This window comes from Diabrotica virgifera, chromosome 9 (genome assembly GCF_917563875.1).
Source record: "Diabrotica virgifera virgifera chromosome 9, PGI_DIABVI_V3a".
NCBI classification, from domain to species: domain Eukaryota; kingdom Metazoa; phylum Arthropoda; class Insecta; order Coleoptera; family Chrysomelidae; genus Diabrotica; species Diabrotica virgifera.
The window spans coordinates 45,337,417-45,409,505 of NC_065451.1; the positions used below are offsets into that span (position 1 = coordinate 45,337,417).

General features: G+C 32.5%; 1 protein-coding gene across 1 annotated transcript; it reads right to left on the reverse strand.

Moving 5' to 3' along the window:
• Nucleotides 1-4,384: 4,384 nt before the first annotated feature.
• On the reverse strand, nt 4,385-25,725 carry LOC114327819 (sperm mitochondrial-associated cysteine-rich protein-like). Its single transcript, XM_028276527.2, has 2 exons — nt 25,458-25,725; nt 4,385-4,724 (listed from the first exon to the last, which is right to left on the reverse strand). Exons 1-2 carry the CDS (start codon nt 25,519-25,521, stop codon nt 4,498-4,500), a joined length of 291 nt encoding a protein of 96 aa, XP_028132328.1. The 5' UTR covers nt 25,522-25,725; the 3' UTR covers nt 4,385-4,497.
• Between the last annotated feature and the right edge of the window lie 46,364 nt (nt 25,726-72,089).

Below are 72,089 nucleotides of genomic sequence, written 5' to 3' on the forward strand. Positions count from 1 at the left end.
TATTATAAAAAGGCTTTCTTCTTTTCTTCACATTTTATATTCACTTCCTCTCTAAACAATGGGGTTTTCTTTTTTGATATGTTAGTATTCGTTACTTTCCTCTCTCCAAGTGATTCTGTTGCAGGGTTGGTTATGTTATCTTGGAGTTGTTCCAGCTTTCCTCGATGTTATCGTTTTCTTATCTTTCATGCTCAGCAATCTTCTCTGATATTCTTTTTCTGTATATAGACCAGGGCGCATCTGTAAAAATATTGGTATATTTGGATATTGAGAGGTGACTCAAATTTTTTTGCAGAAATTGCTTGAAAATAACTCAAATAATAATATTCGAGTTATCCTCCCTCTCAAAAAGGTCCGGAACATTGTTTAAATAATCAAAATATCAAAAAATTAAGGAAAAATTCGATTTCTTTCTTCGTTTTTTGATTATAACTTTAAAAGTGTTCATTTCCTAGAAAAGTTGTACTTAAATAAAAGTTGCGTAATTAAATTTCCTACAATCTAGAATTAGTTAATATTTTAAAAAATAGTCACCCTTGTTGCAAAATAATTGCCAAAAAACCATACAAAAACAAGTATTTGCATTTTACGTTTTTCAACCATTTATGCTACACTTAGGACCTTCATATTTCACCCAGAAAAACTTTATGGCACAGTAAAACAACACTGTAAATTTCATTAGAATCGGTTTAATAGATTTTGTCAAATAAATTTTGCAATCCAGCTTTCGCAAAAAAAAATTCATTTTTTCAAAATGTTACAGGATTGAAAATAAAGCAGATAGCAAGTTGAATTTGGCATACAGAAGTTTACTGTACCTTTCATTTGCAATTTGCAAAACTAAAATCGATTAACTATTACGGCGTCAGGAATTTTTTTTAAATAAACACTACATTGGTGCTACGCACAAGACAGCGGATAGTTTGCCCTGATTGGGCATTCCAATGACCTTTGATAATGATTGATACATTTTAATTTTTATTACATTTTGATATAAATAAATAAATTTGTTTATTGCAAAATAAAAACACATACTCTATGCTTTGAAATAACACTTTTTTTAGCAAAAGATTTATTTTTTTATATATTTTGACTTAGAGAATAAAAGTTTATTATTTTTAAACATATGCAATTGTTTAAACAATATTTCACAAACAATAATAAAATTAGTTTGATTTTTGTGGAATTAAAATATTAAAATACAACAAAATATAGAATAAGAAAATATTATATTAGATAAAGATTGGAAGAAATTTTGGTTGAAATCAACTTGTGTGAATCGAACACCGCTGTCCTGCGCGTAGCACCAAAAATTAATGTTTACAGTGAAACCTCGATAACTCGGATTAATCGGGACCGCGGCCGATCCGGGTTATTGAAAATCCGGGTTAGCTGGAGAATATGGTAAAAATTACTAAAATACGGTATACTTCCAGATAAACTCTGTTATAATTGAAATAATATGAATATATAAATATGCACAGTACCTACACATCTAAATTACTAAAAACACGCAAACACAAACGTAGATAAGCAAACGGAAGCGAAGAATATACAAGACTGTACTACACACAATAGTCACAATAGATTTTATGTTATTTAAGAATAGTGAAAACTAAAGACCATTGTTTGAAAAAGAATTTTTTTGAAATAGAAAGACAGGAACAAGGTGGCTAGCAGGTTTATTTAATAGAATTATGGAAGTTGGACAAATGCTAGGCGAATGGAGAAGCAGTATACTAGTACCTGTCTACAAAAACAAGGGAGATATACAGCAGTGTACAAACTACAGGGCTATAAAACTGCTTAGCCACACCATGAAAATATAAGAGAGAGTAATTGATAGACGGATACGTGAAGAGACCGACATATCCGAGAATCAATTTGGCTTTATACAGGGCAGATCAACAACATACACAATTTTCTTTATAAGGCAGTTGATGGAAAAATACAGGAGTAAAGAAACAAACGCTCATATGGTATTCATTGATCTTGAGAAAGCATATGATAGAGTTCCTCGAGAGATTCTGTGGTGGACACTCAATAAGAAAGGAGTCCCTGGTGCATATGTAAAGATTGTGAGGGATATGTATGAGGGAGTAACGACTAGTGTTAGGACAGGTGTGGGAGAGACCGATAAATTTCATGTGAAAGTAGGATTGCACCAAGGCTCGGTGCTTGGTCCGTATTTATTCTCATTAGTTTTGGACCAGATAACATCGAAAATACAGGGTAACATTCCATGGTTCTTAATGTATGATGATGATGTCGTGTTAGTAGGAAATAGTGAAAGAGACTTGGAACAAAAACTGGAACAGTGGACACGAGCTCTGGAGGAAAAAGGTTTAAAACTTAGTAGAACAAAGACAAAGTGTTTGGAATGTTCATTTAAATATGAAGTTACTACAAAGAAAATGGTATCTTTGGATGGTGAAGTGATTGTAAAAACAATAGTTTTAAGTACCTGGGATCGGTATTACAGAGTAATGGAGAAATAGATGGAGATGCATGCAGTAGAATTAGGGCTGGATTGATGAAGTGGAAGGAAGCGAGTGGTGTGTTGTGTGACAGAAAAGTTCCAATGAAGCTGAAAGGAAAATTCTATAAAACAGCCATAAGACCGGCTATGATGTACGGAACTGAATGTTAGGCAGTGAAAAATAAAGAGGAACAACGAATGCATGTGGCGGAGATGAGAATGATTAGATGGATGAGTGGGGTAACAAGAAAGGATAAAATTAAAAATGAGTATATAAGGGGAAGTCTAGGTGTGTGGCACCAATTGATGCCAAAATGGGAGAGCATAGGTTGAGATGGTTTGGTCATGTTCAACGTCGAGACGTTAGTCATCCAATACGAAGAGTAGCTGAAGTGCAGATTCCTGGAAGGAGTAGGAGAGGAAGACCAAAGAATACGTGGGGGGAGACGATTAGGCAGGATATGTTGGTAAAGGGGGTAAACATTGATATGACCCAAGATAGAATTGTGTGGAGAAATGCAATTAGGGAAGCCGACCCCGCATAGGGATAAGGCAAAGAGAATGGTGATGAGTCTTTTAGTGTTTTTAAACAATGCTGTTTGAAATATATAAAGGAATACTACAGACATTTTTCTGTTATTTTTGCCGGCGCGGCGTGCGGCGTGTGCCATGAGTCATTTTTACTATCGTATTATTCAAATTACACAAATACACATGATCTCTCAAATATTATATTACATACATTTTTTTATTGTTGAAATGTTTATCTGATAATTAACTATGTATTTTGATGGGAAATAAGACACAATTAAATTGAAAAATAATTTTATTAACATTTCGACGCCCAAATCGGGTGTCGTTGTCAAAATACAAAATGTGTACTGAAAATCAAAATGTTTATCTGATGAAAATCGGTCCGGGTTAGCCGGACTTCCGGGTTATCGGGGGCCGACTTATCGGAGTTCCACTGTATTTAAAAAATTCTTGACGCCGTGGTAATTAATCGATTTTAATTTTGCAAATTGCAAATGAAAAGTACAGTACACTTCTATAAGCAAAAAAAATTCAACTTGCTATCTGCTTTATTTTCAGTCCTGCAACATTTTAAAAAATAAATTTTTTTTGCGAAAGCGGGATTGCAAAATTTATTTTGCAAAATCTATTAAACCGATCTTAACAAAATTTACAGTGTTGTTTGCTATATCATAAAGTTTTTCTTGGTAAAATATGAAGGTCCTAAGTTTAGCATAAATAGTTGAAAAACGGAACATGCGAATACTTGTTTTTGTATGGTTTTTTCGCAATAATTGCTACTTTGCAACAATGGTGACTATTTTTTAAATTTTTAACCATTTCTGTATTGTAGGAAATTTAATTACACAACTTTTCAGTCAGTAAAACTTTTCTCAGAAATGAATAGTTTTAAGGTTGTAATCAAAAAACCAATAAAAAAATCGAATTTTTCCTTCATATTTTGACATTTGATTATTTAAACAATGTTCCGGACCATTTTGAGTGGGAGGATAACTTAAATATTATTATTTGAGTTATTTTCAAGCAATTTCCGCAAAAAAAATTGAGTCACCTCTCAACTTCCATCTCAAAACAGATGCGCCCTGGACTAATAAGGATTCCGTGGATTCCGTATTTAGTCATTCGACTCTGATTTTTGATCTTGTATATCTCTGTTAGTTACAACATAATCTATCATAGATCTTTTTCAACGGGTGCTATTGAATGTATAGGAATTTTGTGTTGGTCTTTGTGGTCAAAAAAGGTTTATCTGAAGTTTGTTATTCGTGCAGAAGTTTATCATCAGTTCTCCATTTTCTTTTTTGACATTCTCATTATGTTTTTGTTTAACTGCTGGTATTACTAGGTTAAACACGGTTGAAGAAAAGCAAGTTTAATGATAAATATAACAATAACTATTTATTTTTATAAAACTGAACTAATTGTTTCTACCTTTATACATTTATTTTCCAACTGGTTTTTGGGGCCCTATTGGTATTATATTTTTAATTACCAACTGGAGGTCGAGGGCACTGCATGGGCATAACGCACACTCCAGTGCTCTTATTCATTATATGACTTGGATTACATCTACATTGAAGTTGACACTTAGGTGGACTTAACTCTTTACAGGGCTTTTTTGGCGGACATGTTGGTGTCCTGTCGGTGCAAGTTGGATCTGGACAACAAGGTTTGCATCCTGAATGGGAGTTGGGAGGACACTCACGAATCGCTGAAACAGAAAATATGAATTAAAATAAAAATCAAAAGGGCCTATTTTCCATATAGTCTCTTCTCCTATCGGAGGTTGGCTATCATCACAGTTATCCGTACCTTATTGGTGGCGGCTCTGAAAAGATGTAATGAGCTGAAACTATACCGCTCTCTCAGGAAATCCTCAAAAGTTTCTCAGCCAGGAAATTCTTCTTCTACCTATGGATCTTTTCCCCTTAATTTTGCCCTTCATTATGAGCCTTAATATCTCATATTTCTCAACCCTAGTAATGTGGCTCAAATTTTGTAGCTTTCTTGTTTTGATATTCTTTATCACCTTTACAATCTCTGGACTAGATGAAACTCATTGGTGAGGAGAGGGCCACTTCAGAATACATAATGGCAATTATATTTACTTCTCTGGCGCTGAGACCCAGAACTACACAAGTGTTGCCATTCTGGTCTCACCAAGATTACAAAAGTCTGTGGTCGAATTTAAAGCTGTGAGCGATAGGATAGTTCTCCTTAAACTGGAAGGCAAACCACATAAACCTAATATCATACAAGTTTATGCGCCAACCAGCACATCAGATGACATAAAGATCGAGGAGTTCTACGAAAAACTGGAAACGAAAATCGCCAACATACCAATTAAAGAGCTTACTTTAATATGTGGCGACTTAAATGCAAAAGTTGGCAACACTACACAGAATGACAACATAAAGAATGTAGTGGGGAAGTTCGGTATAGGGCAGAGAAACGAAAGAGGTAACGGCCTAATTGATTTGGCTATCACAAACAATTATTCTATCATGAATACTCGATTTAAACACCACGTACGTCGACTTTATACTTGAAAAAGTCTTGGAGATAGGTCTAGAAATCAAATAGATTACATCCTTACCAATATTCGCTGGAGATCGTCAATTCAAACAGTTAGATCATATCCAGGGGCGTTATGCAGATCCGATCATACTCTACTCGTAGCTAAAGTAAAGCTTTAACTTAAAGCCCCCAACAAACGAAATGAGACAAATAGGATAGAACTAAGAAATAAGGACGACCTGCTCCAGGAAGTACATAAAATATTGCACTCTATTCGTAACGGAACATCACAAGAAATATGGGAGAATTTTAAACATTGTGTAACAACACCAACTGATCATCCAAATATAAATAATCCTGTGAAACCGAAACACTGGATAACAGATGAAGCCATCCGGATCATTGAGAATAGAAGAAATCTTTGTCAAAGGTGGCGTGTATAGTGAAAGGGAAAAAGCTAGTTTAAGAAACCTCAATAGAGAAATAAAACAAAGATGCGTGGCAGACAAAAAACAGTACCATCAAAGTATATGCAAAGAAATTGAAAGACATGATCAGAATAATCAGCCGAGAGATCTATTTAGAAAAATACGCTACTTAACAAGAGACTTTGAAGCCAGAACTTGGGCCATTGAAGACAACACTGGAACTCTGAGAACAAACAGAGAAGGTATAGCAGAGACATGGAAATCGTATTGCAGGGACCTATATAAAAATGATCAACGCCAAAAACCTGTTAAGCAAATCTCTGACGAGGTGGAAGAAGAACCTGATATACTTGAAAATAAAGTAAGACTCGCGATCAGTAAGCTCAAATATAATAAAACACCAGGTCTAGATACGATAACAGCCGAAATTCTCAAAGCCACAGAAAAGACTGGCGTAAAATTACTTCATCTACTTTGTAACCAAATATGTCATTCTAAACAATGGCCTGGAGACTGGACAAAATCTACAATAACGACAATTCATAAAAAGGGCAGCTTCCATAAATGCGACAATTATAGAACTATTTCTCTTGTATCACATGTCAGTAAAATATTGCTACATATATAATCAATGAGAGACTAAAAACATTCCTTCAAAGAGAAATTCTACAAGACCAAACTGGATTTACCAAAGGTAGAGGTACTCGAGAACATCTGTTGAATATAAGACAGAAATTCGAAAAATCTAAGGAATTCAATATTCCACTGTACATTTGCTTTATAGATTATCGTAAGGCGTTCGACAGGGTCAAGTGGAGACCCTTATGGCGAATACTAAAAGAAGTAGGCGTACCCCAACACATTATTACGCTTATAACTTAACTATACGAACACACTACTGGATCAGTTAAAGTGCTTGACACACTTTCAAACGAATTTCATCCAGAAAGGGGTGTCAGACAGGGATGTATATTATCTCCACAATTATTAAATATATATGGAGAGCATATTATGAGAAGAGCACTTGAAGAATGGGAAAAAGGATCTCAATAAATGGTCATAAAATAAACAACCTACGTTTGGCAGATGACATAGCCCTTCTTGCAAATAGTCAAGATGAGCTGATTGATCTTATACGACTGGTTGAAAACGAAAGTCAAATATTTGGTCTACAATTAAACATATCAAAGACAAAGATCATGATATTGGATAGACTACATCATAACAATCATCCACACATAACCACAATTAATCGGTTTGAGGTTGTGAGCTCATACTTACATCTGGAATCATTAATCACAAACACAGAGTCACTACAAGGAGAACTAAAACGTAGATGTGATCTAGCAAAAGTCGCCACAGTAAAAATGACCACAATATGGAAGGACTGTCAAATTTCAAGAGCGTTAAAGGTGAGGTTGATCTGCTTAAAACTGCTTAATATTCCCAATACTGACCTATGGATGTGAATCTTGGACCCTGAGAAATTCGGAAACAAGAAAGATAGACACCACTGAAATGTTCTGTTGGAGACGGATGCTACGAATTTCTTAGACCGACCATAGAACAAATAATTCAATTTTAAGAGAGCTAAAAGTTAGCCAACAACTCTCCAGTAAAGTCCATCTCCAACAATGAAAATACTTTGGATATGTTATGAGAGCAAACACAGAAAACGTGGAAAGGCTCATTATACAAGGAAAGGTGGAAGGCCGAAGATCACGAGGAAGATCCTTAACAAGATGGATCGATCAAATTACAGGAATATGCAAAAGACCAATGCATGAGTTAAAAGAAATGACCAGAGACAGAGATCTTTGGAAACGGAGAATACACGACATCACGTCGACCACTACACTCCCTCCGGGATGTCAGGATTGAAGAGAGAGATCATCTCGCAATCCTTTTGTAGGCTTCTTAACACTTCTGCTTTCGTAATTCGTTGGATCCATGGTATTTTGAAAATCCTTCTATAGCACCACATCTCAAATGCTTTCAACTTCTTAATTTTGTCTGCTTTCAGTGTCCAGCTTTCCATTCTATACAACTAAGTCGAGATTAGGTAGCATCTTAAGCATCTTATTCTCAGCTCCAGAGGAAGGTCTCGATTAACAAACATTTTTTTCATGTTTATAAATACTGTTCTTGCAATTCCGATGCGTGTGCTGATTTCTCTACCTTGGTCGTTGTTTTCACCAAAAGGCCACAGTATGTGAAACCTTTGAACTCGGGCAGAATGGGTCTTATAGGCGTTGGAATATACAGGGTGTTTAATAATTGTAAATTTTTTAACTGGGTTTTCTTGAGCTTAAAATATTAAGATTTAACCCAAATGAATTACCTCAAATGTGGCTCCTTTCTGAGTTACTAATGATTTAAAGGTATTTGTATAGAGTAGTTTAAAACCATTTGGCATATCCTTGTTATACTTGACAGCAAGGTTAGGTGGTCTACACCATACTAAATTATTCTAAACAAATGTTTTTGACTACCATCAGAGGCGTTCGACACGGGATAATGAAAGTTTATCCTTCCCAAATTCTACGCTTCTGACGGAACTGCAATTTTAGCATAATTTTTGGATTCTCCAATACTTTCTCCGTAAATAATTTACTGTTCATTCGTAACGATAAAATCAATATTTTTCTACGGCCGTGCTAAAAGAGCAACTTTCACACACGCATTTCGTTTCCGAAAGTTGCACTTTCCCGCACGGCGTGCGTGAAAGTAGATTTTCCCGCACAGCGTGCGGGAAAGTAAAATACCTTGTATTATGGCATGATAATATATTACAATATACGCAATAAACTAATATTTAGATAGTATTAACTAATTTATTTCAAATTTATCTTATTGTGTTTACGTTTTAATGAAATTAGCGCGATTATTTCATTCATATGAGATTCTGACCAATAGAAAGCTACAGAAATTTAAATTTAAAGTGATAATTTTTGATAATTTCTCGTCGTCAAGTATATTACGTCAGATGCCCTTCGTTGCTAAGAAAAAATACATTCAGTGACATTAATGACAATTCATGTTTTAAAAATTATAAAAGTGATGACTTCAACCGTCAATATTTATAACAACTGTATGTTTAATTGTACTAATTTGTACTTACATAAATAAATTACAGTAAAATTTTGGTTTGAACAGTTTTATTCATGAAATAATCGCAACAAATTGCACTCGATCTCTAAAATTAATATAGAATTTTAGAGCTCTTGTGCAATTACTACTGATTATTTCATTCATAGGAGATTCTGGCCAATAGAAAGCTACAGAAATCTGAATTAATTCGATAGTTTTTGAGAATTGCCCGTCGTTAAGTATATTACGTCAAATGCCCTTCGTTGCTACGAAAAAATACATTTAGTGACATTAATGACAATTAATGTTTCTTCTTCTTCTTCTTTTTTGTTTTTGGTTTCGCTGCAAGGCGATTACCAGCACGATTTATAAGCGATCTTGACGTAGTCTGGTTCTAAGCCATACCAAAATCGCTGACTATGTTCTTGTAAGGAAGCTTTTGATGAGGTGTGATGATTATAATTAAATGAGATTAATTGGGTCAGGTTAAGTATGATTAAAAATTAAAACATAAATTAAATGACAAATAGCAACATAATATAACACGGATACATATAAACAGTTGAGCCTTGCAATTTGTAAGCTTATTTTGTTAATTGCTAGAAAACGCATTGCAGTTTATAAGCTTATTTGGTTAATTGCAAGAAAACGCATAATTACATTGACTGATTCTTCCGTTAAGGAACTTAGAATATTGTATATAGAGAGCGGTGTTTTGAAGTTCATGGAAATAAATTTTGTGTATATATCAAAATTAGGAATCACATTAATCGGGCATTCAAAAAAGATGTGGTTTAGATCCTCGAGACGACCACATTCACAAAAAGGATTATCTTTTATATTCATTATATTCATTAATTTTATATCAATTAATGTTTTAAAAATTATAAAAGTGATGACTTTCAATCGTCAAATATTTATAAACACTTTGTGTTTTTAATTTTACTAATTTGTACTTACATAAATAAATTACAATAAAATTTTGGTTTTGAAAAGTTTTATTCATGAAATAATCGCAACAAATTGCACTCGATCTCTGAAAATAATATAGAATTTTTGCTCTCGTGACACTTTGACATAATTTCACTCGCCTTCGGCTCGTGAAATTAAAACTGTCAAAATGTCACTCGGGAAAAATTCAATAATTTCAGAGCTCTTGTGCAATTACTACTGATTATTTCATTCATAGGAGATTGTGACCAATAGAAAGCTACAGAAATCTGAATTAAATCGATAATTTTTTATAATCTCCCGTCGTTAAATATATTACGTCACATGCACTTCGTTGCTACGAAAAAATACATTCAGTGACATTAATGACAATTAATGTTTTAAAAATTATAAAAGTGATGACTTTCAATCGTTAAATATTTATAAAAACTGTGTGTTTAATGGTACTTACATAAATATATTACAATAAAATTTTGGTTTTGAACAGTTTTATTCATGAAATAATCGCAACAAATTGCAATCGACCTCTGAAATTAATATAGAATTTTTGCTCTCGTGACACTTTGAAATAATTTCACTCGCCTTCGGCTCGTGAAATTAAAACTGTCAAAGTGTCACTCGGAAAAAATTCAATAATTTCAGAGCTCTTGTGCAATTACTACTGATTATTTCATTCATAGAAGATTCTGACCAATAGAAAGCTACAGAAATCTGAATTAAATCGATAATTTTTGATAATCTCCCGTCTTAAATATATTACGTCAGATTCCCTTCGTTGCTACGAAAAAATACATTCAGTGACATTAATGACAATTAATATTTTAAAAATTATAAAAGTGATGACTTTCAATCGTTAAATATTTATAAAAACTGTGTGTTCAATGGTACTTAAATAAATTACAATAAAATTTTGGTTTTGAACAGTTTTATTCATGAAATAATGGCAACAAATTGCACTCGACCTCTGAAATTAATATAGAATTTTTGCTCTCGTGACACTTTGACATAATTTCACTCGCATTCGGCTCGTGAAATTAAAACTGTCAAAGTGTCACTCGGGAAAAATTCAATAATTTCAGAGCTCTTGTGCAATTACTACTAATAATTCGATGAAATAAAATGCTTTTGACATATTATTTAGAAATCAGATCAGTGGACAATTACAATGGTTTTGAATCGTCGTCATGGAAACCAATATCGTCGTCGTGGTAACCCATTATATTGAAAGTTTGGTTTTGACAACCTTGTCAAAGAATTAATTTGTGTATTTTCACTTCTAAATAAAAATTTATATAACACTAGTTTTTGTGGCTTTTTTCCAAACGTACGGCCCTAGAAAAAATATTGTTAATAACTCATGCGGAAGGAATCTTCCCCGCACTCGACTGTTTGCCCGAAGTCCGCTATCGCGTCGTTCGGGTCAACGGCAGTCTCGTACGTGAAAGTATCACTTTCCACACTAGTTAGGAAAATAACTATTTAGAGATGTGTATTTGAAGTGAAAACAAATTGCATAGTCAAAATAACGCTGCCGTTTCATTTTTAACTTCAGATATTTCGAAAACTAATGACGTTCTTGTTACGAATTAAGAGTATATTATTTACATACAAATGATCGGAAAATCTAAATATTGCAATAAAATAGCAATTCCTTCAATAGGGGTCAACCAATGAATTTTCTCCGTCGCCGTATGCCTGTGGTAGTAGTTAGAAACATTTATTAAACAAAATTTAGTAGGGTGTATAGCATCTTCACTTGCTACGAAATATGACAAGGATATGTCAAACGGTTTTAAAGTACTGGGTACAATAGTTATTTCCCTAACTAGTGCGGAAAGTGATACTTTCACGCACGAGACTGCCGTTGAAACGAACGACGCGATAGCGGAGTTGGGGCAAGCAGTCGGGTGCCGGGAAGACATTTTGGCCTAGGCCAAACTAGTTTATCCTGATATAATATAGACTCACACTTCAGGATAAACTAGTACGGCCTAGTCTTAACCAATTTAGCCGAGTCGAAAGTAATTTAGAGAAAATGTAATAGGTCTGGATCCCACGTATGAAAAAAAAGTTGATTAATAGCAAGCTGGAAATTTGTTAATAGCTTAAGGCTGACTAGTCGGATAAACTTTGATATATGGGAACACTGGAACAGGAGCAGTTTTAATTGTGGAACAGGTTAAAAATTTGGAACGGTCAGACCACGAAAACGGCACATTTATTTTGTCCGACAGATCAGACTTAAACTCTCCGAAACAGAGATTAAACTCTCATGCAAAAATCAGACTGCTATTTATCACCTGTCATAATTCCTGTCATTTGACATATTCTACATGTTCCACTCATTAAAACGCCCATTTGGTGATAAATAGCAGTCTGATTTTTGCATGAGAGTTTAATCTCTGTTCGGAGAGTTTAATTCTGTTCTGTCGGACAAAATACATGTGCCGTTTTCGTGGTCTGACCGTTCCAAATTTTTAGCCTGTTCCACATTTAAAACTTCCCCTGTTCCAGTGTTCCCATATATCAAAGTTTGTCCGACTAGACACCCTTAAGCTATTAACAAATTTTCAGCTTGCTATTAATCAACTTTTTTTTTTTCATACGCGGGATCCAGACCTATAAGGACTTTTACATGCGGGGAATTCCCAAATCACGTCCCAACCAGGATGGCAAAAAAAATTATACATCGATATATTATTGTATCATATGATACATATAACGAAGATATTGATACATGCTCTAAATCAATATGTTCTTGGATAATTAAATAATATAAAAAATAATAAATAAAAGGTTGAGGTTTTCTCCAAAAATTTAAAGAAATATCTTCTTCTTTATGTGCCGTCTTCTACCGAAGGTTGGCGACCATCAAACGATAGGTTTCTCTGTTTTGTGCCGCATGTATTATGTTCGCAGCTTCTGGTATTTGAAACCATTCTCTCAAGTTTCTCAGCCAGGATTTCTTCTTCCTGCCCAAACCTCTTCTACCTTCAATCTTGCCTTCGACGATAAGCTGTAGCAGACTGTACTTATCATTACGGAACTCATGGCCCAGGTATGACGCTTTCCTCCTTTTAACAGTTGTTAACAATTCCAACTCTTTACCCATGTTTTGGCTTTTAGGAAAACCAAATGGAAAATATTTAATAATACTAACTTACCGAGATTTTCTTCGTGTTGTTAAATGTTGAAGCACTATTTTCGGTGGCATTAAGGAAAATGAAGGATGGGATAAAAGAAGGGAACTTACCGAAAATATGCTGTCTGGTATCGTCAATTTGTCTCACGGAAAACACACACAAAATCAAATTAAAATTGTCAAGGTGTACTATACGTTCCGACCGTATGTATGTTAACGACTGACTGATTTAACATAAAGGACAGAAGATTATGCTTACTTAGAACTGTGTTGCCAAGACGTTCCCGAATTAAAATAAATGAAATATATATTCATATTGGCGCAAACATAGCCCCCGCCCTGAAAAACCCATTTTTCAGCCAAATCTGTATGCAATTTGTGCCGAAAACACAATAAAAAAAACTAGTTCCAAATAAATACTCAAAGGACCAGGCATAAATTAATATACCAAAATTTTCAGAGTTAATTACCGTAACTCAAAAAAAATAATCGAAAAAAAAATAAATAAATTCTAATGAAAAATACCTATAACTATATACAAAAGATATTACTGTAAATTTATTGATTCGGAAGAGGGCATAACTTCAAAACTGGTCGTGTAAATGTCCCTTTCGAAGTTTTCACAGTAACATTTCTAACAACTCCGTCTTTACCCGGATGAACCTCAGTAACAATGGCCAACGGCCAACAAAGTGTAGGTACATTGTCTACCTTTAAAATAACAACCGTTCCGATTTTAACATTAGGCAAATCTATATTCCATTTTTCTCTAGTTTGTAAGGTAGTCAAATATTCCAAACGCCACCTTTTCCAGAAATCTTGCACCATTCGATCGATTAACTGGAACCTATCTAACCGGTTTATATTTAAATCTGTTAAATCGTCGGCCGGCAAACTTCCTAACGGTGTTAAATTTAAAAAATGTGATGGAGTTAATACCGATATTTGAGATGAATCAGTTGGTCGACGACAAAGAGGTCTCGAATTTAAGATTGCCTCTATTTGAATTAATAGAGTATTTAACTCTTCATATGTTAACAACTGATCCCCTATGACCTTATAGAGATGCGACTTAGCGCTCTTTACATTACTTTCCCAAAGACCCCCGTGACTCGGACTTTGTGGACTTATAAATTTCCATTCCACACCGTTCAAATTTAATTCACATAACAGTGCATTTTGATATTCTTCCGAACTAGCAAACCGATTAATTTCACTTAAAACCGTTTTCGCACAAACAAAAGATGATCCCTGATCAGAATACAAAACCTTGCATGGGCCCCTTCTTGCTAAAAGTCTTTTAAATGCTTGCATAAAATGTGGTGTGCTTAAAGAACTCACCAATTCTAAATGAACCGCTTTTGTGCTTAAACAAACCGCTAATAAACAATACGATTTATGAACCGCCGCATTACGTTTTTTACCTAATGTAATATTTATTGGCCCAAAATAGTCAACCCCTACGTGTAAAAAGGGTTTAGTAGCAGTAACCCTCGATACCGGTAAATCTGCCATGAGCGGTGTCAAAATTTTCGGTTTATTTCTAAAACAACGATTGCATTTAAAAACCCGATTTCTTATAAGATTTCTTGCCCCAAGAATCCAATACTTTTGACGCAATAAAGCTTCAAGCAAATATGCCCCCGTATGCATATAAATTATATGATAAAAATCAACAATCCGTTCAACTAACGTTTCTTTTCCCGGTAAAATTAGTGGATGTTTTCCCGAAAAACTAAGGGATGAATTATTAAGTCGTCCCCCCACCATAAGTAAACCGTCTTGTAAAAATGGCCGTAATTTCTTAAGCTGTGTTTTACATTGTTTGTTTTCTTTTATCATTTTTATTTCAGTTTCAAAATGTTTTAACTGAATTAACTGAATTAAATAACATTCTGCTGTTCTTAGCGCAGTAGCCGTAATTAATTTTTGCACAGGAATTAATTTTAACAACATTAAAACCCGAACCGTAATCCGTAAAATTTTATGCCAGCTAGAATGACGTTCAACCAATTCAAGTAAGGGATGAATTTTTTCACCCTGCTTCTCCTCCTCAATAACCAAAACCTTAACCTCCGAAATATCCGATTCTAATATTGAAGAAGGCCAGTCCGATTCCCGTAATTTTATCCAACTAGGACCTTGTAACCAAAGTTCATGATTTATTAATTGTGAGGGTGTCAACCCTCTTGACAAGCAGTCCGCGGGATTATTTTTACCTTCAATATGTTGCCATGAAATATTAGGAAGGTTTTCTTTAATTTGCTGCACTCGATTAGCTACAAAAATATCTTTGGTATTTGCCGAAGTTAACCAACTCACCACCGTGGTCGAATCAGAATACGCAACTAGTTGTGAAATATGAGTAAGTTTGCTATAATTTTCAAATATTAATTTCAGCAAAGATGATAACAACAAAGCCGCGCATAATTCTAGCTTCGGAATGGTCATGGTCTTTTTTAAAGGTGCACATCTCGATTTTGCAGCAACCAGTCTCACACTCACTTCACCGCTAGAATTTACAACCCTTAAATAAACTACCCCACCGTAACCGTCTTGACTTGCATCCGCAAACCCCAAAATCATAATCGGAACATCCCTCATGGCTCCTACATGTCTAGGGACCTCAAATTTTGAAAAATCTTGCCATTCATTGCATACCTTTTCCCATGATTTTTTAATCGTATCCGGGGGTGAGTCATCCCAACCCAATTTTAGTTGCCATAACTCCCTGATCATTAACTTTAAATGCAAAATAAATGGAGCAATCAGACCAATAGGATCATAACATTTTGCAGTAAGAGATAAAATCTTACGTTTTGTACAATTTTTATCGGGGGTGGTTAACCTATAGTTCAAAACATCCCTCTGCGGATCCCATTGCATCCCTAAAACTTTAGTCTCCGATTTAAATGTAACCGAATTTTGTAAACGTTTTTCCAGCGGAATTTCTGATAACAAATTGTCCAAATTAGTCGACCATTTAACTAAGTCAAAACAACCACCTTTGAAGAGATTTACCGATTGATTATATAATTCTTTAGCTTCAATTTCGTCCGGAACACTCGTTAAAAAATCATCCATATATAGCCCCGAAGAAATATATTTTTTAGCTAAAGGATAATCTTTGCCATCTTCATTTATCAATTGCTGAACCGTCCGTAGCGCTAAAAAAGGTGACGACCTTAAACCGAACGCAACCACCGTAAATTCATACGTTTTTATTTCCTCGTTTGGATCAAATCTCCATAATATTCTTTGAAACCGCCAGTGATCTTGTACTAATTTTATTTGTAAAAACATCTTTTTTAAATCCGAACTCAATGCTACTGGAAAAAGCCGAAAATTTATTAATAAAGTGCATATGTCCGCCTGCAGTTTAGGCCCGCTATGCAATAAATCATTCAAAGAGACATCACTGTCTAAAGGGCAAGATGCATCCAATACGATACGTATAGGTGTACTTAAACTCTCTAATTTTATTACAGGGTGATGACTAATATAATAGGATAAGTCACAATCTTCTTTTTCCAATAAATTTAAGTATCCTTGATCCAAAAAATCCTGCATAATTTTATTGTAATCCGCACGCAAGCTGTCCGATTTTGTTAACCGTTTTTCCAAGGTTTTTAACCGATTTTCCGCCGAAACCCTTGAATTTCCCAAATTTTTTGGTGAACTTTTAAAAGGTAATGCAACAGTAAACCGGCCCGATATATCCCTGGAAACCGTGGTTTTATAAATATTTTCACATTCTATAGCGTCTAAATCCGGAATTTCCCGTTTTGGAACCTGCTCTAATTCCCAAAATTTTGTCAAAATTTGTTCAATCGATGTTTCTTCCCTTAAAGTGAGCAAATTTATGGGAGTGGAATATTCCGTATCCACCTGACCCATAATAACATACCCGAACGTTGTTTCTAAAGCCGCCCCTAAACCTGAAGAACTCAAAATCCGATTACCGCCGAAAAGAATAGGAAAAAACTGCGCACCGATTATGCCATCGATTGATTTAGGTTCAAAAAACTTATCGTCCGCTAATTGTAAATTTTTAAATTCCGATAAAGATTGCAAATTTAATTTCGTTTTTGGCAATTTATCTGTAATATGATCAATAACTAAAGCTTGAACATCGTATTTTTTAGTCTGATCAAAACGCGAAGCGATAATAATGTCCGTTACTCCCCTTACCGACTGAGAGTTTTGTCCCAAACCTTGTACCGAAGAATTAATTTTTGTATATCTAAGACCTAGTTTTTTTACAACATTCCGTGGTCAAAAGATTACACTGACTACCGTTGTCCAAAATAAACCGCGCCGTTGCATTTTGTAAAGGACTATTTAACACACATACCGTTACCGTTGCTAATAGAACCGTTTTTTCCTGATTTCTACTCAAAAAACTAGAATTTTGAAACGCACAATTAACTGAACCCGAATTGTGGTTATTGGAACCCGTTTCTGGAATACCGACACCAGAATTTGGTTGATTATTTTGATTATTTTCTTTCGCGCCCCTTATTTCCGGTTTTCCTGCGCATAAAAGAAAATGATGATTCTTGGCACACTGGGCACACGGTCTTTTTAAGCACTGTCTTACACCATGTGACTGGGAAAAACACAGAAAGCATAAATTATTATTTTTTACCAAATCGTACCTTTGTGTAGGATTCATAGCCTTAAATTTATCACACCTACCCAAAAAATGTGACGATTTTTTACACAAAACACAAAAAGGCATTCTGTTATTGTTTTTATTCTCATGCTGGCTTACAAAAAATGATTTCGAATTTTTATTTTTATGATAGCCACCGGAGCTAGCCTCTTGTGAGTCACTATTATGCAAAATTTTTGTTTGATCCTTAACAAATTTAATTAAATCCGTGTAAGTAGGAATAACCGTTCCGCGCATGTGATTTTCAAAAGATTTTACCGTTTCCCTGTCCAGTTTTGAGAGTGCATGATAAAGTAAAATAAAATCCGTTAAATCCGGGACATCCAACTTTTTTAAGGCATTAACCGAGGCGTCAAAGATTTCTAAAAAACTGTTTAGATTTTTTTCAGATTCCGATTGCAAGGATTTAAAATTAAAAATTTGTTGTAAATAAGTGTTTGCTAACAACCTTTTATTATGATATTTTTCTAAAAGTGCTTTCCATAACGTGTCATAATTATCCCCAGAAGTAGCTATTCCCGCACAAATACTAAGGGCCGATTCCTTTAAATGTGAAACCAAAAGCCGAGCCTTATCTGCATCCGTCAGCTGGAAATTATCGTGTACCAATGGTTTGTAAATCGAATAAAAAGTTTCCCATTCCTTTGTTTCCCCGTGGAAATCTGGAATAGTGATTTTTGGCAAAAGACTGTGTACATTACACTGTTGTTGTGTACTTTGCTGTAAAGTTGGATTTACAATATTGGTGCTTGGTTTTAATTTTGTATAAGCCGCCCTTGCTTCACAACACATTTCGTTAATAACAGACATCACCTGAAAATCTGGTTTATAGTTTTCATCAACGTCAAACCCGACTGCGTTGATTTCATCCAAAATTTCGAGAATTTCTGTCCTTGTCGAATCCATCGACTGATACAAGTTTGTGAATTTTTTAATGGTGTTATCCGTAGTTAAGTTTTTCGATAAGTCATATAAAGTCTGAATGATTGTATAAAGCGTTTCTTTTTTAGCCGTTAATATTTTAAATTGCCTTTCGTAAGTAGTCATTGTTACTGAAATCAATCCGCAAAATCAGAAAAAAAACAAAGTCTACTTTAAGAAAACTGTAGCATATAACAAACCAGGTCTGAGTATAAATTTTGAATAAAATTAATTAATTATAGAGATTTGTTAAAAAACAAGCCTTCCGGGCAGTTATTATGCAAACTCTTTATTTTGTTTAGAACCGTGAATCAAATTTAGTATTTGTTTACAAAATAATTTTTATTCATACATCCGAATTTTTCCGTAACCGATTGAGTCGAAAAATATTCACGTTTGACAACACCGCAAATATATAAAAACCTAACTTCTTTCACGACCGAATCCCAAGTTGTTCCGAGAAACAAAAACGATACAAATACAAAAATCAGCAAAAAGTTATCACAGAGTTTTTTTTTTTCGATACGTGCCGACATTAAATTTTACCGAACAATTTGTTTCTAAATAAGAATATTATTATTTAATAATACAAAACTAAGCAAAGCAAACTGTAAACCTACGCTGAATATCCGGCTCGAAGGACCAATTATGTTTTGGCTTTTAGGAAAACCAAATGGAAAATATTTAATAATAATAACTTACCGAGATTTTCTTCGTGTTGTTAAATGTTGAAGCACTATTTTCGCTGGCATTAAGGAAAATGAAGGATGGGATAAAAGAAGGGAACTTACCGAAAATATGCTGTCTGGTATCGTCAATTTGTCTCACGGAAAACACACACAAAATCAAATTAAAATTGTCAAGGTGTACTATACGTTCCGACCGTATGTATGTTAACGACTGACTGATTTAACATAAAGGACAGAAGATTATGCTTACTTAGAACTGTGTTGCCAAGACGTTCCCGAATTAAAATAAATGAAATATATATTCATATTGGCGCAAACAACCCATTCGTCTCAATACCTCTGTGTTGGTCACTCTGTCTGTCCAAGGAATTCTCAGTATGCGTCGATACAGCCACATTTCTAGAGCCGCTAACTTCTTTATAGTTGCTGCTGTTAACGTCCACCCTTCTACTCCGTAAAGTAGCGTAGAGAGTACATAGCATTTTGTGGCGCGCCATCGGAGGTTAACGCTTAGGTTGCGGTTGCTTAAGAGCTTTCTCATTTTTATGAATTTGGATCTTGCTATTTCAATTCGGATCCTAATCTCTACGTCTGGGTCCCACTTATCATTTACTGTATATCCCAAATATTTAAAAGAATTTAAAGAAATATACATTTACGAATAAAATCGAGTACGAATTAATATTTTTTTTCACCAATTTTGAAAAAATTTGGAAACGTTGAAGTATCCACGTCCGTTTGTCCGTCCGTCCCTCCGTCTGTCTGTCTGTCCGTGAACTCAACTCATCCGTCATTATACCAGGTAGAATGACAAATGAGGTTTCAAATGAAAGCTTATAATACAAGGATCGTACTAAACGTGAAAAATTTGACCTGGGCTGTCTGTCCGTCCGACCGTGAATATAACTCAATATTATTGTTTGCTTGTTACGAATAATAATTGAAGACACAAGTGCGTGAAGGGTCTATGTGACATTTGCAAGTTATTGAGAAAAATGAAGTTAAAGTTTTTATACTAGAAGTTTTTTACTATAGGATCTAAATAGACTAAATTTATAGGAAAGGTATTCCTAAAACTAATGTATTTATTAACACTATTTAAAAAAAAACTGAAAAAAATATTTATTATATATTTTTTATATATAAAAAGTGTACATAGGTCCTTTATACACTTACATTTTAAAATTTACTGTGTACATAGATCTTTTACACTCTAGTAACTTAGAAAATATTAATTTTAAAACGTGTTTGATTTGTTTGAAAGATTTCTAGGCCCGAACAACTCATTCTAGCACAAAAAACTAATTTAAAAAAATTGTCTCATAGACCCTTCATGCACTTGTGTCTTCAATGATAATTTTAATAAAAATGATTATTTTGCCAAGAACAAAGTATTTTATTCAATTTATTATTTATATTAACCCTTAAACGCCCAACCTTTTTTAGGTTCCATGTACGCCTAAGGGTGAGTAAAAAATGTCCACCTCGAAAATAGCTAATATATTTATTGAGAGTTGTTGGAAATGGATTAAACTTAAGAATCTTATGCTTAATAAACACAGCATTTTCTAAAATATTAATATAAACAATTTACAAACCTAACAACAAAATTACAATGTACATCAAAATTAACATACCAGTAAAAGCCAGTAATTCAGATTTGCCGATTTTCTCCACATTCTTCCTTTCAACCTCCTGATTGGCGGATAATTATGTAGATTATGTAATTATACGTCGATAATTATATGGATTATCTTCCTACCAACGAGAAATTATATAGAAACCTTTAATAACAAGTTTTACCAAGGGTGTACTTTTTATGCCCACCCATATTTAACTCAAGATGCTACTTTTATTTTCAAAAATATCGGTAGAACCAAATTAACATTCGATAAAGGGTTGTCTTTTTAACAATAAATAATTTTTTAAAATTTTTTAAACACGTAATAAATATGTTACAAGGGAATACGCATTACGTGGACATTTTTTTACCCACCCTTGGGCGTTTAAGGGTTAAGCCGTACTAGTTCGCTAGATTACTTTCCTCTTCTAGACTTTTTCCCATTATGAGTTTGCCGTTTTCGTCTTCCATAACACTCTATTCTCCCAGTCGCCATCTCAGAGGTGTCTTATCTATCATAGCATTTCCTGTGTGACTTTTCAATCTCACAGCAGGTTTTCCTCTCCGTCTTCCTCCCCGCGGGTCCTAGTCCAGTAACCTTTTCGGCCACCTGTGCTCCGGCATTCTTTGTATATGCCCATACCATTTCAGGGCTCTACTTTTACTAAAACAACTTTTTTGTAATTGAGCGTTCTACTTCTATTCTGATTTATATTTCCTCTGTTCTTATTCTATCCTACCTGGTAATTTGTAGACACTTTCTCATAAACTCCAATTCAACTGTTCGTATTTTGTTTCGTATTATTGTTGTCACTGGCCATTCCTCCGTTCTCGTAGGGTAATGTTCAGCACTACGCCCTGAAAAATCCTTTTTTTTTTCTTTAGTTATTTCATATCACTCCATGGAGTGCTTTCGTGGCTTGTTTTCCCCGTACTATTTTCATATATCTTTCATATTTTCTATATCTTTCATACCAGTGCCATCTCGGTTTCCATCATTTACCCTAAATACCAAAGTCTTACAACTCTTAATAGTGTCATCTAAACTTACGTTTAAATCAGCAACCAATATGTAGTCAATTATGTACTTTCGACTAGATTAAATTAGTTTAGGACTGTCAAACTAACGTCAGAACCTGTATGTATCGATCTGTAAATTGGTGCCCAAATTTGTAATTATTACTGTAAATAGGTACTAGTTATTAAAATTAGTTTTCGCTCAAATAGTGAATAGCAACAATTGTGTTACGTGTTAATCATGAAGAACAAGCTGTAACTTCAGCACTGGCGAAGCGTCCATGTAACCACTGTTACCATTGGTAGCAGTTAAAAATCTTGCAAATAAATATGTATGTTATGACGATGAATAATTCCATTTATTATTTTATTTTATTTTTACCAATAGAAATATATTATTATATTATATGTTAATAGTACCTAATTCAGTAAATAGCCAGACACACGAAAATATTGGCGAGTTTATGTGACTCAGTTGCACTTTATTATATTCTGTTACCAGTCTCATTTATGGTGACAATTAGGGAGCGGATTTATATGCGATCAATTTTGATGAAATATGCGCATATATATGCAGTTCAAAATTACGAAATATGCGCAAGATATGCACAAAAATTCAAAAAATGCGCATTTCGAGAAACTAAAAATTTTCTGTTCTATTCTATTCTAGGGGGTTCTTTTATAGGGGGGCGGCAATCTTATTTATTATCTTTCAAATAAAATCATTATTTTTTATATAATATGACTATAATAATATGACTATTTTATATAATATCACTATATTTATATACATCTTCGATTATAATTCACTACAATGAGTTTTTCCAAATTTTTTGCGAGGAAACATTTTCTTTGATCAGATAAAATATTTTTATAACTTGAAAAACTTTTTTCAACATCAACAGAAATAATTGGGGCGTATTTAAAATAATTTGTTAAAGCCGAAAATTCTGCACCACACCGAGATCAATTTCAAAATTTTCATTAAAAATTTCGCACATGTCCTCCAAAGTTTTAAAGCCGTTTAAAGACGGGATCTGATCTAAAGCATGAATATTTCAATTTCAGTTAGAAAATCGTAAAACTATGGTTAGAGGTGTAAATTCTCTTAACAATAGGGGATTTAAAAGAATCACCATAATTATAGGTACCTACTAAATTGGGATACAAATTGTATTCATCATTTTAACATCCTACAATCATTTTATAACGGCGTACTATAAGCACTATGAATACTTTGTGTAAAGATCAAGTATTTCCTAAGAAAAAATGAAAAGGCAGTGAATGAGCCGTCTCTTTTCAGGTAGTTCTCGAATTGATAGAACAAGCCTGTGCGGGGAAATATGTTGTGTCGAATTAAAAAATTAAAATTTTTTTTTGGACTTAAACGTTTTTAAATAGACACAAAATATGCATGTTTCTTTAAAAATATGCAAAATTTAGTAAAGTTCTCAAATATGCGAAATATGCATGCAATATGCATTTAGCATAAAATCCGCTCCCTAGTGACAATGAATGGTTATCTCGCTGTCGTTCGGGCGGCTCGGGACCGGCTAGTACTGAAAATTTTGAAGGAGCGATGGGCGTAAGCGCGCTGTGTATATCAGTAGGGCTGTTACCATATTTAAATTTGCTAACAGTACCTATAATAAAAAGTGTGCGTGTAGTTCACCATGGATGAGTGTCGCTGCGTAATCGATCAACTACTTGAAAAGTAATTTTGATTGAAAAATAAAATGATATTATTGAAAATGAAAGACCTATTTTAAACAATTTAAAAAAGGAATTTAAAAAATTAGCTCGATATTTTAAATTTAGTTGGTACAGTGAAAATCCTTGGTTATGTGGTTGCAAGAAAAATAGACTGTATTGTTGGCCATGTCTTCTGGTTTTTACAGAAAAATGGGTGGACCAGGCTCACGATTTAAATAGTTTTAGAGTTTTAAAAAAGAGACATGAAATTTCTCCGTTACCTACATGTCAGATGTATACCCAATTTGATTCAGTCTGGCAAAACAAGAATCAAAAGTTCTCAGGGGCGTCATTTGGGCGTCCAGGGGGGCATTTGCCCCCTACAAAAATGACTGAAATTTACAAAAAATACATCAATGTTCATCATAACATCATATATAATGTATTGTATATATAGTGCTTGCCCCCCCCCCAAACAAAATTTTAAATGACGCTCCTGAAAGTTCTCTTAACCAAGCATTTAAAGCAAATTTTGCTAAACATATAATTAGTTTGTTAAAAAAATAGATAAGTACTCGTATATCCTTAGCTCACTTATAATAGACATGTACCGTATGTTTTTTGGCCGAACAAGAATTAGCGTTTCGTGGTCATTTTGAGGGCGACGGCTCTGACATTCGAGGCAATTACAGGGAATTGTTAACATTAATTGCCAAAAAAGATCAAAAATTTTGCCAACATCTAGAAACATCAACTGTTTTTTCGAGAGTTTCAAGTGATATACAAAATGATATTATTGAAGCTATATGTATATACATTTAGCCATATCTTCATTTTTTTAAACAAGATTTTTTACATCTGGTTTTGGTAACACTTTAGAAAAAGTCACGCGTCGCCACTGAACTTCAGTCAGTAAGAGATGTTTTACTTAATAATTTTCCAATTTAAACCCATTCAGTGTCAAACTGTCAATAGTTTTTTACTGTTGCTATCCCGTCCCAACGGACGCCAACGGTTAGGCAACCAGTATTGCAGTGATGTATCCAAGGTTATCACTTATTTTCAGAGATCCCAAGCGTTAATATAAACAAATTCAAGTTACTTTTGACTACATGAGTAACAATTTAAATCAATGTTTCCCCACTGTTAGCAACACCATGTCTGGACCCAATTCTTCCAGTAATCTTACTAAATCATATGCAACTGCTACTAGGACTAAACAACGTCCGAAGTATCCCAAGAAGACCGAAGCAATTTTATAATTAGTTGTACGTCTCTATAGTATCCAATGATTGTATATCTAATTTTTTTTCTTCATAATTTTTACCTAATGTTATTTAAGATTTAGAAATTAACTTTTATAATAATTAATTTTAAGCGCTTATTGTAATTAATTATTGTATAACCAATATTGTTTGTGTCAATGGCCATTGCTACCGAGACACATAAATTTAAATAAAAAAAATTGGTTTAGACTAGAATAAACTAGTTTATCCTGATATAAAACGTACACTTCAGTATAAACTAGTTTGGCCTGAAAAGTGCGTATTTATATCAGGATAAACTAGTTTGGCCTAGGCCATACTAGTTTACCCTAACGCGCTTAGGACAAATTAGTTTGGCCTAGGCCAAACTAGTTTGTCCTGAAATCGGGTTTGGCCGGTAACATAAAAATATGTCTTTAAAAAAATAAGCACTTACCCTCTACTTGAAGGACAACAACCAAGAGAAAACTTAATACGATAAGGACAACAAAATTCTTCATTTTTAAATGAGTACTGTATTTTCACAAAAACTGAGCTTTTATACACAATTCTCGCTAAAAAATCGTTTTCGATACAACACAAAATATAAATATTTATTACAGAAAACAATTGCAAAGAAATGACCCATATGTTAGTATACAAATTGGATATTTAAATTGTTCCTGCTAATTATTCTGCATTTAATATTACAGATAGTTACACTTTTATAAAAAACAACTTTTTATAATACCACGGCTTTGTTATAGAGTGCGTCCATAAAATAACATCTAAATTGATTACAAGCTGAATAAAAATTGTTATAAATTTGCGAGCAGCTCGATTCTTGATCTTAATTTATGATTTTTTCGCATAAATATCATACTAGTGACGTCATTAGTCTAGACGTAATGACAAAAGCAATGCAATTCTTTATTCAGTAGTGCAAACATTAACATAATTATTATTTATACATGAAGTCCAAAAAAATTTTTATTAAATTAATCGACAAAAAAGAAGAACGTGCCTAATTTATATAATTGAGGATACATTTTACTGCTGTCAGAAAACAGAAATAATGTTTATTTGACAAATAAACTTTGATTTTCGCTTAAATCTTTAAAGTGCCAAGAGGCAGGTGGGTGGCAGCTTGATCATTGAGTTTACCCTTATCCGAGCAAGGTGTGTCCAACGGTCCCGAGACTGATAATTTTATTGAATTTTATGGATCACTGAATTTGTTTAAAAGTATGATTTCTTCAACATAGTCATGAGCTATTCAAAATATTTATTACCATTTTTTAAATTATTGCGTCGAAAGAATTTTGTCACGTAAAGGGGCAACACGGGCCCGTGGGACCCTATTTGTATTTATACTTAACCCTGCTGTCCCGTTCGAGTCAACTACACAAATGTACTGTTCGGGTCAATATGACCCAACTATGGTTTAAGCTCCTTAATCGAAATAAAATAAGCTAATGGTGATAAATAAAACTTTATTAACAAGAAATTATGGTTAATTAAACAAAAATTATATTGTTAATGTAAATTAACCTTATTAAAAAAAAACAAAATGCATTTTTCTTTCAAAAAAGCCTAGTAAAAAATATCTACAAAAATTTAATTCAGTTTACAACTGGGACATTAATAAAAATAATGGATTTTACAAATATGTTTGTGATATAATCCAACATAATAATTTGTCTTGTTATCGTTTTTACGGCAAGTTTACAGCGTGTTCGTTTAGCAGGCGGAGTTAGATTTGATAGACGGTTCACTAGCATTTCCATATTGTCTACTTGTTCCTGCTCGTGTCCTTTTTGCCAGTTCGTAAGAGCCTTTAGTTATTGGTATATTTTTTCTGGAAATGATGACTGGTTTCATTAGTTTTTTCCGAATTCCTCAAGAAAAATTCGCCGTTTTCCCAATTGATTGGTATTCCATTGGATATTTATTGATGCCCATAACACGAACGCGTTGTAGGCAGAAATGTCCAGTAGATTATAAAAAACAATCATTGGCGAGCGATTTATCTTTTCTCACATGTATACGTGCCAACAAGCTAATGTAGAGTATCCACTGCTCCCTTATTAGAATTGTAATCTAAAATAATTTGGGACTTTTTCATTTGATGAAAGTGCTCAAAAGAAAAACATTTTTATTATTTTTGGGAATAGTGTCAAATCTTGCATGAAGCATAAAAGACGAGCTACGAACTTCTTTATTCGCGATTTTTGCTGAAAGCTCCGGTTTATTTTACTTATAATCCCCGGCATTGTATCTACTTTGTTTTAGAAGAAATTTTCCTAAATTTTACGATGTAAAAAAGTTATTATACACGAAATATTGTGGCATTCCAAATCACTATTCAAGTCACACATCACACGCATTTCTGTATAGATCTGCAATTTTAGAGCGTAAGAAGTTTTACTGTTCATAATTATATAAACCTTAAAGTTTTGTGCCATATTTCTCTGGCTTGCTGGAATGTACCATTTGAAGGGAGAACGGCCTCTAAAGGCAACTAGTTGTTTATCGACGGTAACATTTTCATCAGGGTTAAAAGTTCTTTTTACATTTTCTACCCATATTTCATAAATTTCACGTATTGCCGCAAGTTTATCAAAACGTCTTCTATCCTGTCTAGTAGTTTTGTTATCAAAACCTATTACTTGTAAACTTTTTGTAAATATATCAAGCGACATTGTTGATCTAAATATAGTATGACCCGTTTCTTCATTCCATAAACTTTTAGTTGATTCACCATGGGACTTATAAACTCGAGCTAAAAATAAAAGACCAATGTATGCTTGGAAACCAACTTTATTCATACCTTTCCAGTTGGTTCCAAATACATGCTGTCTGTCCATGTTGGTCATATTTATAATTTGGTTTGCAATATCGTCCAGCTATACTACAGTTTATTTTACAAGTTTTAGCTTGCAGAAACCTGTTTTTATTTAGAGACGTATCCGGCTGACAAACACACAGGTACTGCTAATATAGAATACTGCCAACTAAACACACATACACAGGTAATTTTTAACGATTTAAGTACGCGGGTTACATTGACCCGAACGTACTCTAGGTAACAATTTCATTTTAATCAAAAAAATCAGGAAGTAGAATGTTTATCTCATATGCAATTGAAAGACCTCATATTAGGTAATAAAGTCACCAAACACCAAATCGCTACGCCGCGTAATATTTTGTAAAATAAGAAATAAATTATTTTTTGGGTCAAATAGACCCGAACAGGACAGCAGGGTTAAAGTCTAAATCTTTGTTGCAGAAGTTAATCTGGCAGTCAGGTAATGTTTTTATGAAATATCTAAACAGGCACGTAGCCAGGAAATGTTCTTGAGGGGGTCCAAATACAACTCAAATTTTTTGTTAGGTTAGACGGTAAGGTATTGAAATAAATATTCAGAATAAATTTTAGATCCATATGACAATTTGAAAAAACTCTTTTAGACCGGTCTAGTTAGACTCAAAAATAGGAGTGAGGCTACAATAATTACCATCAAGCTGAAAATTGGCAGGATTGTTCAAAATACCATCATAAATGACATCTAAAAAGTCCTCATAAATCCGACCCCTGCTAAAAAATTTACGCGGGGTCAAAGGTCACCAAATATGGTTTTTAGCGATTTTCAGCGAATAGGTAAGTTTTATCGTAAAATTAGTTCTAACAAAAAATGTAGATTAGATAATTATCTATAAAAAATATCTTAATAGTTTTTTTCCTAAGAGGCACTTTTTTTGAGATACAACGATTCAAAGAGTTAAAAGACTTCTAATCGTCATAATATATTATGTAATAGTACACCAGGTATAGGTATATATATATCACTGAAGCTGTAATACAAGTAAACATAATATTCTACGGTCAACTTAACTTATATTACACATAACAATATAAGATTATAAATATGATAATGTTTCTACTATACAGCTTGCGGTCTACCGAGGGATGCAATCCATAAGCTGTATTATATCACAGTGCCAACAAAAAAATCTTTACAAAGTGAATGTAACGCGAAAATAATAAAAATTATTTGAATTTTACGGCTTAATCCCAACAAAAATACACAACAAAATACAACAAATAACAAAGTATTAACTTATAATAATTCTTTTTATTTACGCGCCTTAGTTCAATTTGCACAGATGGGTTTTGTCGGAATAAACACGTTCGTCAGCTAATCTAATCACCCTACCTATTCTCTTCTCAGAAGGGTTTGAACATATTAATGAAAGGCAACTTTCTAGGCAAAATATTTATTGCTAAGTACTAATAAATACTTATACAAATTACACCCTAATTTTCCTTGGTGGCGAAATCCTTCAGGTAGATGACACCCTCGAGGTATTAATTAGTCTTTAGTACTACTCCGGAGTGAAAATACGTGTTAAACCTATATTTTTTTTATCGTGTATTTCGTGTTATTTTCATTGTTATAACAAAAATGTCAGAATATTGTTTTATTTGCGCTAAAATTTTAACTGAAGGTGAAATTGTTACCGTTGAACGTGGTATAAAAACATTAATCAATGCAAGTACTGAAAGAGCTGATGGATTTTTAGAATTTCTTAAACAGCAGAAATCTGTGACCATACATATGGAGTGTCGTAAAAGTTATACTCGAAAGTGTTAGTTGCTGCAGCTATTAAAAGACAATATGAAAAACAAGAAGCCAGTACATCGACCAAAAGTCCTCCTCTTACTAGAGCACGTGTAAGTAAACCAGCTTTTTGTTTTAAAAAACAATGCTTATTTTGCGGCCAGGAGTGTAATGGAGAGCGTGAAAAAAAATGGCCATCTCTTCTCTCTCTATGTATGTCTTCCTCCAATTTCAGCGGCTGCTCATCAACATCTTTTTCGGGTATATTACCAAGTTCAAGTGTGGCTTGGTTATCAGCTAGATCCAAAAGACTGGTGATGGAAATTAGTCGACAGTTCATTAGAACCAATTCAAACTTTACTCCCCCCTGCGCCGGAAAAACTCCTGAACACAATTTTTTGCAAAGGGATGTAGCGCAAAATGTGGTTGCAAAAAAGTTGGACTGTTTTGTTCGGTAGCATGCACTAATTGTCAAAACCGGTCGTGCTCCAATGTTGAATCACCAACAATTGAGGATTCATTTGATTCTATCGAGGAGCCATGCGATGTGTCATTATTGGGACAATTTACTTGCACCCAGGATGAACAAGAAGAAGAAGAACAAGAAGAAGAAGAAGAAGAACTAGAAGATGAAGAAGAGGAAGAAGAACAATGAGAAGAAGAACAAGGGAAGCAGAAGTATTAGAAAATTATGAACCAGTTTGATAAATTTCTCTTTTTTTTTAATTTATACCGTTTTATATATAAATTAAAATAAATCCTTTGTAAAAGGTATAAAATTTATTAAAATCCCTAAAGGGCTACATCAGAACAAAACGTTTTCGATTTTATTACAAAATCATCATCAGTGTAAGACCTAAAAGTAAGTATAACCTATTTTATTAATGTAAAATTGATATTTAAATTCTGACTAAGGTTTAAAACGAGTGGTTATACTCACAGTCTGGATGCTAGCTGAGCCACCAAAGAAATATAGGGGTAATAACCCTTCAAATATAAAATGTATGCTTTACAGATGCATATTTACTTAAAATGCCTTGTGATGGGCAAAAGGCAACAGGAATAATGCCCTAAGGTAAGGTATTTAAATTCCCAACATGTGGGATGCAGAAAAATTTGAGTTTACATTTCGATGACTTTATGGCAACTGAACGAAAGTTGAGTGATGTTTCTGAAAGGTGTCAAAGATCAAACCGAACAAAGTGGCATAATGGTTACCATGTATTACCTCAGCCAACTGATTGTGATATATTTTTTAAAAAATTTTTCCAACAGTAATAACTAACATCAACAAAGATATAATATAGTTAGCTATAATAAAGTTTACCCCAATTTTGTAGGTTGTATTAAATGAGTTTTATAATGTGGATGGAGCAGTAGCCAGATTGTATGCAACCAACTATACATAATAATAATGAAAATAAATAAATTAGCTGGAAATGGATCCATTTATGTATAGGAACATCTGGGACCCAGTAATTAAGTGGGAAAATCTTTTGCTAAAATGTTTTATTTATGTGTAAAGGTTGATGATTGTGGTTCGAATTTAAAATGGAATCGAGTCCAAATGTGTTGATGAAAGTTAAGTATACTATGAATGAAAAATGGTTTAAATGTACTAATTGTAAGAGTAAATTGGGTAGTCTATTGTGTGTGGAGGTCTGATATCACAGTAGTGTTGAAATTATGATAAGTAGTATAATTTACAAGAGGAGGCTGATATGATATAAAGATATGTAGGTTGGTTGGCTAAAGATAGGTGTGTGTATTAAATTGAAGTGAAAACAAGGTATCAATTGAACTCGTAACTTGGGTAGAAATGATAGGTCCTTTTATGTAACATAAACATCTAGGACTAAAAAAGTTTCAAGAATTATGGTATATTTTTAACAAGTTACTGAGTTAAATTGAAAAGGTTTAAAATTGGATGGATGTATGAGGGTGTTTTGGAATACAGCTGGCATTGTTGGTAAATATCAGTTAATAACTAATGAAAAATATATGGTTAGATATCAAAATTATTTACTGTAATGAGGTGTGATGAGAAAGGCTGGGAGACCCAGAGATCATATTTTAAACTCTAAGGGTAAAAGAGTGGAAGTATTATGATATGAACGAATTTTTTTTTTTTTTGTTTCGAAGTTAAGTTGGACCTAGGGCGAAAACTTGAAACGAATGATGATATGTTGTGAGAATGGGGAGGAAGAAATCAAATAGTGTCAATAGTGACACTATTTGATTTCTTCCTCCCCATTCTCACAACATATCATCATTCGTTTCAAGTTTTCGCCCTAGGTCCAACTTAACTTCGAAACAAAAAAAAAAACAAAAAAAATTCGTTCATATCATAATACTTCCACTCTTTTACCCTTAGAGTTTAAAGTATGATCTCTGGGTCTCCCAGCCTTTCTCATCACACCTCATTACAGTAAATAATTTTGATATCTAACCATATATTTTTCATTAGTTATTAACTGATATTTACCAACAATGCCAGCTGTATTCCAAAACACCCTCATACATCCATCCAATTTTAAACCTTTTCAATTTAACTCAGTAACTTGTTAAAAATATACCCTAATTCTTGAAACTTTTTTAGTCCTAGATGTTTATGTTACATAAAAGGACCTATCATTTCTACCCAAGTTACGAGTTCAATTGATACCTTGTTTTCACTTCAATTTAATACACACACCTATCTTTAGCCAACCAACCTACATATCTTTATATCATATCAGCCTCCTCTTGTAAATTATACTACTTATCATAATTTCAACACTACTGTGATATCAGACCTCCACACACAATAGACTACCCAATTTACTCTTACAATTAGTACATTTAAACCATTTTTCATTCATAGTATACTTAACTTTCATCAACACATTTGGACTCGATTCCATTTTAAATTCGAACCACAATCATCAACCTTTACACATAAATAAAACATTTTAGCAAAAGATTTTCCCACTTAATTACTGGGTCCCAGATGTTCCTATACATAAATGGATCTATTTCCAGCTAATTTATTTATTTTCATTATTATTATGTATACTTGGTTGCATACAATCTGGCTACTGCTCCATCCACATTATAAAACTCATTTAATACAACCTACAAAATTGGGGTAAACTTTATTATAGCCACATCTTTGTTGATGTTAGTTATTACTGTTGGAAAAAATTTTTAAAAAATATATCACAATCAGTTGGCTGAGGTAATACATGGTAACCATTATGTCACTTTGTTCGGTTTGATCTTTGACACCTTTCAGAAACATCACTCAACTTTCGTTCAGTTGCCATAAAGTCATCGAAATGTAAACTCAAATTTTTTTGCATCCCACATGTTGGGAATTTAAATACCTTACCTTAGGGCATTATTCCTGTTGCCTTTTGCCCATCACAAGGCATTTTAAGTAAATATGCATCTGTAAAGCATAAATTTTATATTTGAAGGGTTATTACCCCTATATTTCTTTGGTGTCTCAGCTAGCATCCAGACTGTGAGTATAACCACTCGTTTTAAACCTTAGTCAGAATTTAAATATCAATTTTACATTAATAAAATAGGTTATACTTACTTTTAGGTCTTACACTGATGATGATTTTGTAATAAAATCGAAAACCTTTTGTTCTGATGTAGCCCTTTAGGGATTTTAATACATTTTATACCTTTTACAAAGGATTTATTCCAATTTTTGTGATTGATGGTATACAGCCAACTACAGGAAAACTTTTCTTTCCTTGTGGATTTTGTTTTATATAAAGTTTAATCATTTTTAACCCTTGCCAATATCAATTATTAAATAGCTTTAAATTAAACAGAATCATAACAGATCCGTGGAGTAGGCCTACTGGGGAAATCACGTTAAAAAAACGCGCTAAGTACACTACCTCAAAGGTGATACAATTACCACTTTTTGAATCGTTATATCTCAAAAACGGTGGCTCCCAGAAAAAAAAGTAGTAAAACATTTTTTATAGATAATTATCTAATCTACATTTTTTGTTAGCACTAATTTTACCATAAAACTTACCGTTTCGCTGAAAATCGCTAAAAACCATATTTGGTGAATTTTGACCCCGCGTAAAATTTTTAGCAGGGGTCGGATTTATGAGGACTTTTTAGATTTCATTTATGATGGTATTTTGAACAATCCTGCCAATTTTCAGCTTGATGGTAATTTTTGTAGCCTCGGATGCGTAAGTTGACCGGAGTATTTTAATATCTTAAAAATTGTAACAAGTGTTTACTAGTTTACTAAGATATAACATATATATGACGAAAATATTATTCTAGTAAAGTATTGTTTTTAATAGCTAATTTCACCATTGTATTTTTAATATCATTTTAGCTTCCCTGGTGATGTTAGTGACTACTAACTAAATATAGAATTCCGTAGAAAAGAGTACACCTGGTCTTCTATTTACAATTCTGGTTGTCTACACAATAATTTTGGATTATTTGATATATCATCATCATCCAGCCTTCTGCATTCAAAGTTGAACATAGGCCTCCCCTAATTTCTTCCAGTTTTGTCGATCTTGGGCTTTCTGCAACCAATTCCCAGCAATCCTTTTGACGTCGTCTGTCCATCGTGCAGGTGGTCTACCTCTACTTCTTCTGTCCGTTCGTGGTCTCCACACTGTGATTTTTTGGGTCCACCACCGTTTTCCAGTCTGGCTGCATGACCTGCCCAATTCCACCTCAGCTATGTTAATCGCTCTATGACATCTGCTGCGATGATGATTTGATATCTATATATCTGGCTTTCGACGTTCCAATGAACAGAACAAAGAGCCAATAAGCTGAGTCTTTCGTTTCCCATCTTGTTTCTGGGTAAAGTTTTTACTCGCATCATTGTCGAGAACGAAGGTTCTACACTGGCCGTTGTGACAGGTATAGTTGCCAAAATTGTAAGGAATTTGTAAATGTTTAGAGAACAAATCTTTATTAAAATGTTTCATTACGTGGATAACTTCGGTATTTGGTTCTAAAGATGATATTGTATTACAGTAACACCATAACATATACATATTCAGCTTTTATTGCTGCAAGGGAAGTGTCACGGGAGTCATAGGCAGCCAAATTTTCTAGCAATTTTGCTTTTTCTTTAGAGGCAAATGCAGGTAAAATAATTTGAAATGAAGATATATATTTTCGTTTTTGCTAAATCTGATTTTTAAATTGGATGTAAGTTGATCCGTACACTGAATAAAAACAGAAATAATCCTAGTAAAAATAATAATAATTACGTTCACTTTTTGAAAAATATTAATAATAACTTGGTGATAAACTTACTGCCTTGGTACAAAAGCCGAGGTAGTTTTGGGAGGGGTCCGATCCCCATGTACCCCTCCCTTGGCTACGTGCCTGTATCTAAACGGCTTTTATGATTGCGGAAATCCAATAATAAAGTCTAAACGTGTAACAAACGGTCTAAACTTCTCGTTAATGTGAACATCATAATTCAAGGTGAGAATTTTAACCTAGGACTTCTGGTTGCAGAGATGCAACTGGAAGTACTGTAATAAAGTTGCCGAAATAGTACAAGCGATATATTACTCGACCAGCATTAGCAAGACGAACATAAATATATAATTCCTGTTTTTATTTCACTTCCGGTTAAAAAGCTGTAATCGGAAGTGCCACATTGTAGGAGTAGAAATAGTAAGTGTGATATATAGTGTAGGAAACAAAGGTTGAACCTTGCAAAATGGACACAAGTCCGGTTTTATTTTTTTTTTCTGGTATATCATGAGGTGCTTATTATGAAACTAACTTTTTATGAAAAAATTTCGCACCGGAACCCCTCTTTTCACCCCTTTAAAAGGGGTAATTTGTGGTTTTTGCGGAACGTAGCCCTTCCTGTACCTTTTACAAAAAATTTCTTTTATAGAAATATGAAGAGGACTATATTTTCTACGATTTATTTCCCTACAGCATTTGTCTATCATCCACCGTTTAGCGGGGGTGGCGCCCCAAAGTTGACAAGTTTTTAAAAAAGATGTTTTAAAAAAGAATATATTTTTCCCTAACTGTAACGGAAATTAAGAAGAAGTCCTACGGCAAATATTCACAAATAATTGATTGATTTTTTGGTATAGGTTTGACTTAAGGGTAATTGCCCTTTTTTTAATTACAGGGTGTTACATTTTAAAAAACCCCTTTTTATACCATCTGAACCGTTTATGCTAGAGTAAAAAGACTTGCAGCTATTACCCATGTACTGGTGCCATTTACAAATTTGTATAATGCACCCCCATGTTTTCCCCGGAATCACCCCAAAAAAAAGAAGAGTTAATAAATAAAGTGATTTTCTTGGAATCCTTCACACACAATGCCCTTTATTAATATGCTTCATATATCAATTTGTGCACGTTATTATTACCGATGCATGGACACCAAAAGAGATTTCCTAGTGTAACCCCTGTATCCAAAAAAAAAATAAAATGGGGAGTTGAATTTTTTTTTGTTTTTTGCATTTTGATCCATATGGGCATATGCTTCATCAATAGTGCTTTTCAAAAATATATATGGTTATTGCAACATCCCTGCGGAAACCACCCCTATCCTTGAAAATATACTGCAGAAACTACCCCTATCCGTTGGCGAGCATGTTTTTACGATTTTCTCATTACCTATGTATTCTTTTTAAACAAAACTTATACGAGGTTAAAGACCACTATTTACTCTAAAAATTAGGTCCTATTCATTTTTTTCGTATAAGCAACCGTTACGGCACAGTGGCGCCGTAAACCTCATATATGCTTTGGCGGGCTCCAGATTTTGTTTTTTTTTTCGTCATCTGTTCGTTTTATTGATAAAGTACTTATGTAAAATAAAACAACACAGTGTCACCTAAAAATTATGACTTATGCACATTTTACAATCTTTGCGCCCCAAAGCCACAGTGGTGGCCCAAAATCAATTTTTGCATATTTTCGCCACCTACACCCATTAATGCTACCTTAATAGCACAATATTTACCCTTAGGTGGTCGCTAACCAGTGGCGGATCCAGGGAGGGATGATGGGAGTGATCACCTCCCCCACCCCCCTCTCAAACCAAGTGATAATATATTGAAAGGTTATAAAAATATTCATTTATTTTTATAGAAATTTAGTCAATTGGCACCCCCCTCTTAATGATGCTGGATCCTCCACTGTCGCTAAAGCATAAAAACTACGCCATTCTTATTTAAAACGTCATAACTTTATATCCAGATGTTAAACAGGCAGCGTCGCTCATGTATCCTCCTACCACACATTCTTATACACAGAGTCTAGTTTTAGTCTTTCTCACTACTTTAAGACTATATTAGACGTCATTGTTGCTGCGTATTACTAAGTGGTGCATAAAGTATGCCAAACGACTATGTAAGTACCTGTGGTAAGTAACTAACAATAATTTTTTGGTTATCAAGGCATAGAATTAACTAAAAGTATAGTATATTATGGCGGTATCCTTGATTTTAGGTCTCAAGTATCATAAAATTATAGAAAAAAACTTACTAGTGATGAGATAAAGGAAATAGCCAGAAAAATAATGAAAGGGTGTGATGATGAAGACATGGGTGGTATTGATCACGATGGATTCGATGGATGTATTGAATACAGTGGGTAAATATTGTGCTATTAAGGTAGCATTAATGCAATAAAATGCGTGTAGGTGGCTAAAATATGCAAAAATTCATTTTGGGCCACCACTGTGGCTTTGGGGCGCAAAGATTGTAAAATGTGCATAAGTTATAATTTGTAGGTTACACTGTGTTGTTTTATTTTACATAAGTACTTTATCAATAAAACGAACAGATGACGAAAAAAAACAAAAACTGGAGCCCGCCAAAGCATATATGAGGTTTACGGCGCCACTGTGCCGTAACGGTTGCTTATACGAAAAAAATTAATAGTACCTAATTTTTAGAGTAAATAGTGATCTTTAACCTTGTATAAGTTTTGTTTAAAAAGAATGCATAGGTAATGAGAAAATCGTAAAAACATGCTCGCCAAGGGATAGGGGTAGTTTCTGCAGTATATTTTCAAGGATAGGAGTGGTTTCCGCAGGGATGTTGCAATAACCATATATATATATATATATATATATATATATATATATATATATATATATATATATATATATATATATATATATATATATACAGGGTGGTTCATCTTATTCGCCTCGGTGTCTGTACGGAAAACCACTTAATATTTAAAAAAAATTTCTTCACAGAAATATACAGGACTATTAATACTACAATCTAAAAATAATGTGAATTATACAGGGTGCTCCAAAAAAGGGTGGTGTATCAAAGTTATATTTTTTCTTATGGAATACCCTATATCTGATGACATCATTGAATTGAACTTAAAAAATAAGCTATACTTTCATAAGGGTTCCCTATACCTAAATACAGGGTGTTTTGATTTATTTCGATTTTTATAAAAATGTAAGGTTTTAGAAAAAAATAAATATCGACGAATCTAAGAATCAGTAACAAATTCTTTCTCGGATCTTAATAATAGACTATTTAGCAAACTTAAACAGATGCTTACTGCAACAAAGTTTCTTACAGGGTGGTCAAAATATGAGATTGTTCTATTAACAAATTCAAGCTGTAATAACTTACTTATTTTAAATGGGACACCCTGTATCTTACTCGTCTATCGCATAGAAAATTTACTTAGCTTTCAATTTGTATTAGGGTTTCCTATACCTATCTTTTTACAGGGTGGTCAAAATATTAGATTGTTCTATTAACAAATTCAAGCTGTAATAACTTACTTATTTTAAATGGAATACCCTGTTTCTTACTAGTCTGTCGCGTAGAAAATTTATTTAGCTTTCGATTATTATTAGGGTCTCCTATACCTATCTCCCTTCATTTGTTAAATATTTAAAGATTTCCTAATTTGTAAGCTTTAAAAATTAGAATTAAGTAAATATGTCGTGGTTATGTACAACACACCAACCACACCGGCAATATACTTAGACAAGATACTGTCATTAATACAATTTTCATTTTTATCATGTAATCACACAGTGTTGTATTATTTTACTTGATTTTGGCCTACATGTCACATTGAATAATATGTTTATATTAAACTGCATACCCTATATTAGATGCCGTATTCTGGAAGATATTTAAATTATATTTCATTCCGTATAATTATTTTCCATATCTTAAACCAACGGTTATTAAGTAAATTTAAGAACACCACTTTTTGTTTAAATCTTTGAATCGCAATTACAAACAATTAAATGCAATGGCTACTATGACGAAAACGAGCCTATTGTACAAAAATATGTAAAAATGGGTATTTACAGAATAACATGGGAATTTATATTTACAGAATAACATGTGAATTGAGAATATTTGCATGGAATTGAAGAGATTTTAAATATCTTCCATTATAAAGAATAGAATGTCGAGTATGTCATCTAAAATAAGTACACTCTGTGTCATTAAATGATAAAAATGTGAATTTTATTAACGAAAGTATCTTGACCAAGATATTTAAGTATATTGCCCGTGTTGTGATACATAACCACGAGATAGGTACTTAATTCTAATTTTTAAAGCTTACAAATTAGAAAATCTTTAAATATTTAAAAAAAGAAGGGAGATAGGTATAGGAAACCCTAATAAGAATTGAAAGCTAAGTAAATTTTCTACGCAATAGATTAGTAAGATACAGGGTGTTCCAATTAAAATAAGTAAGTTATTACAGCTTGAATTTGTTAATAGAACAATCTAATATTTTGACCACCCTGTAAAAGGATAGATATAGGAAACCCTAATACAAATTGAAAGCTAAGTATATTTTCTACGCGATAGACTAGTAAGATACAGGGTGTTCCATTTAAAATAAGTAAGTTATTACAGCTTGAATTTGTTAATAAAACAATCTCATATTTTGACCACGCTGTAAGAAATTTTGTTGAAGTAAGCATCTGTTTAAGTATGCTAAATAGTTTATTATTAAGATCCAAGAAAGAATTTGTTACTGATTCTTAGATTCGTAGATATTTATTTTTTTCTAAAACCTTACATTTTCATAAAAATCGAAATAAATCAAAACACCCTGTACTTAGGCATAGGGAAACCTTATGAAAGTATAGCTTTTTTTTAAGGTCAATTCAGTAATGCCATCGGATATAGGGCATTCCATAAGAAAAAATATAACTTTGATATACCACTATTTTTTGGAGCACCCTGTATAATTCACATTATTTTTAGATTGTAGTATTAAAGGCCCTGTATATTTCTGTGGAGAAATTTTTTTAAAATATCAAGTGGTTTTCCGTACAGAGACCGAGGCGAATAAGATGAAGCACCCTGTATATATTATATATATATATAATATATATATATATATTTTTGAAAACCACTATTGATGAAGCATATGCCCATATGGATCAAAATGCAAAAAACAAAAAAAAATTTCAACCCCCCATTTTATTTTTTTTTTTTGCTACAGGGGTTGCACTAGGACATCGCTTTTGGTGTCCATGCATGGGTAATAATAACGTGCACAAAATGATATAGGAAGCATATTAATAAAGGGCATTGTGTGTGAAGGATTCCAAGAAAATCACTTTATTTATTTATTCTTCTTTTTTTTGGGGTGGTTCCGGGGAAAAATGGGGGTGAATTATACAAATTTGTAAATAGCACCAGTACATGGGTAATCGCTGAAGATTTTTTTACTATAGCATAAACGGTTCAGATGGTATAAAAAGGGGTTTTTTAAAAGGTAACTCCCTGTAATTAAAAAAAAGGGCAATTATCCTTAAATGAAACCTATACCAAAAAATCAATCAATTATTTGTGAATAATTTCCACAGGATTTCTTCTTAATTTCCGTTACAGTTAGGGAAAAATATATATTTTTTAAAAATATCTTTTTTAAAAACTTGTCAACTTTGGGGAGCCACCCCCGTTAAACGGTGGATGATAGATAGATGCTGTCGAGAAATAAATCGTAGAAAATATAGTCCTCTTCATATTTCTATAAAAGAAATTTTTTGCAAAAGGTACAGGAAGGGCTACGTTCCGCAAAAACCACAAATTACCCCCTTTAAAGGGGTGAAAAGGGGGGTTCCGGGGCGAAATTTTTTCAGAAAAAGTTAGCCTTATAATAAGTACCCCTTGATATACCAGAAAAAAAATAAAACCGGACTTGTGTCCATTTTGCAAGGTTCAACCTTTGTTTCCTACACTAATATCAATAATCGCATATTGAAAAGTCGAGCTCGAAGGAGCTCGAATACATAGTTTGTGTTTCAATGCCATCTACGGTTAAAAAGTTATGAGCGGAAAATTGACAAAAATGACTCAAAATTAGTGAAATCTTATACATGGTGTTTCATTGGGAAACGAAAATACTTTAACGATGAATAGAGGTCATCGAGCCGGTTTTAGATATACTACATTTTTTGCCCTACCGACTTTTTTAACCGAGTTACAGGGTGTTTTATCGATTTTGCTCATTTTTTTCCTAAGCCATAACTTTAGAACCACCTTGTATATTTTTTGATATTTGGTACACATATGTCCCATTCAAAACCCAAACTACCGACATACTAACCCATAAGAAAAATGCAGGTCCGGATTAACAAAAAATTATAAAGTAATTGTGACCTTAAAACAACACCTTGTATATTCAAATTTTGAAAATCTGTTTGCATATTTGAAAAAAGCAGATATTATTAACTTTTAGTTATAAATTATTAAAGTTAATGAATAAATACCCATTTACAAAATAATCAATACTTATTTACCACATTAGAACGACCCAATTACTAATGACAAGAAAAATCCAGATCTGGAATAACAAAAAAATATAAATTAATTGTGACCTTGAACCAACACCCTTTATATTGAAATTTTGAAAATTTGTCTGCGCATTTTAAAAGAGCATAAAAAACTGTGATTAAAGATTTGTTTTAATTTTTTGCGCCGTTGATTTAATTACATCCATTTTGAAATTATATTGAAATTTTAAAGAATTCTGAGATTAAAAACCAGGTGTTATTAATTTTTAAAAATTTAAGGTTAATGAATCAATACTTATTTTAAAAGTACTTAATAGTTATTTACTACGTTGGCTTCATGGATTCTATGGATTTGTAGCTGTTATGCACATCATTAAAAATTAGATACATTAAATATTTTAATGATTTAGTAAATTATTAAAATAACAGCTATATCTAATAAAAAAAATTCGTTTAAACAAATCAATAATTTAACATAAATTAAAAATATTTGAACTATAACAGTTGCTCAAAATGTCCGCCATTTTGTCCAATACATTTCCTTGCTCGTTTTAAAAAAATTCGAATCGATTTTTTAATTACATTGGGATTGTTCTTAATTTTTCTGACAGCTTTTTGTCATCTTGACCGAATTAATCAATATGATTTCAAAATTGCCGTAATTAAATTATCTGCTCAAAAATTTGACTTGCACCTTTTACGCAGTTTTTTATGCTCTTTAAAATACGCAAACAAATGTTCAAAATTTCAATATACAGGGTGTTGTTTCAAGGGCACAATTACTTCATATGTTTTTGGTTAATCCGGACCTGGATTTTTCTTGTGATTACCAATTGGGTCGTTCCAATGTGGTAAATAAGTATTGATTATGTTTAAAATGAGTATTTATTCATTATATTTAATAATTTATAACTAAAAGTTAATAATACCGGTTTTTTAATGTCGAGAGTTCTTAAAAAATTCAATATAATTTCAAAATTAAAGTCATAAAATTGTCTCGCCGAAAAATTGAAGCAAACCATTAAACTTACTTTTTTGTGCTCTTTTCAAATATGCAAACAGATTTTCAAAATTTGATTATACAGGGTGTTGTTTTAGGGTCACAATTACTTTATAATTTTTTGTTAATCCGGACCTGGATTTTTCTTACGGTTAGTATGTCGGTCGTTTGGGTTTTGAATGAGACATACGTGTACCAAATATCAAAAAATATACAGGGCGGTTCCAAAGTTATGGCTTCGGAAAGAAATGGGCAAAATCGATAAAACACCCTGTAACTCGGTTATAAAAGTCGGTAGGGCAAAAAATGTAGTATATCTAGAACCGGCTCGGTGACCTCTATTTACTATTAAAGTATTTCCGTTTCCCAATGAAACACCCTGTATCAACCGACGCAAACTTACACAAAGTTCAAATACCGACTTCCATTTTTCTACTTCCGGTCACGTTGGGTGAAAACCTTAGTCCAATTCCTTGTTTGCCATCGTTTTTGGTAAATAATTATATCCGAAATTCTTATGCCCTCTATCGACTCTGTACAAGTATATTTATTGAAAAAAAAATGATAATGAAAACATATTATGATAATGGCGAAATAGAAATTCGTGTGTAACGCAAATTATTACTTAAATCAATAAACTACAAGATTGAAGAAAAACAACTTTAATTTTGTAACAATTGCTATTTATTCAAATAAAAGAGAACCAACAACTTCTACCTTTATTTATTATTTATTTTCCAATTAGGCACTGATCGGGTAATACGCAGCGACCAAGGAGAGTCTTTACAAAACCTGTATTACATCTACATTCAAAGATACACAAAGGTGGACGCGGATTTACACAGATATTTCTCAAAGGACATATTGGATTCCTGATAAGGCAAGTTGGATCTGGGCAACAAGGTCTGCATTGTCGAGTGGAGTTTGCAGGGCATACAAGTTGCGCTGAAATAAAAAAATTGAATTAAAATAAAAACCAAAATTAGGCGAGCGGTAGCAACCCCTAAAATTACGTTATACTGACCACGAAAATCAACTTTAAGGTGAATGACACATTTTGGTGATTCTTTATGTTTTCGTGGTCGCTGAATCTGAATATGAATTTTATTTTGATCTAGAATTGGCGAAACATGTTCAAAAATCAAATTTTACGCAAAAATTCGAAAAATCAATTTTGGTGATTTTTCAAGTTAACCTAACTGTATCTTTGGTGGCTGTAAACATTTCCTTCGGAAAATTTTACTGTTTGATCTTCTAAGTATGTGCATAATAAGAAGCTCTGTACAAAATGTTTATACAAATTCAAACAGGAGTTGTTAATTTTTAAACATTTTGTCGTCAGATTTCGTTAGGTTCATGTTTACTTAAAAAAGTTAAGTGGCAAACTTTTTAGTTTATAATTTTAACCAACACAGTAATAAAACATAATGTATGAAGAAGTTTTTTAAAAATTTTTAGTCAAAATCAGCAATAGGAAAAAAAAAGTTATGTGACTTTATAGACGAGCGGCACATCACAAAAACGCTTATTTCTCGAGATACTGTGTGGTGTGATGATCACGGTGTGGTGAATGGCTAATTTTAGTCACACTTCAGTTTTTGATGGTGCTGAAAACTAAAATTAGGTTTATTTTGAATTTTACGTGGGGGAACATTGGCAAAATCGCAATTTTACCCTAAAAATAAAAAAAATGAAATAAAATTTTTATGCGGTCACTAATTCTTCTCCATTTTAATTTTTTTGTATGAAATTTTTATAGTATACAGCTGTTACCTTTCTGAAGACAATGAAGACAATGTTTCAATCTTTCTGTCTCATTATAATAAAAGTTATGAATTGTTTAAAGTGAAAGGTGCAGATTTCTGAATTGCAAAGTTTAATCGCAAAAGTTGAGGGAAAAAATTTGAAATTTAGCTTTTTAATCAAGTTTATGTTAAAATATAGGGTACAAAGAATAAAATTTTTTATAGAAAAAAATAATTCAACTTTTACTTTTAAGAATAACGTGATTTCGCTGTTTTTTAGTTTTAGCGAAAAAATGCTAGTTTGACAATGTTCCCCCATGTAAAATTAAAATTAAACCTTATTTTCGTTTTCAGCACCATCAATAACATACCGTAAGACAAAAATTAGACATTCGCCACACCGTGTTCGAGAAATAAGCGTTTTTTTGGGGGAGTTCCACTCGTGTATAAAGTTACATAACTCTTTCTTATTGCATATTTTGACTTTAAATTTTCCAGAAAAATTTTTCATGAACTATGTTTTATTCCTGTGTTAATAATTAAAATTATAAACTTGTCACTCAACTTTTTTAAGTAAACATGAAACTAACGAAATCTGACGACAAAATGTTTAAAAATTAACGACTCCTTTAATTTGTCTAAACATTTTCGATAAATATAATTGTCATCTAGATACTCGCAAGACGATACAGTAAAATTTTCAAAAGGAAATATTTACAGCGACCAGAGATACAGTGAGGTTTATATGAAAAATCATCAACATTGATTTTTCGCATTTTTGCATAAAATTTTATTTTTGAACATGTTCCAGAATCCTAGATAAAAATAAACTTCATGTTCGGATTCAGCGACTTCGAAAATATAAAGAATGACAAAAATTTGACATTCACCTACATCGCTTTTTCGATTTCTAAGCCTCAAATTAGGGGTCTAACGCTCGCCTAAATGGCACAGTTGGTATCAGGTGAGCTACACGCACCCCCAAAATGACCAGGTACTGACGACGGTGTAGGGATGGGAAAAATCTACTGGTTTAAATTTAAAACCGGTTTTTTTACTTCGCAATAACCGGTTTTACCGGTTGTTTTTTTGTCCCGGTTATAACCGGTTTTTTTCTTTTAAAGTAAAAACCGGTTATTAGGTTTTTACGGTGAATAGGATTAGGTTAGGTATTATTTTGGATCCCAATTATAATTATTATTCTCAAGTAATTATCCAAACAAAACCATAATTCAAACTTTATTTTATTTTATAAAATACAGTAGCAAACTGAAAGTGCAATCTCACATCAGCCAGAAACAATTATTAAGTTTTATTATAATATTTCCTTGAAAAGGTACATGTAATCATAATATTTACATAAGAAATTATGTGGTTGAATTAGACGCAAACATCATCTATTTTTCACACTTAACTCTTGACATTGAGAGTGGGTGAATGACTTTTTCTGATTACTAAAAATAATGCTCTGACTATGAATTAGAATTACTGATTACGAATACGAATCTCCAAGAATTTCGCTACGTTTTCAAAACGATACACTCATACAGGAAGTATTAAATGAGTTAAAATGTACCCATTCTACAAATATACAAACGTGTTAAAAGTAATACATGTTCTTTCGATAGCACTAATTTTGATCATATTGATATCGAGTCGAATGGAGTATCGCAAACTAAAGTGTATTGTAAATGTAACTTTGTAACCTATTGGATTAAAAAAACCGAAAAAAAAACCGGTTTTTTGGGCCGGTTATAACCGCCAGGTTAAACCGTAAGCAAAAAAACCGGTATAACCGAAAACCGGTGTTTTGTCAAAAGCCGCCATCCCTACCACGGTGTGGTGAATGGCTAATTTTGTTTATGATTTATGTTTTTGATGGTGATGAAAACGAAAATAAGGTTTATTTTGAATCTTATGGGGGGAAACATTGTCAAAATCGCAATATTACCCTAAAAGTAAAAAAAAATTAAATCACCTTTTTTGCATTTAACTCACTACTACGCTGTTCTATTGTAATACTTTTTCATTATGTTTATAGAGATGTTTACATTATCTATTTCTCACCTTTCTGAAGACAATGGTATCTGTCTCAAGCTTTCAGTCTTGTTCTAATAAGTTATGGATCTTTTAACGTAAAAGGTACAGATTCCTGAATTGCAAAGTTTAATCGCAAAGTTTCAGTGACAATTTTGTTATTTAATCATGCATCTTTTTATATCGATGTTATAAATCCATAAAATAACGCTTATTTTTCGAAGCACTGATCATGGATCTTACTCTAGGTTTTTGATTATGCTAAAAAGTGAAATGAAGTATATTTTGAATTATAAGTGGAGAAACATCCTAAAAAACGTAATTTTATCATCAAAATAAAAAAAAAGAAATTCCGTTTTTCTGCGTTCAACTCGCTAGAGCCCTTTTCAGTTTAAATATCTTTTTCTGAATTTTTTATACTATATAGTTTTGACCTTTTTGAAGACTACGGTTTCTATTTCAAGCCTTCAGTCTTATTCTAATAAAAGTTATGAATTTTTTAAACTATAAGGTGTACATTTTTGATTTGCAATGTTAGATCGCAAAAGGTGATTGACAAAATTTAAAATGTAGCTTTTTAGTCTCGCGGTTACTTTAAAAAATAGAGTGCAAAGAAGTTTTCTGTGGAGATTTACATCAAAATATTTTATAGGAACAAAATTGTGCAACTTTTAATACCGACATTATATACCCCCAAAATAACGCTTTTTCTCTTGGTGTTACTTTATGTTTTTGATGGTAACGAAAATTAAAATGAGGTTTATTTTGAATTTTAAGTAAGGAAACATTATCAAAAGGCAATTTAACTCAGCATAAAAAAAATAAAATCACGATTTTCTTAAAATTAAAAGCCACACCATTTTTTTTTTCTATAAAACGTTTTGTCTACGTTTTTAACTCCACAGAACACTTCTTGGTACACTAAATTTTAACATGAACGTAATTGAAAAACTAAATTTTAAATTTTTCTTACTCAAATTTTGCGATTTAATTTTAAAAAAGAATGGTGATAAATAAAAAAAATATTTGGATATACCTCATTAAATAAAAAAACTATAGCACCGCACTGCATTAGGTACTACTGAATAGTAAGATTCTCGAAAATAAAAGATACAAAAAACTTATATTTTCACTCAAAGAGAGAAATGTTAGTGGTAGTGGTAAGTGGTAGTTTATGATAATATAAGGGGGGGGGGGGGGCAACACTTGTGCTTGGCGACATGCCACACTACCGGCCCATTTTGAAACCTAAGCCGTAAAAGTCGTAGCATATTATCATGCACGTAGCCTTTCCGCACGTAGCGTAGTCTCCGAAAAACCTGATTTTACTGAAAGGTGTCTGATACGATACGTTTCAGACAGTGTGAATTGTTCATATTTAAAACCATTTAAATCATATTTTTCGGAAACTAAACGATACGTAATGGAATCGGTATGGTTTGTTCAACAGTAAATGGTTGAGTTCAATTAACTGCATATGTTGGGACCTTAATGAATAACTTTTTCTCGACGATTCAACGCCAAGTGAGCATTGCTAATTGAACCATTTAACTAAACCAACAGAAATAATGCTATCAGCCGCAAAGTGGGTTGTAAAAAACAAACATTGGATGTGTATTCATTCGTTCTCACGAGTTTTATTGTATACAGGGTGTTTCATTAATAATTGTCCATATAGTGACTGGATAAACCTTAGCACAAACTACGAAGATTTAACCTAAAACTCTTAAATAAAATGTGGTTCCTTACTGAGTTACATGGTGTTTTATCTAAAAATTTAAAAACTATTTTTGCTCAGTATTTTAAAACTATTTGATGTATCCTTTTCATACTTGGCAGAAAGTGTGAATACTATAATACACCCTACTAAATTATGATAAACAAACGTTTCTATCTACTACCAGAGGCGTACGACAGAGGATAGTGAATGGTTGACCCTTCTCAAATTCTACGCCACTGGAGGAATTACTATTTTAGTGCCATTTTTAGATTCTCCAATACTTTCTACGTAAATAAAATACTTCTCATTGGTAACTATAAAGTCATTAGGTTTCGAGATATTTGATGTTAAATATGACCCGGCACAGTTATTTTGATTAATTTATGATATGATTCATATGATTAAAATTTAAAAAGTATTTGTGTCCAGTACTTTCAAACCATTTTACGTATCCTTATCATATTTAGCAGAAAGTGTAGGTACTGTACACCCTACTAAATTAAGATAAATATACGTTTCTAGCTATTACCAGAGGCGCACGACAGGGGATAGTGTCTGGTTGACCCTTCCCAAATTCTACGCCACTGTCGAAATATCTATTTTAGTGTATTTGTTTTATTTTTCAATACTTTCTATGTAAATAATATACTCTTTATCCGTAAGGATAAAATGATTAGTTTTCGAGATATTTGAAATTAAAAATGAAGCGACACAATACATTAATCAAAATAATCGTGTCGTTTCATTTTTAACTTCAAAGATCTCGAAAACTAATGAATTTATTGTTACAAATGAAGAGTATATTATTTTCATAGAAAGTATTGGAGAATCCATTGAACTAAAATAGCAATTCCTCCAGTGGCGTAGAATTTGGAAAGGGTCAACCATTCACTTTCCCCGTCGTACGCCTCTGGTAATAGACAGAAACGTTTGTTTAACCTAATTTAGTAGTTTGTAAAGTACCTATACCTCCTGCCAAGCATGAAAAGGATACGTCGAATAGTTTAAAATGCGGAGCAAAAATAGATTTTAAATTTTTAGATAAAACACCCTGTAACTCAGTAAGGAATCACATTTTATAAGTGTTTTATGTTAAATCTTCTTATTTTGTGCTAAGGTTTCTCCAGTTAATATATGGACAATTATGAATGAAACACCTGTATAAATGTTTACTATAGTTTTTTTTCCTCGGAGACTTTAAGATATTAATAAAAAACCTTTGTTCGAACAAATAAATTTAATGTGTACAATTGAAACATACCAAACATTATTTGAACAATATACAGAACTGCACAAAAGTTACTACTTTCTGAATTAAATTGAATCAAAAAAAAAATAAAACATCTGCGAATCGCTACAGTATGTACTTGAAAAATAATAAAATTTGTTTAACCTTCCGATGACCAACCTTTTTTTTACACGAATGACCAACGGGGGTAAAAAATGACCTCAGGTTAAAAATGACTTGGAATGAATGTTTTCAGCATTTAAATCTTCATCTTACAATACATCTTCGTTTTCTGATACTATTTCATCGTCTATATTATCATAAAAATCGCTAGCAGTAACAATTTTCAGTAACTCAGTCTCAATAAGATATTTGCGGGCCATATCTTAATGTACACAAAATACTAAGAAACTATAATAATATACGCCAGGAAATAATAATAATGACTAACTGTATCAGACAGAAATGTCATGATTCTTACATAACAGGCACCAGAGTCTAAAAATAGATTTTGATAACGCGCAGTGTAAAACAAGTTAGAATTCCACATAATGGACGATATTTTACTGAACATGAACTTCAGATATTTTTTATTCGTAAAATATAGGGAATATTTTTATTTCAAAATATGAGGATATCTAGAATGATATTAAAGTCAAATAAAAAATAATGAGTTAAAAGTTGAAAATAATTTTGAATTTATTAAAGAAAATTATACGCTGGGTTCAAAATTTACCCTCCTTGGTCATCCGAAGTTTAAATTATAATAAAAATAATGTTCTCAGATATATGATTCATTGTATATTATGTGAGTATAAAATATTAAACACTTACCGTCTGCTTGAAGAACAATTACAGAAAGAAAGCTGAGTACGATTAGCACCACCAAATTCTTCATTTTTGAAAGAGTAGTCTTTTTTGCAAAATATCAGCTTTATAAACAATTCTCGTTAAAAAATCATCTTAAATATAGCAGAAAATATAAATATTCATTACTGATATTAAAAAATAACCCATAAATTAGGATATAAATTATTATTTTATATTTAATTATCTCGTTCTTATTATAGCACGAGATACCAATGCAGATTCATTGCGTTCAAAAGTTGAGTTTTTAATTTTAGTCCTGTCGCCAGGGAGGGTACAATGGCCTCCTTTATTCAGATGGACTTACCCAAGTTTTTATAGTGGAAACTTCTTTAGGGACATTGTGCACTTTTTGGATAGGGGAAAAAGCATTAAATTCGCGACCGTCATCGCGACCGTCATCGCGACCGCCATTGCAACCGTCATCGCTTATGCTATACAGGGTGTCCAGAACTCTACCGACAAACGAAGACAAGAGATTCCTGAGATAATTTTAAGACAATTTAACCCAATTCACCTAGTCCGAAAATGCTCCCTAAGGGAGCTAGAGCTCTTTGAATATGGCGCCATGTAATTAGTTTTTCTTAAATACCTCCAGAATGCTTCTATTTAGAAAAACAGAAATTTTTACACATATTTACTTTTCAGAAATGAATCGATTCCATCCATTGCGAATTTCTAGTACCGGTCATAGGCGTCCGTTTTGGGTAGGGCAACGGTTATTTTATCGCATAACTTTTTTTGTCTTCAACTTTTAAGCATTTTTGATACTGGATTATTAAATTGTGAGGTATTCTAGTACTAAAAGGTACTCTTACTTTGAGTCGGTAGGACACACCGTTTTCTAGAAAAATCGATTTGAAAGTTTTTAGTTTTGGGAAATTGAAAAAAAATGAAAAAAATTTAAAAAAAAAACGATGTATTTTACCAACTTAAAGCAACAGTAACTTCTAGTACTCGAATATCTCACAATTGAATAATCTAGTGTCAAAAATAATTAAAAATTAAAGACAATAAAGCTATGCTATAAAATAACTGTTGACCTACCCAAAACGGACGCCTATGACCGATACTAGAAATTCGCCATTAATGAAATCGATTAATCTCTGGAATATAAATAAATGTACCAGTTTTCATCTTTCTAAATAGTTTTTTAATCTTTTTTTTAATTAAAAGAACGAAAAATTTTCAAATCGATTTTTCTAGAAAACGGTGTATCCTATCGACTTAAGGTAACAGTACCTTTTAGTACTAGAACACCTCACAATTTAATAATTCAGAGTCAAAAATGCTTAAAAATTAAAGACAAAAAAGTTAGGCGATAAAATAACCGTTGCCCTACCCAAAACGGACGCCTATGACCGGTATTAGAAAGTCGCAATGGATGGAGTCGATTCATTTCTGGAAAGTAAATAGGAATACCAATCTTCGTTTTTCTAAAGAGAAGCGTTCGGGAGGTATTTAAGAAAAACTAATTACATGACGCCATATTTAAAGAGCTCTAGCTCCCTTAGGAAGCATTTTCGGACTAGGTGAATTGGGTTAAATTATCTTAAAATTATGTGAGGAATCTCCTGTCTTCGTTTATCGGTAGAGTTTCTGGACACCCTGTATATTATGTATATGTATGTATATGTATATACTGGGTTCTGATAAAGTATGCAACCAAGCAAATATCTTTGAAACGAAAAGAACAATATTTATGAAACTTTGCATGCAAGTACAGTGACGCAAAAGGCATCTGTTGCCATATTTTTTGTTACTATTTCACTTTTGGTTTCACCGGAAATACCCCTAACTTATTTAATTTAAATGGGACACCGTATATATTTTTGCGGATTTTAAAAGAACTTGTTATTTTTAATTCATACATACCAAATTTGGTAGAGAAAATTTGTTAAAAAGTTTCTGTAGATAATTTTTTGTATTAATACAACGTAATAGGAAATAAACGAGTACAATTTATCTATACTGTAGACTAAAATTGTTGTTTACATGCACTGCATGACTTATTTGAATTTAGTATGGTAGGTAAAACTGTTACTGAACTAATTGACAGAAATAGGTTGTATTACAAATGTTCATTTAAGTGGAAAAGATCGTATGGAAATATTAATGATAATAGGTTATGGTGAATTTTCAATTTTTGGAAGTGAATTTTCCAAATCCATGGATTGGACGTAGAGGATTTATAGAGTGGCCCGCTCGTTCTCCGGACCTCAACCCGTTAGATTTTTTTCTTTGGGTTATCTAAAATTACGTGTTTACGTTAGGCGACCAACATGCTTGCAGGATTTGAGACAAAGAATAATAATTGATGAATGTGAACTAATACGTGGAGAAATCTTGCAAAAAGTGACTCTGAATGAATTTATTTATAGGCTTGCACGTTGTCAAAAGGTGAACAGCAAACATTTTCAACATTTGAAATTATTTTTTTTATTTTTAATATTATTGGTCTAACGTAAATAAATTAAACTATTTTTTAAATGTAAAGAGATTTATTTCTTGTTTTAATAGCTTTTACTTCCAAACTTGGTATGTATGAATTAAAAATAAAAAGTTCTTTTAAATTCTGCAAAAATATACAGAGTGTCCCATTTAAAGTAAATAAGTTAAGGGTATTTCCGGTTAAACCGGAAGTGGACTATTAACAAAAAATATGACATCAGATGCCTTTTTCGTCACTGTACTTGCATGCAAAGTCTCATAAATATTGTTCTTTTCGTTTCAAAGATATTTGCTTGGTTCCATACTTTATCCCAACTCTGTATAAATTGTTTAGAGTTATTTAAATTTAAAATAAAAAATGTAAAACATATTTTAAGATGGGGAAAAAGGATTTATTTCGCGACCGTCATAGCGACCGTCATCTCTTCGTCTAAATAAATTTTGTAGGTATATACATTATGTGTATGTATATAATATAAATTTTATAGAAGTATTTAAATTTAAAATAAATGTAAAACGTATTTTTGGATGAGGAAAAAGGACTTATTTGGCGACCGTCATCGCGACCGTCATTTCTTCGGCAAAATAAATTTTGTACGTATACATATATTATTTGTATGTATATATAAATTCTATATAGAACTATGTAAATTAAAAATAAATGTAAAACTTATTTTAACAAGGGGAAAAAGGATCTATTTGGCAACCGTCATCGCGACCGTCATTTCTTCGGCCAAATAAATTTTGTACGTATATTTATTATGTGTATGTGTATACAAATTGTGTAGAAGTATTTAAATTTAAAATAAACGTATAACCTTTTTTAGGATGGGGAGAAAGGATTGTTTCGCGACTGTCATTGCGACCGTCATTACTTCGACGAAATAAATTTTGTACATATATTATTATAATGTACGTATAATAATAGTAATATTGTTGAAGTGAAAACTTCTTTAAGGACGTTGTGCACTTTATAAATGGAAAAAAAGCATTGAATTCGCGACCGTCATTGCGACCGTCATCGTTTAGTCGAAATAAATTTTGTATGTGTACATATTATCTTCTTCTTCAGCCTGTTCGCATCCACTCCTGGACCAAGGCCTCCCCATGAGTTCTTCATTCTTCTCTCTTTTGTGCTATTTGGTGCCAGTTTCTCCCCATTTTTGCTTTGATGTCGTCTAGACATCGTTTTTGTGGTCTTCCTCTACCACGACTGTGCCCTCGTTTCCTCCAATGTACAATGTTTCTCGTCCACGTTTCGATGTTTTGTCGTGCCACGTGTCCTACCCAGGTCCGTTTCATTTGCATTTCAATTCTTCCAATTACATATTCCACTTTCGTCCTGCTTCGCACGTCCTCATTTTTTATATGTTTCTTCAGAGATACCCCTAACATAGCTCGTTTGATCGTCCTCTGTGTCGTTACCAATCTATTGGCTGATACCTCTGTGAGTGTCATCGTCTCCATTCTGTAGGTCATAATTGGTAGAATACAACTATTGAATACCCGTTTCTTTAGATTTATTGGTATATTTTTGTTCTTCAACACATCACTCAGTCTTGCTACTGCTGCCGAAGGCTTTCAGATTCTTCTATTTATTTCTGCCGTTTGATTCTGTTTGTCTAGTTTGACCGTGTGACCTAGGTATATATACTTTTTGACTCTTTCGATATCACTTCCATCTAAGTCGATTGTGATATATTGATTCGTCATCACTTTTGTTTTATTTGTTTTTGTCCTCTGTCTAACGTCTAACTTCTCTCTTCGTTCTTATTTTGCTTGTTGTTAGACCTTCTGATAAATTTATTTGCATAGTTGCATTGTCGTATATGTATTTGAGGAGTATTCGATATCTAGAACCAATCCTTGCTTTATTCATTCCTTCTAATACGGCCCAGAGTTCTATGGAATCGAATGCCTTATTGTAATCCACAAATGCCAAATAAAGAGGTTCATTGTATTCATTGCACTTTTCGTTAAGTGTCGTTATTGTCTGTAGGTGTTCTATGGTACTATGTTAACAGACTGGTAACTATCGAATTTATTTAATAGCCTGTTAGTAATTATTTGGTAAGCATTCTGTATGGATGTGGCACCAGGCTTATTGGCTTGAAATTTTCGCGTTTGTGGTACCTACATTTAGGTGTGTGTATATATAAATAGTATAGGACGCACGCAACGCGTGTATAATATAGGTATAGAACTTCTTTTTGGGTTGAGAAAAGGCATTGAATTCGCAACCGTTAACACTAGGGCGAGATATTAGTAATTTATAATAATATACTATAGGTTGAATTGAGTATGTTCAAGTTCGAACGAAGTTATAATGGTTGAAGGGGGGATAGAGTGTGTACCCGAAGGAGCTTGGGAAGCAAGCGCATTAGGACCCACACTGTCCCTACTCCAATCATTATAAGTGATTAGTGTTTAAAGTATTTTTGAAGTGAAAACTTCTGTAGCGATTTTGTGCACTTTCTGGATGGAGAAAGAGCATTGAATTCGCTACCGTCATCGCTTCGACGAAATAAATTCTGTACGTTTTTGTATTATGTGTATGTATATATAAATAGTACAGGATGCACCCAATGGGTATATAATGTAGATATATCGCTTTTCTTTGAATGGGGAAACAGCATTGAACAATCGTTATCGACACGGCAGATATTAGTAATTTATATACTATAGGTTGAATTGAGTATAAGTTCGACCAGAGTTATAATGGTTGGAGGAGGGATACAGTGAGTACCCGAAGGGGCTTGCTTCATAAAAAATTTTCACTTCTGTCGACACTCCCACGAGTGCCCTAATTTTTTTTTATATGTGTTGACCCGTAGACCACGAAACTTTTGGGTAACAGTTAATCCCAATGTCGATAAGATTGTTATAAAGAAAGAACTTGAGGAATTACATAACAGCGATTTTTCGCAAAACAAAACAATTTTTAAATTCGAATAAATTTTGATTAAAAAATAGCAACTCTGCTTACCGCATTTCAATGCTCAAGACGAATTATACCGGTTTTGAGTATTTGCATTGCTAAAAATAATTTTTTTATTGTCAAACAAAGCTATAAACAAATAGTGTTTCCCGTGCCCAATGCATGCATTTTAATTCATGCTACGTAGAAATTGCCTGTTTGTAGGCGCGCTTAATCGTTCGCTTTTAAATGAGAGATGCATTGACAACATTACTCAAGCACTATGTGTTTATAGCTTTGTTTAACATTAAAAAAATTAATTTTTAGCAATGCAAATAATCAAAACCGATAGAACTTGACTTGAACTTTCAAATGCGGTAAGCAAAACTGCTATTTTATTTTTTAATCAAAAGTTATACGAGTTCAAAAATTGCAATTTTTATTGATATACAGGATAGAAATTTTGGTTCCATGACACCTCGTAACGCGACAGTTCGTGACCGGACAGTTGGTAACGGACAATTCGTAACAGCGACAGTTCATAACGGCGAAACTTCGTAACGGCGACAGTTCGTAACTATACAAATTCGTAACGGACAATTCGTAACGTCCAAATTGAATTATTCTGTTTATTGTTGTTAACGTGGAAACTAACTATTATTACAGTTATAAATGAAACTATGTTTATCAATTTAACGAATCAGTATCAGGATAAACATTTTTAAGGCATTTCATATTTCGTGTTTCAGAATATAATAAAAGTATGTAAACCAAGTGTTAAAGTAATAAAAGCCATCCCTCTTATCAACTACAGTAAAACCTGTTTTACCGGCCACCTGTACTAACGGCCAGTTTAAAAATTCTTCAAAATAATTATATGTAGACTACAAAAACTGGCAATACCAGCCACCTTTCAATATCGGCCAATAGTTCTTTCATTTTTAGTGGCCGTTACTGACAGGTTTTACTGTATAACCGTTGATTGAATGTTCCAAAGCTATTACCAATCACAAGGTTTATTATAATAACAGGTAATTATAATCTTTCCTTTACAAAATGTTTATTTAAAAATTGGGACTCTCTAAAGACGATTGTCAGATTAAAGATTTCGGGAATTAAGTACTTCATTATTCCTTTGTCTAGGTACAGTAAAACCTGTCAGTAACGGCCACTAAAAATGAAAGAACTATTGGCCGATATAGAAAGGTGGCCGGTATTGCCAGTTTTTGTAGTCTACATATTATAAATAATTGGTTTGGAGAATTTTTAAACTGGCCGTTAGTACAGGTGGCCGTTTTTGGCAAGTGGCCGGTAACACAGGTTTTACTGTATATGCAAATTTAAGGAACAATAAGAGAAATAAACATTTAAGAATATTGTTAAAAGTTTGTATGTATTTAAATATTTGTTTCTGTTTAAAGACTTTTAATATAGGTACTCTGAAACACGAAATATAAAATGTGTTAAACATGTTTATCCCCCTACTGATCCGTTAAATCGATAAAGATAATTTCAATTAGAACTGTGATAACAGTTACTTTCCACATTAACAAAAATAAACAGAATAATTCAATTTGGACGTTACGAATTGTCCGTTACGAATTTGTCTAGTTACGAACTGTCGCCGTTACGAATTGTCCGTTATTAACTGTCCGGTTACGAACTGTCGCGTTACGAGGTGTCTGGTCACGATAAATTTTATATAAAGATTTTTTTAAAGTTTAACCGCGGTTATCTCGAAAACTATGCATCCTACAAAAAACTTCTTAGAATTTTTTTGCTTAGAATTACCCAAAAAATACAAAAAAATGTTTTGTTTTGCGAAAAATAACTTATTTTGTAATTTCTCAAATTCTTTGTTTATAACAACTTATCGACATCCGGATCAATTGTTACCCAAAAAATTCGAGTTCTACGGGTCAAAATACATAAAAAAAACTTGGGTAAGTCCATCTGAATAAAGGAGGCCGTTGTACCCCCCCTGCCAACAAGACTATTTAGGTTAAATCGACAACTTAATGCCATTGGCATATAAGTTAGTTACAATATTAGGTACATTTTAATAAACTTGAGAATATGGGAACACATTGATAAGGTTGCCAGTCAAAAAGTTGTTGCAAATGATTTTAATTAAATAAATTAACAGTAATCCAGTTTTGGAACAAAATTTTGTTTATGACGATCCCTCCGGACTCTCGTCTCTCTTGCCAGGTAACAAGTTTTCGAAAAATTGTCGCATTATTGTCAATATATTCTGACTCTCTAGTACCAAGAATATTGGGAATAATTTTTAGATATTTTTCAGCAAAAAGAACAATATCGTCAGCGAACCTCAAATGACTAATCAATTCTCCGTTGACATTAATTCCTTTTTCGATCAGATTTACGTTCTTAAGCATATGCTCTAATAAAGTGGTAAACAATTTTTACGAATTTGTGTCTCCCTGTCGCACTCCTTGTTTTATTAAATACGTTGGTCTTTTTATCGGTCAGTTTCACGCTTGCTGTCGCATTTTGATAAATGTATTTGATCATGTTTATAAACTCATATATTATAAACACAATATAAATTCTTCTTTTCATATCTACACTTTCATTTCTTCTGTTGACTAATACTCCCAAATGTTTGAACGTTTCAACCTCTTCAAAGCTGTGTGCGTCTATTGTCATTTCTATCAGTTGTGTCTTTTTTTCTTGCTTACATTCATGTATTTTGTTTTATTTTCATTTATTTCCAGTCCTCTCAGTTTGGATTCGTTTTCTATTTCTTGGAAGGTTTTCTTTAATGCCCTTTTATCTGTTGCTACTACGGTTATATCGTCCATCAATTATAGTCCTGTCGCCAGGGGGAGTACAACGGCCTCCTTTATTCGGAGGGACCCAAGTAACGGTAACCCACGATTTTTTGGGTAGCAGTTGATCCGGATGTCGATAAGTTTGTTATAAACAAAGAACTTGAGAAGTTACATAACAGCGATTTTTTGCAAAACGAAACATTTTTTTGTATTTTTTGGGTCATTCTAAGCCAAAAACTTTCTTACAAATTTTTTCGTAGGATTAATAGTTTTCGAGATAAAAGCGATTGAACTTTCAAAAAATTGAAAAATTGCAATTTTGAATTGCACTTTTGATTAAAAAATAAAATAGCAATTCTGCTTACCGCATTTGAAAGTTCAAGTCAAATTAAACCGGTTTTGATTATTTGCATAGCTAAAAATTAATTTTTTATTGTCAAACAAAGCTATAAACACATAGTGTTTGAAGTTTGAGTGATGTTTTCAATGCATTTCTCATTAAAATCGAACGAGTAGGCTCGCCTACACACAGGCTATTTCTACGAAGCATGCATTTTAGCGGAAACACTTTAATAGTGGAAACACTATTAAATAGTGTTTTTGTTTATAGCTTTGTTTGACAATAAAATAATTAATTTTTAGCAATGCAAATAATCAAAATCGGTATAATTTGACTTGAACTTTCAAATGCGGTAAGCAGAATTGCTATTTTATTTTTTAAACAAATGATTATGACAAAGGTATTCGGGTTCAAAAATTGCAAGTTTTCGATTTTTTTAAAGTTCAACCGCGTTTATTTCGAAAACAATGCATCCCACGAAAAAATTTGTAAGAACGTTTTTTGCTTAGAATGACCCAAAAAATACAAAAAAGTTGTTTCGTTTTGCGAAAAATCGGTGTTATGTAATAGGGATGGCGGTTTTTGACAAAACACCGGTTTTCGGTTATACCGTTTTTTTTTGCTTACGGTTTAATCTGGCGGTTATAACCGGCCAAAAAACCGGTTTTTTCCAAAAACCGGTTTCTGGTTTTTTTAATCCAACAGTTTACAATGTTACATTTACAATGCACTTTAGTTTGCGATACTCCACTCGACTCGATACTCGATATCAATATAATCAAAATTAATACTAGGTATCGAAAGATTATCAATATCAATATAAATAAAACGCAGTTTTTAATAAAACCATTTTATTCTATTAATTATTATTTCATTATTATTATATATTTATTGATTATTATAATATATTGATAATATTATAGCGTAAGGTTAATATATACATATTGCAATAATATACAATTTAACCCAACCATTTTAACTTATAAAAAATTTCCAAGACTATTTCAAATGGGATTTAAAAAAATAATATAAACATAAATATTTTACTTAAAAATAAATCGGCTAATGCAATTTATCTTTTACTTTTCTATCATAAAAAAAATTTATCATGCATTTCTTTGAACACGTTTGTATATTTGTATAATAGGTACATTTTAACTCATTTACGCATACTCCCTGTATGGGTGTATCGCACTGGCGAAGCGTCCATGTAACCATTGTTACCATTGGTAACAGTTAAAATTTGTAAATAAATATTTTATGACTACTATGAAATAATTCCATTTATATTTTTTAAAAATAGAAATATTTGTTAATAGTATCTACCTAATTCAGTAAAATAGCCAACTAGACGCACGAAAATATCAGCGAGTTTATGTAAAATCGGTTGCACGTTATTATAATACGCCCCTACCACAGTATAAAGAGGTTCCATATTTTATTATACTGTGCTCTTACCGTGCGCCGCGCCGTTTACCATTTCTGTGAGTGGCAACGATAGTAGGATCTTTGACTGGATCGTCTCTGAAAATTTTGCGGGGACGATGGCTCTGAAACCGCGTATTGGTGTTACCAAATTTTAATTTGGTGACGCTATGTAGGGCCGGTGTCTATCGGGACAGAAAATACCGACCGTAAAAATATCAGACTTAATAAATGCAATTTTAATTATTATTATAATTATAGGTATCTAATAATTATAATTCCATTTATGAAGTCTGTTATTCTTAGGGTCGGTATTTTCTCGATTAAACTCCGGTTAGTTAACCGTACCGGCCCTTTGGATTCGATTATTACATAATATGCATTATTAATTATTAGTTTATAACTTGTAACTGTACTTGCTTATTATACAGATAATATATCTATACCTTTTTATCCTATATAAATCATATTAATCGATTTTAATCACTTGTCGAAATATATTAATTAACAACAACATTATTATAATATGACATATAATAATATTGATTATACAGTACGTTGTAGTGTATAATCAATAAAATAAAAATTATTTAATATTTTAGGCTAAAAATTAAAAATGAATGCACTGATTAGTATACTAATTATACAATTTGGATTTTTTAATAAAGTATAAAGAAGATATAATACATATTTTACCTAAAAACAACAAATATGTTTTTAGTTTGTAGATACTTTATATAATTTCTTAAATTTTTAATTTTTTAATTTTATTTCATCTATTTTTATAATAGACCTGGATCGCGCCTACCAAAAAAAAGTTGATTAATAGCAAGCTGAAAATTCACGGTGTCTAGTCGAACAAACTTTGATGTATGGGAAGACTGTATATATAAAAATATTTATAAAATACATGATATATATAGATAATATATAATATATCTGGTATATATTTAATATCTGGTTTTGGTAACACTTTAGAAAAAGTCACGCGTCGCCACTGGTGTATCGTTTTGAAAACGTAGGGACATCCTTGGAGATTCGTATTCTTAATCGGTAATTCGGTATTCATAGTCAGAACATTATTTTTTTTTTGTTAATGAAAAAAGTCATTCAGATCACTTCTTATGTAAATATTATGATTACAAATACCTTTTCAACGAAATATTATAATAAAACTTAATTGTTTCTGGCTGATGTGAGTTTGCACTTTCAGTTTGCTTCTATATTTTTAAAATAAAATTTGAATTATGGTTTTGTTTGGAATAATTGAGAATAATAATTATGATTGGGATCCAAAATAATACCTAACCTAATCCTAATCACCGTAAAAACCTAATAACCGGTTTTTACAATGAAAAAACCGGTTATAACCTGGACAAAAAGCAACCGGTAAAACCGGTTATTGCGAATTAAAAAAAAACGGTTTTAGTTTAAAAACGGTAGGTTTTTCCCATCCCTATTAAGCAACTCCTCTAGTTCTTTGTTTATAACAATCTTATCGACATCCGGATCAACTGTTACCCAAAAAAATTGTGTTCTATGGGTCAAAAGACATAAAAAACTTGGGTAACTTTATCTGGAATTAAGGAGGCCGTTGTAACCCCCCTGGCGACAGGACTATTATCACTTAAATCAAAAATAAAATAAAAGATTGAAGAAAAACAAGTTTAATTATAATAGCAATTGTTTATTTCTATAAAACAGGACTAAGAACTTCAACCTCCATACATTTATTTTACAACTAGCATTGACTGGCCAGAACGCAGCGACCAAAGATTGTCTTCACAAAACCTGGATTACATCTACATTCAAGTTGGCACGGGGGTGGAGGCAACTTTGCGCAGATCTTAGTCCGACATACTGGTTTCTTGATAAGGCAAGTTGGATCTGGGCAACAAGGTTTGCATTGTCGAGAGGAGTTGGCTGGGCATAAAAGGAGCTCTGAAACAAAAAATATGCATTAAAATAAAAACCAAAATGGCAAGTTGGTATGTGAAATTCAAATCTCGAACAGAATATCTGGGCCCTTTATAGGCGTTGGTATCTATACCTATTTCTTCGACTATACGTTATCAAATTCAGATTTAGATTCAGAAATGTTTATATAATATGTAGCTTTTTTACAGACCTTTTAGGTCTAGAGCTTTGTTGTTCTTTTCCATAGCTTTCTGTTATTTGTCAACTTCTTCCAATCTGCTATTCTTTTTTCTTTTAGGTCTTCTACTACCGCCTCTCTCCATCGCTTTCGTGGTCTTCCTATCTTTTTTTAAGAATCTCGTAGTCTCCATGCTATCTTCTTGACCAGCCTGTCATCGCTCACTCTTTCTATATGGGCCAGCCACTGCAACCTTCTTGATTTTATTACGCTATCTATTTTTAAATATTTTAAACTTCATCATTTGTCCTTCTTATATACCCTTCCAGTTTTTTCCTCCTAATATTCTTCTGAGTATTTTCCTTTCCCATCTTCTTACTATTTCTTTTGTTGTTTGGTTGAGTATCCAAGTCTCACATCTTTAAGTCGCTGTTGGTCTTATTATAGTCTTGTAAATCCTGAATTTCGTATGCCATGACAAATATTTTGATTTTAGTAAAATAATTCATGGCCCCTTCAGATCGATTGGCTTTATTTAATGTGGCATAAATTTCTTTCATTTCTTCACACTTCTTTGTTAACCTTGCTCCTAGGTATGAAAATTCGTCTATTTCCTCAAAATTAAACTCTCCTAATTGTATGCTTACATTGAACTTTGTCCCATCTTCCCATTTTCTTCCTACTTTCATAACCTTGCTTTTCTTTTGATTTATTTGTAGACCCAACTTACCCATATGATTCATTTACTAATCTTTCTGTTGTGTCTTTCAGTATATTTTCACCTGTCGCTACAATTTCCACATCATCTGCATATCGTACTAATTGTAGACTCTTGTACAATATGTGCCCATTTCTATTTAAGTGGCTATTCCTAATGATTTTTTCTAGTATCATGTTAAATAATAGCATAAATAGCGGGTCTCCTTGCCTAAGTATATATCTGACTCCAAAATCTTCTGAGGTTCCCTCTTTTACTCTTACGTTGCAGGTCGTAGGCTTATGTCATCGTTCTAGTTTCTTTAGTTTCGTAGGTATTTTAAATTAAAATCTTGAATGGGTTGCATGTGAGAGTTCATTTTAAATGAAGTAAAAGTCAGACTTACTCTCAATCTTTATTATAAATTCCGACGATCGGTTTCGCTCTTTAAAATTTGTAGAGCATCTTCAGGTCAAAGGTAACAAGTTACAAAATGCTACAAATAAAAAACCAGAGTTAGAACAGTGTCTGGTTGTAAAAGATGCTAAAGATCCATAAGATCAAGCCCATGTTGAATAACATACATAAAAGACATAAAAGTAGCAAAATAGCATACAACTGCATAAGCATGCAAAACCGGGGGTGGCAAACCGTCCCCAAACTCACATACACATGCAGACATATGCTATATATAATCATGCAATTATAACGTGTCGTACTTACATTCGGATACAAGGAGCTGCTAACTCAGTATTCATTATCATGATGTTTCTGTTGAAGTTATGTTAACAGAATATGGTGGAATAGACGGAGGATGCAGCAAAGGTAAACAAATTTACGGGATTTAGGCATTCTTGAGGGTGATGAGATAGTTGGTGTAAGTCAACCAACAAATCTGTGCCTGTTGTTAAGTTTGTGTAGGTAAAAAAGTAGTGAATGACATATATACAATTTTAATGTGTGTTGATTTTAAAGATTTTATTTCTATGTATTGAAAGATTTTGTTTTATTTTATTTATGTATATTAAAAGAATTCTATTTATTAGTAAATGTAAGGTTGACAACGTTTGGATCATAAAGTGGGGCGACTATTTAATGTGTATGTTAGAACTGGATGTGCAGTTGTAAACTGAATAGATAAGGTCAGTACTTGATCTTTGACGAGACGAGTATTGTTCGTATAAGATTATTGTTCGCATAAGAGTTGGTATATCGGAAAGCTTCAAATTGTAGTTAAATTACTATATTAGCAGTCATATAATAAAAGTGAATGTGAATTAAACCACAACAATGTAGGTAAATGAAACAACATTATAAATTAAATGGTGGAGAACTGGAATAGATAGAAATAGGAATTAAAATATAGTAAGAAGAAATTGATTGTAAATTGAAACTGTGTATTAAGTGGTATAAGCAATGGATAAGTATTAATAATCTATTGAACCAGAAAAGAAAATTAATAGTAAATTATATTTTCAAGTATACCTACATTGTACTATAAAATTTGGTCAATAAATACACAAATAGTTAAGTAAATTCACCTCACAATTAAACAAAATAGAAACACACAGGACAAAGGACGACACAACAGATAATGAGGGAATTGGGTTGCTCAGGAGCACTCTATTTGATTTAATTTATTTTAACTGCATTGATTTTTTTTGAATTTCCTGGTATCAGTTTTTAACTTTGTGTTTTTATAAAAATTTTGTGGGAATTATGAAGTATGAAATGTCAGAACAAGCTAGGTTAGTTGTCTAATTCTTCTTCTCCATCATGTATCGAGGGTTGCTAACATTCTGTTGTAAATATTTGATATTCATAAAGTAATACTTTATACAACCACGTTAGTATTGCTGATTTTATATATGAATATAATGTAATAATTACAACTAAATAGTAATACACATTAATTCTATTAGACAAACCAACTATACAAGACATGCGATAATGAATTAACAGATGATTCAAGTTAGACAAATTACCATGTAATGGTAAATGGTAAATGTAAATTTTTAAATTTGTAGAAAATCAAAAAACGAAAACAGACACTCTGACACACGATAAATAAAATGAAATAAATATGTAATTCAAATTAAATATAAATGCAATAAATATAAATGTAATTTAAATTAAATAGAAATTAAAGTTAAATTAAGGTTGTGAAATGATATATTTAAATTAAGTTAAAAGAACTAACGAAGAAAATTTTATTTTAAATAAAAAGAGAGAGAGAGAGAGAGAGAGAGAAAACTAGATGTGAAATGAAAGAAGGAAAACGAAAAGGAAGAAATGTGGAGTTGTCACGACTGTCAACAGGTGTTCGGTTGGTGACATTGTATATGACTAGAGCTCGGGAAATATGCACTTAAAAACCTTAAAATATGTATGCAAATATGCACAAAAAACAGTTGAAATATGCACTTAAATATGCTTTTATGCATTTAATGCATATAAATAAACACGGTAATCCTTGTTTTGGAGGTATTTAATTATTTATTTGATGCCAATGGACTGTCGAGGTATTTAAGCTAAATAAAAAAAATGTTTATTTTATGTTAAAGTCATAAAAAATATTTATTGAAATTTCAATAACCTACATCATTATATTCATTTATTCTTTATATTTATCATCATTCTTTTTTATTTATTATTACAATTATTATTAAAACTGTACATTATTAAAGGTTTTTTTAAATTTTCTACAGAAAAACAGCCGTAGGTATATCTGGTTGTAATTGTTTAAGCATACACGGAAAAACTTCTCTCTACTTCACATGAAGTTAAAGAAGCAAACTTAAAATATTATTTAATTGAGGGTTCTACCCATAAAATTAAAATATTTTCACATTTCCCCATCTTAATATTTTTTTTTTTAATTATTTTGTGATATTCCTCATTTTTCTTTAACGCTGTGCAGAATTTTTGATACACTTTGTTGGTTTCACCAAGGTGTTTAATTATTTCATTTAATGAATTGATCATTTCAATACTTTGGCCTGAAGAAATGTTTCGCTTTTCTAATTTAGTAATTGGCTAAGCAATATTTACAAAATTGGTTTGGATATGTGTCAAATTACTTTTTAATAACGGTTTTTTTAAAACATCCACACATTTTTCATAGCACCTGAGTTACGTCTACATCAAAAACTATAAATGACGTCTCTAATTCCCTCAAAATATCGGTTATGAAATTTACAGAATTTAGCCATGTTCTCCATCTAGTTATCACAGGTTCAGGTGGTAAATGCACATTAGGTAAACGATCTTTATACAACTATACTCGCAGAAGGGCTTTTAAAAATATGTTTTTTTTATAGAAGCGTATTGACCATTGGAAATTCCATCCGTAGAGTTTGTAGCCTCCTGCCACTCTATTTGTAGCAGAAGCGTGTTCTAGACCAGTAACAAATTTGAAAAAATATTTTTAAATGCTGTCCACTTTTGGTCATATCGCAAAGCATCACTTAACACGGCTACTGCCGGTTACTGAGCACTGGCTTGAAGTTAACGAGCCTTTTTTTGTAGAAAAATATTCCACTATTGCTAGGTACGATCGTCAAAGTTCAGCGCATGGAGGCACCCTGATTCTTTCTACAAGTAATGATTTTTCTCTGGTAACAAAATATGATTTTCTATTAAGCGAAGCATTCTTTGAGTTTTCCTTAGTTTACAGTAAGAACTTTAATCTTTCTATTATTTGCATTTATAGATCACCTGACTCTTCCGTGGAACTATTTTTTCAGAACCTGCTTAATTTGTTAGATGACCTGCCCCATAAAAGCAGAAAAATTTTATGCGGGGACTTTAACATTAATTATGCTGCTGCTTGTGCTACACAAATATCCCTGGTCAACATATTTGAATCGTATGGTCTAACAATGCACATTGATTGTCCTACAAGGATTACAAAAACTTCATCTACCATAATTGATTATGTTGTCTCAGATTTCTTACCCCGTGATGTCTGCTCTACAACTGTTAATGCGGGACTATCTGATCATGAAGCGGTTTATACGAAGTTTAACATCTTTAGCAAGCACTCTTCGAAAACTCGACGTTTAGGCAGGATTTTTTCCGCTCGGAATTTTCGTAAATTCCAAATTTTATGCTTAACCTCTGAGTGGCCCTTTCCTTCTATGAACGTCGATAATAATTTCAGTGACTTTTTGAATAAGCTTGTCTGTATCTTCAATAAAGCATTTCCTTTAATCACAATTAAGCCAAAGTATCACAAACCCTGGACTACCAAAGGTGTCCGCATATCAGTCAAAAATATGCGTTCACTACTGTACATCAAGAAATTTACTACCAACGTCTCTGTTACTGAATACATCACCAAGTACAGGGCAATCTAATTAAAACTTATAAAATCAGCTAAAAAATTGTACTATCAAAATCGTCTGAGAAGCTCTAAAAGTGTTGCAAAAGAAACTTGGTCCATAATAAACGATCTTCGTAATAAAACTCACACAGCTCAAACATTTTCCCTTCCAGACCCAGAAAATCTAAATGAATACTTTGTTAATGTGAGTAAAAATATAACATCAACTATTGTGTCACAACAAGATCCCATTTCCTATCTCCCTAATTCAGGAAAGGTCTCGAATTCATTCTTTATAAGACCGGTTGATAAATCTGAACTGATTCAGAGAATCAATAATATCAAAAGCAAATTTTCCTGTAGTAAAAATTTTCTCAAATCTCCCAGACAGTGTGTTGGGAGTCCTCATCTCTCTAATTAATGATTCTTTTGAGAAAGGTAAATTTCCAGAGTGCCTAAAGACGGCCATCATTATTCCTCTTCATAAGGGTGGTGAAAAATCAAATGCCTGCAATTATAGACCTATTGCATTACTACCGGTACTCTCCAAAATTATTGAGAGACTCATAAAAGCCCGATTTATGTCCTTTCTCGTTGATAACAATATTTTATCACAAAATCAGTTCGGCTTTTTAAATAATAAATGTACCACAGATGCCATGTTTTCTGTACTACATGAGGTTTATCAAGCATTAAACAATAATCTGCACACTGCCACTGTTTTTTGTGATTATGCCAAAGCTTTTGATTGTGTGAATCACGACATTTTGATAAAAAAACTAGATTTCTACGGAATTCGAGGTATTTCTTCGAACTGGTTTCAATCTTACTTGGATAATAGGAAACAACTGGTTAGAGCAAATGATACAGACTCTAGTCTCAAAAATGTTGTATGTGGGGTACCACAAGGTTCAGTATTGGGTCCTCTACTTTTCCTTATCTTTATTAATGACATCACTAGCTTAAAAATCGATGGAAAACTTTTTCTTTTTGCTGATGATACCAGTATCACTTGGAGCAACTCAAATATCGCAACTCTTCATGCTACTATAACTTCTGATCTACTTACAATAAAATCTTGGTCCGATTCAAATTTACTCTCTTTTAATGTAGATAAAACAGTAGCATTGTCCTATAAAGGAGCTCTTCAACCCTTACCTCTTCATAACAGCCAGATCAGTATCGTTGATTCTGTAAAGTTTCTTGGTATTTTTTTAGATAGCAATCTGAAATGGTCCCTTCATATTGATGTGTTAAGCAAGAAACTATCCTCAGCTTGCTTTGCAATAAGATCTGTTTCAAAGGAAATGAATTTAGCCTCTTCCAAAATAACATATTTTTCTTTGTTCGAGTCACATCTTCGATATGGTCTCCCTTTTTGGGGTTCTGGTACGGCTGCCCAATCTGATGTTATTTTTAAATTACAAAAAAGAGCAATAAGATATCTGTTTGACCTCAGAAGAATAACACATTGCAGAAGCTACTTCAAGGATCACAGGATTCTAACACTACCTTCTTTATATATTTTAGAAACTGTTTGCTTAATTCGTAAACATCTACATGTCTTTCCAGCAAGACCTAGACATGACTATTCCACCAGAAATTCTACTTTTGACATCTATTTACCGATCCCGTCCAGTGAGTTAGTAAAGAAATCTATATTATATTCTGCAAAAAAACTTTACAACCATCTCCCTCTACAACTTAAATCTGCAACATCTTTCCCCAAGTTCCGTAAAATGACTAAAGCCTATTTATCTGAAAGACCATATTATTCAACAGCAGAGTTTCTTAAACAATAACTAAGAAAGTACAGTATTCTTATTTATAAGTATAATCTTAATCTATATTTGAGTGTCATATGCAGCAGCTTAACTTAACTTATTAAATTTCTTAAGGTAGATTATGCAATTTGCAATTTTTTTTTAAATTTTGCAATAGATTGTTACTGTTTTTTTTTTATCTTCATTATTTTTATTTATGTAGACGATTTATATCATTTTAGTAAATTGTATTTGTTATTTGTTATTGTTCTTATTTACGATTCTTTTAAGCTTTGTCTATAAAATTGTTAAATTTTTCATGACAATAAAGCATATTTCTATTCTATTCTAATAACAAAATGTTTTCACTAACAAAATGTGGCTGCATATGGTAAAGTCTCCTTTATTCGTCGCCTTATAAATAGTAAAAGGCAGATATTAAGGATATTACCAGAAAGTGGTTCCACGAGAATTTTCAGATTTATTGTTTAGATCTGAGATCGTTTCTCTTTAAAATGCATCCATGCAAAAAAAATGCAAAAAAGTCTAAAAATATCCAATTTTAATAAATGCATATGCACTTACAAAATTTACCCAAAATATGCAAATATGCACTTAATATGCATTTTGCATATTTTCCGAACTCTATATATGACGTTGACAAAACAAAGTGCTAACGTAGGAACCGGAAATATACCTAATGGGATTGGAAGGGCATACGTTTGTAGTATTTAAATGCAGATGTTGCTTCACACTTTTATTTGATTCCATGATTTCCAAAGATTCCGATCGATTAAGAATCACTCGTTGACAATCCCGTGGCAAGTCCAATCTCAAAATTTGACTAACTACAATTTGAAGCTTTCCGATATACCAACTCTTATGTGAACAATAATCTTACACGAACAATACTCGTCTCGTCAAAGATCAAGTACTGACCTTATCTATTCAGTTTACAACTGCACATCCAGTTCTAACATACACATTAAATACTCGCCCCACTTTATGATCCAAACGTTGTCAACCTTACATTTACTAATAAATAGAATTTTTTTAATATACATAAATAAAATAAAACAAAACCTTTCAATACATAGAAATAAAATCTTTAAAATCAACACACATTAAAATTGTATATAAGTCATTCACTACTTTTTTACCTACACAAACATAACAACAGGCACAGATTTGTTGGTTGACTTACACCAATTATCTCATCACCCTCAAGAATTCCTAAATCCCGTAAATTTGTTTACCTTTGCTGCATCCTCCGTCTATTCCACCATATTCTGTTAACATAACTTCAGCAGAAACATCATGATAATGAATACTGAGTTAGCAGCTCCTTGTATCCGAATGTAAGTACGACACGTTATAATTGCATGGTTACATATAGCCTATGTCTGCACGTGTATGTGAGTTTGGGGACGGTTTACCACCCCCGGTTTTGCATGCATATACAGTTGTATGCTCTTTCGCTACTTTTATGTCTTTTATGTATGTTATTCAACATTGGCTTGATCTTATGGATCTTTAGCATCTTTTACAACCAGACACTGTTCTAACTCTGGTTTTTTATTTGTAGCATTTTGTAACTTGTTACCTTTGACCTGAAGATGCTCTACAAATTTTAAAGAGCGAAACCGGTCGTCGGAAGTTATAATAAAAATTGAGAGTAAGTCTGACTTTTACTTCACGTATTTTAAATTCTTCCATCTGCAATTTTTCTCTATTAACAGGGTCGTACGCCTTTTAAAATCTATGAATGAGAATATTGCCGGGATTTTGTATTCATAGCAGCTGGTCAGTACCTCTTTTATTATGAATATCTGATCGGTTGTTCCTTTGCCTTTCGTAAATCCTGCTTGATATTCCCTATCTGTGGTTCAACTAATTCCAGCCTGATTTTAATGATTTTCGCTATTCTTTTGTAGGTCACATCCAGCAGTGATGTTCCCCGATAGTTCTCTGCCTCAGACAACATTTTTTTACTAGACCGTTTAAGATTTCCCAAAAAAAATCTTATTGCCCAATTTCGGCCCAGCCTACTCTTTAAGACAAATTATTACTTAAATTAATAAAATACAAGATTAAAGAAAAACAAGGTTAATCATATAGCAATTACTATTTATTTGTATAAAACAGAACTCATAACTTCTAATTTTATACATTATTTATTTTCCAACTAGCACTGATTGGGCAGAACGCAGCGACCAAGGGCAGTCTTTACAAAACCTGAATTACATCTACATTCAAATTGACACAAAGGTGGACGCGGATTTACACAAAGCTTACTAAAAGGACATAATGGTTTCTTGATAAGGCAAGTTGGATCTTGGCAACAAGGTTTGCATTGTCGAGAGGAGTTGGCAGGGCATACAAGTTGCGCTGAAATAAAAAATTTTAAATAAAAACCAAAATGGCACAGTTGGTATTAGGTGAACGGCACGCACTCCCAAAACGACATGGTACTGAACACGGTGTAGTAAATGGCTAATTTTTATCATAATTTTTGTTTTTGATATTGCTGAAAACCAAAATCTGGTATATTTTGAATTTTATCTGGGAAACATTGTCAAAATCGCAATTTTACCCCAAAAAATAAAAAAAAACAAATCACGATTTTTTGCGTTAAGCTCACTATATTTTAAAATTGTTTTGTCTGAAATTTTTACAGTACATATTTCTTACCCTTCTAAAAATAATGGGAACTATCTGAATCTTTCAGTCTCATTCTAATAAATGTTATGATTTTTTTTAAATAAAAAGTACAGACTCCTGAATTGCAACGTTTTATAGTAAAAGTTGAGTGACGAAATTTGAAATTTAGGTATTTAATCACATTTATGTTAAAACATAGAGTACAAGTAAGTTTTCTGGAGAGATTTAGATCAAAATATTTTATAAAAAAATGGTGCAACTTTTAATATCGACGTTATAGATCCCCAAAATAACGCTTATTTTTCGAGATACTGATCATGGTTGGTGAATCGTTAATTTTGATCTTACTCTATGTTTTTGATTGTGATCAAGTCAAAAATTAAGTTTATTTTAAATTATAAGTCAGGGAGCATTGTCAAAATCGCAAATGACTCGTCAAGTCAAAAAAGGTCAAAAACAAAAAAAAAAGAGAAATCTCGTTTTTCTGAGGTTTACTAGCTAAAACTCTGTTCGGTTTTCATATTTTTTTTTTTAATTTTTATGGTATTTATTTTTCACCTTTCTGAAGACTATGGGAGAAGATTATGGGGAAGACTTATTGTACGTAGTCGGTCTTAT

Bases quoted from the DNA above. Each gene is read 5' to 3' on its own strand.
- LOC114327819 (XM_028276527.2), bottom strand. From the start codon at position 25,521: ATGAAGAATTTTGTTGTCCTTATCGTATTAAGTTTTCTCTTGGTTGTT. The intron at 4,725-25,457 runs GTAAGTGCTTAT...TTTCTGTTTCAG, and splicing joins TGTTGTCCTTCAAGTAGAGG to CGATTCGTGAGTGTCCTCCC.